Raw genomic sequence first — 72,089 nt, forward strand, 5'->3', positions numbered from 1 at the left:
TACTAGTGATGGATATTCGCTCCTCAAAGACGTCCGCAATCACCGAGTATTCTAATTGTGGTATGGTGTTACTATTCTGATGTTCTTCACTAAAAGAACATTGCTACTACTAATACTATAACTAGATGATGACTGTGTCCACCCCACTGCCAAAAGTGGTTACAACAAGGTGTTGAGGGTTATGCACCAAGCCACACACATCTTTCGTTGACGCCGATTCTGGAGGGGATAAGATGTTGGAGTAGGAGTCTATGCTAGTGGGTCAGGCCAGTCAGAGCAGCCTGGCTGTGGTGATGGCTCTCACCACTGCTGCTGGTGCTGTTGTTGCAGGCCTGACCCGCTAGCCTGATGGGTGGGAGGCCATTGCTCTTGCTGATGTCCTATCCAGGAACGCCAGAGCAGAGGTGGCCCTGGGGCTACACGAGGGCAGGCTAAGCAGCGGCCACAGCTCTGGCAGCTTCCTGCACCACGACTATACACTAAACCACACCATGATGCAGAATGCTTTGTGTGCCACTGGGGTTGACTGATCATATCTGTGAGGCTTGCGTGCTTATTAAATAAACCTGTAGCGAAACGCGCCGCTCTTCTTTGTATGTCCTCTATTTCTTATATCAGTCCTGTCTGGTGCGGATCCCAGACTAACGAGCAATACTTAAGTATTTGCCGAACGCGTGTTTTGTGAGCTACTTCCTTTGCTGACGGACTACATTTTCCGAGCATTCTTCCAATGAATGTCAGACTGGCATCTGCCTTACTCGCGATTAATCTGATGTGGTCGTTCAAATCCAACTCGCTCCATATGCATGTTCCAGGGTATTTTATGGAGGTAGCTGCTTTCATTGATTGTTCTGCAATTGTGTGATCACAAAGTGAAGGGTCTTTCTGTTTATGTATTCGCAACATGTTACATTTGATTATGCTCAGAGTCAACTGCCACCCAACTCTCCAAGCGTCAGTCCTCTGCAGAATTACTAAATTTTGTTACAATTTCCCTCTGTCGCGACTACTCTGTATACAACAGCGTCATCGGCGAAAAGCCTCATATAACTTCAGACGTTATGTACTACATCATCGATACATAGTGTGAAAAGTAAATTCCGGCCGCTGTGGCCGAGCAGTTCTAGGCGCTTCAGTCTGAAACCACTCCGCTGCTACGGTCGCAGGTTCGAATCCTGCCTTGAGCGTGGGTGTGTGTGATGTCCTTAGGTTGGTTAGGTTTAAGTAGTTCTAAGTCTAGGGGACTGATGACCTCAGATGTTAAATCCCACAGTGCTTAGTCATTTGAACCATTTTTGAAAATTAATGGTCCTATAACCCTGCCATCAGGCTAGCCCATGATTACTTTTACGTCTTCTTAAGACTTGTATTCGTTGCTTTCTGTTTGCAGTCACACAGTTGGTCTGATATTTTATTAATTAGGCGGCATTGCGGATCTGTATCGAATGCCTTTCGGCAGTGAAGAAACGAGGCATCTACCTGGACGCCTGTATCTTGCGGCTTTCTGGGTCTGTATCTACAGAGCGAGCTTCGTTTCACACGATCGTAGCTTCCGGAAGCCATGTTGATTTCTACAGAGGAGATTTTCGTCCTCCGACATTCTCATAATACGTGAGCACAAAACATGTTCCAAAATTGTACAAGTGACCGACCTCATAGATGCAGACCTATAATATTGTGCGTCTGTTCTTGAAAATAGGAATGGTCTGTGCTTTTTTACAATCACCAGAAGCACTTCGCTCTTCAAAAGATCTACGGCACGCTGCTGCTAGGAAAGGGGCAAGTTCTTTAGCGTACTCCGTTTAGAATCGTACTGATGTCTCATGAAGTCCAGAGACCTTCCCTCTGATGAGTGATTTCAGTTGCTTTTCAACCACATTGAACGCTTATTTCGATATCAGCCTCCTGTCCTTAGTGCGACGAACTACAAGAGGCGCTACAGTGCAACCTTCTTCTGCAAAACAGTTTTGGAGAAAGATGTTTAGCGCTCATAGTTCGGCCTTTTCTGTGTGGCCCTCTGTTTCACTCCTATTACGGTCAGACAGTGTCTTACCAGATAGCTTCGATCCGTTTATTAGTTTAAAATAAGACCATTATTAATTAGGGCTTTCTGTCAAGTCGGTAGACAGAATTTTACTTTCGAATTCGTTGAACCCATTACGGACTTCGCTTGACCTTTGTTTGTCTGTGAGGCTTTGACTACGTTCAAATTTGCAATGAAGTTCCCTTTGCTTTCCTAGCACTTTTCTAACATGTCTTAACAAATCTCTGTTTGCAATGCGAATTTTGTCAGACATAGGGGATATAAAAATGAAAAAGCTGGCATACTATGCTTACTTTCATTCCATAATGTCATATGGGATTATTTTTTGGGGTAATTCATCAAGCGAAGCTAAAGTTTTCCGGGCACAAAAACGTGCAGTGATAGTTATATGTGGTGTGAACTCAAGAACATCCTGCAGAAGCCTGTTTAGGGAACTAGGGATACTAACTACTGCTTCCCAATATATTTATTCCTTAATGAAATTTGTCATTAAAAATATATCACTTTTTCAAACCAACAGCTCAATTCATGGAATCAATACTAGAAATAAGAATAATCTTCACGAGGATTTAAAGTCACTTAGTCTTGTACAAAAAGGTGTGCATTATTCAGGAACACACATTTTCAATAACTTGCCAGCAGCCATAAAAAGCTTAACAACCAATGAAATTCAGTTTAAGAGAAGCCTAAAGGATTTATTGGTGGCCAACTCCTTCTACTCCATTGATGAATTTCTTAGTAAAACCAACTGATTTGTATATAAGTACAACATAACTTCTGCACAATTTCAGTGCAGTAATGTGTTCATTGAAAATTTGTGTGTGTGTGTGTGTGTGTTAGTATAATCTAACTTCTGCACCATTTCAGTGCAGTAATGTGTTCATTGTAAATAAGTATTACAGTAGTTGTATTACCTTATAAATAAATAAAACACTTTTTTATTTTAAATTCAGTGCATTAGTATATGTAAAATGACTCTTAGTGTTCATTAAAAAATGACGATCATTCCACTTGGGACCTGTGGAATGGTACATTAGCTTATTTGTTTTAGTTGTAAATATTTGTCATGTATTGTTGTTTTTCTGACATGTTCCACATCCTGGAGGACCTCCTCACTACGGATCAGTTGGAATGAAAGTAAATCTAATCCAATCTAATCTGTCAAATTATGACAGGTCTTTTCCATCGCTCATTACTTTTCTTGGCACAAACAGGGTGACAATTACTGAACTATATAAAAAAAAACGTAAATTAGTTACAAACTACGGTGTGCAGACACTTTATTAGATATGTAAAGGGCAATACAGATATACGGATTTAGTTTATGACATGTTCGATAAGCCTGCGATCATTGGCGATGATGTGGCGCAGACGAATAGCGATATTCTGCATGACACTCCGAAGTGTCGGAGCATCGAAATTGTGGACGACCCCCTGAATGGCGGTTTTCAGCCCAGCAATGGTTTTGGGGTTATTGCTGTACACCGTGTCTTCAATACGGCCGCACAAAAAGGAGTCGGATGTGTTCACCTCCGGAGAGTATGGCGGCCAATCGAGGCCCATACCAGTGGCCTCTGGGTACCCCAGAGCCAGAGTGCGGCCGCAAAGTGCTCCTCCAGGACATCAGACACTCTTTTGCTTTGATGGAGTCGAGCTCCACCTTCAATGAATCACATCTTGTCGAAATCAAGGTAACTTTGGAGAATTGAGATGAAATCATCTTCAAAAGCCTTCACGTACCATTCGGTAGTCACTGTGCTATTAAGGAATACCGCAACAATTATTCTGTGACTCGAGATTGCACACCACACAATCACCTCTTGACGGTGAACACACTTTTCGATCGCGAAATGCGGATTCTCAGAACCCGAAATCCGCCGATTTTGGATATTGACAAACGCATCCAAATGAAAGTGGGCTTCATCACTAAACCAAACCATTAAGCGCATACTAATTCCCAACACGCCCCGCGGCCAACTGCGCAGTTTGAACGTCCTAACGCAAACCATTCGGCAGTTATTATGATTTTATTTCATGTAGTTGAATAATTGTCACCCTGTACCTACCTGAAGCGTATTGTACACTGCTCTGCGGCTTTGTCCATTGGTACTCAACATTGTAAGAGCCGGAAATGAATTTAATTTTAATTACCAACAGCCTCAGTTGCAATGTTTACCTAGATTCACATAAGTTTCAGTCGGGATAAACCAACCTTCTTCAGAATAAAAGTAACTACCGTTTGTCAGCTGTAAGTTTTGTTTCGCTTTACAATTAATTTCAAGGTCAGGAGTTAGGCTCGCGTCTTGTCCCAACAAGTAACTATCACACAGTTTACGCACAGGCGCAAGGTATTGTGTCTGCCTAGGCGGGCCTCATGACGCAGTGGTCAGTTCCAGTGCAGCACTCGTGGTTGCTGCATCGCGGTCGGGAAGTGGGGCCGAGACAGTTTCAGATAAGTTTTTACAGTCTGACGATAATTTATGGATTTTTTGTTTTAACTATACGATGTCCACTATGGGCAAACGGTAGTTACTTTTATTCTGAAGAAGGTTTTGTTATCCCGGCTGAAATCTAGGTAAATCTAGGTAAACATTGAAACAGAGGCTGTTGGTTATTAAAATTAAAATTAATATTTATACATACCTTCTGGTAAACCTTCCGGGATGTAAGGTCGTGGTCCATGAAACTCTTCAGCTCCTAACGTTTCGTCCAGAGCTGCGCTGGACATCTTCAGAGGGGTGTTTCTCCTCCGGTGACTCTTGCTGACTCACCGGAGGAGAAACACCCCTCTGAAGATGTCCAGCGCAGCTCTGGACGAAACGTTAGGAGCTGAAGAGTTTCATGGACCACGACCTTACATCCCGGAAGGTTTACCAGAAGATATGTCATCCGGTCGTGAAAGCCTTCATACTATAATATTTATACAGTTGCTGGCAGGGCTGCGAAATGTTGAAAATATTAGAGATGAAATTTCGTGCTGATCACTCAGGTAATCCGAAATGTGTTTCCTGTCGCTCTTGCTGATCAGAATTGAAATCTTTCTTTGTATTCCTATTTCAGCTGCATTCAGTAATGCTGTAACCGCTTAGTGATCACTGATTCCCTGCTCTACACTAACTGAGTTGAAAATTCAGGGTCTGTTTGTCACTAGCAGGTCCAAGACATTCTCTTCAGATGTCCTTATAAGCCATCCTAATCACTCGAATCTCCCAGTCTGTTGCTGGTAAGTTAATATCTCCATCTGAAGCTGCAACAGGGTGATGCTGCATTGGTGATGGATGAGCATTCAGAGAAAGAAGGCAGTTATTGGATGTAAGAAACCCTTATTTCTGTTTATTTACATCAGTCAGTGTTCGATGCTGTCCGAATGGTGCCACAGTGTCTTCCAGTGTTGACCTCAATGCCCAGTCCAGTTGATGGTGGCACAAACCATGTGCTGCCACTGCTGCTGCTGTGTGTTACCACCACACAGCTGGGCAACCAAGCATCGAGTGCCCAAATGATCGGGTGGTGATCGAAGTTTTGAAGCTTGAAGGTGGTGGTGGCAGCTGCTTCATCGTCACCGGGTTCAATGGCACTGACTGGACGTCACTGTATAGACAAGTAGTTCAACAGTGAGGGGCTGGCCTCTGGGTGTTTGCACACCTGGCTAGTCATGCAGTCTAACACGCTGCTTCCCGAGCAGGAAGGCGTGCCGGTCCCCCGTACAAATGCGCCTATCGGATTAGTGTTGAGGTCTGGTGTGCCAGCCAACCTGTGGATGGTTTCTAAGGCGGTTTTCCATCTGCCTCAGCGACTGCAGGCTGGTTCCCCTCAATCTGACAAGAAGAAGGGCCCGGTTGGTAGGACATGTTCTGAGGCATCAAGGGATCACAAATTTAGTATTGGAGGGTAGTGTGGAGGGTAAAAATCTTAAAGGGAAACCAAGAGATGAATACACTAAGCAGATTAAGAAGGATGTAGGTTGCAGTAAGTACTGGGAGATGAAGAAGCTTGCACAGGATAGAGTAACATGGAGAGCTGCATCAAACAAGTCTGTGGAGTGAAGGCCACAACAACAACAGATAAGTCTGGGCTGGAATGTGAAACGTGCGAGTCGACATCGCCACAATCTGGTAGCTCTTCAGGACCTGGCGAGTGGCTTCGGCTGGACGTGGCCTCTCAGGAGAGACTTGTGGACTCCAACACCAGACTCAGACTACTGTCAAGGCCAGCAGATTTTACTGTACTGCGGCCTCAGCACCGACTCTCTGTCACTCCCAGATGAGAGGATCAGACAGAGAGTAAATTGCCGTTCAGCGCATCACAGGGTCAATGCGTGCCAGGGATATGTGTTATCTCCGACATCCAATCTACTTGCCTCATCAGTATTTCAAGCTACCTGCTGAGTCTCTTATTTCTATGTTTGTTATTGTTGACTAAAGCCTTAATATTCTCGTTAAGGAATGCTACCAAGAAAATTTTCGTTGAAAGCAGTGAACATGTAGATGAGGGGGCAGTGCAGGAGCTCACAACTGCGTCCTGATCAGTTTATGTAGAAAACAACAAACTCAGAATCAAATAGTAAGCACATGGGAGGAAAACAGAAACATCTGCTGAGAAGCAGATAGCACCCAAGCTGAGGACGGATTTCGATTGATGTCAGGTAAACACACCACACGAAAAGTCAGTTATGTGATCTACCCACCTAATCTTCAGCATTCTTCTGTAGCACCACATTTCGAAAGCTTCTATTATCTTCTTGTCCAAACTATTTATCATCCATGTTTCACTTCCATACATGGCTACACTCCATACAAATACTTTCAGAAAAGACTTCCTGACACTTAAATCTATACTCGATGTTAATAAACTTCTTTTCTTCAGAAACGCTTTTCTTGCCATTGCCAAGTGTTCTGAGCTCCCGCCTAACCGTCACAGTACTCGCAGTGGATCCTGATGCAGTTTGGAATTCATGTGTGACGGTCTGGATAGACGTCTACCTATTGCAGATCACGACCCTCTTCAACCGTCGGCAGTCTCTGTCAGTCAACAGACGATGTCGATCTGCGCGCTTTTGTGCTATACGTGTCCCTTCACGTTTCCACTTCACTATCACATCAGAAACAGTGGACCTAGGGGTGTTTAGGAGTGTGGAAATCTCGCTTACAGACGTATGACAAAAGTGACACCCAATCACCTGACCACATTCGAAGTGTGTGAGTTCCGTGGTGCGCCCCATTCTGCTTTTTCACGATATCTAATGACTACTGGGGTCGCTGATATGTAGTTCGTGGCAGTAGGTGGCAGCTCAATGCCCCTAATATGAAAAACGTCTGTTTTTGGGGTGTCCGGATACTTTTGATCACATACTGTAGCTCCAAAAAGGCAAAACACGTAACTTGTGAAGAAATCCATGTCCGTGGAACTGCCTATGTATATTTGTTACTGACACTGAACACTAACACCTCTCTTGATACAGTACAGAATAGCAGTCTCTTCTCTCATCGTGCTGACTGCCTTGCCACACCCAAGTTGAGTGCTGTCGGGCTTGGCTACCACCTGGAGCGGTGACCGTCTAGTCTGCCTAGCGCTGTTGGCAAGTGGGATGCACTCAGCCCTTGTGAGGCCAGTCGAGGAGCTACTTGAATGAGAAGTGGCAACGGCCAGAAGGGCGGTGTGCTGAACTCACTGTCCTCTGAATCCACATTTGATGCCACACATTTCTACATCTACATCTACATCCATACTCCGCAAGTCACCTGACGGTGTGTGGCGGAGGGTACCTTCAGTACCTCTATCGGTTCTCCCTTCTATTCCAGTCTCGTATTGTTCGTGGAAAGAAGGATTGTCGGTATGCTTCTGTATGGGCTCTAATCTCTCTGATTTTATCCTCATAGTCTCTTCGCGAGATATACGTAGGAGGGAGCAATATACTACTTGACTCTTCGGTGAAGGTATGTTCTCGAAACTTTGACAAAAGCCCGTACCGAGCTACTGAGCGTCTCTCCTGCAGAGTCTTCCACTGGAGTTTATCTATCATCTCCGTAACGCTTTCGCGATTACTAAATGATTCTGTAACGAAGCGCGCAGCTCTCCGTTGGATCTTCTCTATGACTTGTATCAACCCTATCTGGTACGGATCCCACACTGCTGAGCAGTATTTGAGCAGTGGGCGAACAAGCGCACTGTAACCTACTTCCTTTGTTTTCGGATTGCATTTCCTTAGGATTCTTCCAATGAATCTCAGTCTGACATCTGCTTTACCGACGATCAACATTATATGATCATTCCATTTTAAATCACTCCTAATGCGTACTCCCAGATAATTTATGGTATTAACTGCTTCCAGTTGCTGACCTGCTATTTTGTAGCTAAATGATAAAGGATCTATCTATCTGTGTATTCGCAGCACATTACACTTGTCTACATTGAGATTCAATTGCCATTCCCTGCACCATGCGTCAATTCGCTGCAGATCCTCCTGCATTTCAGTACAATTTTCCATTGTTACAACCTCTCGATACACCACAGCATCGTCTGCAAAAAGCCTCAGTGAACTTCCGATGTCATCCACCAGGTCATTTATGCATATTGTGAATAGCAACGGTCCTATGACACTCCCCTGCGGCACACCTGAAATCACTCTTACTTCGGAAGACTTCTCTCCATTGAGAATAACATGCTGCGTCCTGTTATCTAGGAACTCCTCAATCCAATCACACAATTGGTCTGATAGTCCATATGCTCTTACTTTGTTCATTAAACGACAGTGGGGAACTGTATCGAACGCCTTGCGGAAGTCAAGAAACACGGCATCTACCTGGGAACCCGTGTCTATGGCCCTCTGAGTCTCGTGGACGAATAGCGCGAGCTGGGTTTCACATGATCGTCTTTTTCGAAACCCATGCTGATTCCTACAGAGTAGATTTCTAGTCTCCAGAAATGTCATTATACTCGAACATAATACGTGTTCCAAAATTCTACAACTGATCGACGTTAGAGATATAGGTCTATAGTTCTGCACATCTGTTCGACGTCCCTTCTTGAAAACGGGGATGACCTGTGCCCTTTTCCAATCCTTTGGAACGTTACGCTCTTCTAGAGACCTACGGTACACTGCTGCAAGAAGGGGGCCAAGTTCCTTCGCGTACTCTGTGTAAAATTGAACCGGTATCCTATCAGGTCCAGAGGCGTTTCCTCTTTTGAGCGATTTTAATTGTTTCTCTATCCCTCTGTCGTCTATTTCGATATCTACCATTTTGTCATCTGTGCGACAATCTAGAGAAGGAACTACAATGCAGTCTTCCTCTGTGAAACAACTTTGGAAAAAGACATAGACTAAGCATGTCACGGTGCTCGTCCAGTACCATTAGGTCTTCCGAGACGTGTTCAGGTGGAGTTTAGTTTTAGTTTCGTTCTCTCAAGGTACAAATGACTATAAATTTCGCTGCATGGTTCTGTCTAATACAACTCCCATACTGCTAGCTCTGTAGCAAGATGATGATGTCGTCTATGGCTACGATTCTAGAGTAGGCTCAGCGGCACTTTGCTTACTTGTGGTTTGATAGTGAGGTACCAATTTTATCCTGCTGCCTTGTTTCTCGGATGGCAGAAATTTATCTTTAAATTATGACTACATTAGTACTTCCGGTCACTTCAGCTATTTTACAGTAAAGAAAATGGATCTTCGGCACATACTTCATTGTAGATTGCTTTAGTATCTCAATATTCTGTAGATACCTTTTCTAAATTTTGAAGAGGGCAACATTAAAATGCTGATGTTATCACAGCTTGTAAGATAAGGTTTAGTTATTACTTGTTAGTCAGCGGCAATCCCTTTTTTTCATACATGCACTATGTGATCAAAAGTATTCAGACACCCCCCCCCCCTCCCTAAACAAAAGTTTTCATTTTACGTGAATTGTGCTGCCACCTACCGCCAGGTACTCCATATCAGCGACCTCAGTAGTCATTAGACATCGTGAAAGAGCAGAATGGGGCGCTCCGCAGACCTCACGAACTTCGAACGTGGTCAGGTGATTGGGAATCACTCCTGTCATACGTCTGTACGTGAAGTTTACACACTCTCAAACATCACTAAGTCCAGTGTTTACGAGTGAAGTGGAAACGTGAAAGGACATGTACAGCACAAAAGCGAACAGGCCGACCTCGTCTGTTGACTGACAGAGACCGTTGACAGTTGAAGAGGGTCGTAATGGTTGAAATGGTTCGGAGCACTATGCGACTTAACTTCTGAGGTCATCAGTCGCCTAGAACTTAGAACTAATTAAACCTAACTAACCTAAGGACATCACACACATCCATGCCCGAGGCAGGATTCGAAACTGCGACCATAGCGGTCGCTCGGCTCCAGACTGTAGCGCCTAGAACCGCACGGCCACTCCGGCCGGCAGGGTCGTAATGTGTAGTAGGCAGAAATCTATCGAGACCATCATACAGGAATTCCAAACAGGATCCACTGCAAGTACTATGAGAGTTAGGAAGGAGGTGCAATTTCATGGTCAAGCGGCTGTCTATAAGCCACACATCACGCCAGTAGATGTGAAACGACGCCTCGCTTCGTGTGAGGACCGTAAACATTGCACGGCTGAATAGTGGAAAAACGTTGTGTGGTGTGACGAATCATGGTACACAACGTGGCGATCCGACGGCGGGGTGTGGGTATCGCGAATGCCCAGTGAACATCTGCCAGCGTGTGCAGTGCCAACAGTAAAATTCGGAGGCGGTGGTGTTATGGTATGGTCGTGTTTTTCACGGAGGGGGCTTGCACCCCTTTTTGTTTTGTGTGGCACTATCACAGCATATGCCTACATTGATGTTTTAAGCTCCTTCTTGCTTCCCACTGTTGAAGAGTAATTCGGGGATGGCGATTGCATCTTTCAACACGATCGAGTACCTGTTCATAATGCACGGCCTGTGGCGGAGTGCATATACGACAATAACATCTCTGTAATGGACTAGCATGCACACAGTCCTGACCTGAATCCTATATAACACCTTTGGGATGTTTTGGAACGCCGACTTCTTACCAGGCCTCACCGACCGACATCGTTACCTCTCGTCAGCGCAGCACTCCATGAAGAATGAGCTGCCATTTCCCAAGAAACCCTCCAGCACCTGATCAATTGAACATATGACTACGAGAGTGGAAGCTGTCATCAACGCTAAGGGTGGGCCAACACCATATTGAATTCCAGCATTACCGATGGAGGGCGCCACGAATTTGTAAGTCATTTTCAGCCAGGTGTGCGGACGCTTTTGATCACATAATGTATTTTAGCAAACTGCGAATTCCTTTCTATCTGCGTTGTAATTTGGTAAAATATTACTAACTCAATTAGTTTTTATTTCTTTGGAGCGAAGTAAGTTTCATGTCTCATGTAACATACACTCCTGGAAATTGAAATAAGAACACCGTGAATTCATTGTCCCAGGAAGGGGAAACTTTATTGACACATTCCTGGGGTCAGATACATCACATGATCACACTGACAGAACCACAGGCACATAGACACAGGCAACAGAGCATGCACAATGTCGGCACTAGTACAGTGTATATCCACCTTTCGCAGCAATGCAGGCTGCTATTCTCCCATGGAGACGATCGTAGAGATGCTGGATGTAGTCCTGTGGAACGGCTTGCCATGCCATTTCCACCTGGCGCCTCAGTTGGACCAGCGTTCGTGCTGGACGTGCAGACCGCGTGAGACGACGCTTCATCCAGTCTCAAACATGCTCAATGGGGGACAGATCCGGAGATCTTGCTGGCCAGGGTAGTTGACTTACACCTTCTAGAGCACATTGGGTGGCACGGGATACATGCGGACGTGCATTGTCCTGTTGGAACAGAAAGTTCCCTTGCCGGTCTAGGAATGGTAGAACGATGGGTTCGATGACGGTTTGGATGTACCTTGCACTATTCAGTGTCCCCTCGACGATCACCAGTGGTGTACGGCCAGTGTAGGAGATCGCTCCCCACACCATGATGCCGGGTGTTGGCCCTGTGTGCCTCGGTCGTATGCAGTCCTGATTGTGGCGCTCACCTGCACGGCGCCAAACACGCATACGACCATCATTGGCACCAAGGCAGAAGCGACTCTCATCGCTGAAGACGACACGTCTCCATTCGTCCCTCCATTCACGCCTGTCGCGACACCACTGGAGGCGGGCTGCACGATGTTGGGGCGTGAGCGGAAGACGGCCTAACGGTGTGCGGGACCGTAGCCCAGCTTCATGGAGACGGTTGCGAATGGTCCTCGCCGATACCCCAGGAGCAACAGTGTCCCTAATTTGCTGGGAAGTGGCGGTGCGGTCCCCTACGGCACTGTGTAGGATCCTACGGTCTTGGCGTGCGTCCGTGCGTCGCTGCAGTCCGGTCCCAGGTCGACGGGCACGTGCACCTTCCGCCGACCACTGGCGACATCGATGTACTGTGGAGACCTCACGCCCCACGTGTTGAGCAATTCGGCGGTACGTCCACCCGGCCTCCCGCATGCCCACTATACGCCCTCGCTCAAAGTCCGTCAACTGCACATACGGTTCACGTCCACGCTGTCGCGGCATGCTACCAGTGTTAAAGACTGCGATGGAGCTCCGTATGCCACGGCAAACTGGCTGACACTGACGGCGGCGGTGCACAAATGCTGCGCAGCTAGCGCCATTCGACGGCCAACACCGCGGTTTCTGGTGTGTCCGCTGTGCCGTGCGTGTGATCATTGCTTGTAGAGCCCTCTCGCAGTGTCCGGAGCAAGTATGGTGGGTCTGACACACCGGTGTCAATGTGTTCTTTTTTCCATTTCCAGGAGTGTATGAAGTATTACGAGTTCTGTGTTTCATATGTGTGCATATATTGAACAACAGTATCAAGTATTTCTTATTTATTGAATAATAATATATTGAACAACACTACTTTTCAGTTATTGAAGTGAAGTGAAATCCATACAAGGAGGATTTTGTTGATTATGATAAGAGCTGGTGTTCTAAGAGTCCGCCGCCTGTAGCCACAATTGAAATGTAAGTGAAGTCCGATAGCCAAAGGACACAAATAAGCATGGAACATTTTTAATAACACAATCGTATTATATGTCCTACAAAAATGTGTCTTCATATGAATATACAATAATATTAAAAAACTTCCTGGCAGATTAAAACTGTGTGCCGGACCGAGACTCGAACTCGGGACCTTTGCCTTATCTGTATACAACACCTTTGTGCTAGGACTTCAGAGCACCGGTTGTGAGTGGAGTCTGTTAATTATTCTTATATTAAGAAATTTATATGACATTGTTATTGGTCATAAAAACTAATTGTCTGAATTTTTTGTTTGCATGAATGGCGATGGGGAGCAAGTACTGCAAAAGGTAAAAACTGAGGAGAAATTTTGGAAAGGAATAAGGACTGGACGCAGGTTACGTAAAATTTTTCAAAATAAGCTGTTTTGTTCGGCGCAGCAAATGTAGGACGATTACGCAAGTTGCTTGTATGGCTACGTTTCGTAGGACCTCTTTTGATGTAGATAGAGACATTTTCCTCGTTATTTTCTTCCTTGAATTTCATTTGCGTGAAATTTACAGGAATATTTCAGTGTAATACATATTGTCAGAAAAACATAAAGGATTGCAGTACAGTAGTTTGCACATTGTAACTGACGAATAACAAATAAACTAGATTTATCAAGTGTAATAATGAGGGTATGGAATTTGACCATTTTCATGAAAATTTTATTTTTTGGATATTCATGCAACATGGCCGAACAATATATGCCCATTGTTGATAGCATTAGCGAAAACGCAGTCATCCAAGATGGCGTAGAATTGCAAAAAGTAAACATACCCACAACACCAATACCTGAACAATCACCAGCCAGAATTACCAGTAACTACAATAACAACATAAATACGATCGAAAATGCCACGAGCCTATCATCTAGTTTTGCAGACGAAGGTTTTCTGAGACACCGAAAATATCCTACATTTACTACCGAAGGTAAAAGAATGAATCCCATAGTATTTATTAGTGCTTTTCGTCATGTATTTCCACGCAACTGGACGGAAGCACAGAAAATCAGATTTGGTTCAAATGGCTGTGAGCACTATGGGACTTAACATCTGAGGTAATCTGTCCTTTTGAACTTAGAACTACTTAAACCTAACTAACCTATCACACACACCCATGCCCGAGGCAGGATTCGAACCTGCGACCGTAGCAGTCGCGCGGTTCAGGACTGAAGCGCCTAGAATCGCTCTTCCACCGCGGCCGGCAAAATCAGATTTGTCGTGGGATATACGCAAGACGATGTGCTCTTATGGGCAACTGAAGTGGCCGAACGTTGCAGCACTTTATACCCAATTTGAACGACTTTTCCTCGACAAATACTGGCCTCAGGCAGTGCAAGAATACTCAGATGCGAGGTTTTCAATCCTGCACCATTCAATTGCAAAAACGGTAGTCTAGGTGTATACTTTGAAAAATACCTGAACAAGACACGCTACTGGACGAACCCAATATCACAGGTAGACGTGTCAAAATTTTTGAAAAGTCGGTTACCATCGCACATTACAGAAAAATTAATCACAACACCAGAGCACCACACTGAATATTTTTTTGTCAGTGCTCGACTCTATCGACTTAATCTATGAGGAAAGACCTGTACCCCATAGAGCAACAGAAAAGCAGGCACAACGACAACGTAGTTAAGTAAATCAGTCTGTAAACACACAGCAAGGATGGTACACTCAACAGCAAAATGACGTGTACACGATTGGCCGAGCAACAGTTGAGCAGCTCGAGCAGTGAGGGCATTGTCGGCAGTGGTGCCTGTCTTGACAGAGATGCTGCATGGTGAGCTGGACGGCGGTCCCTGCAGGCGCTGCGGTGCCAATACACTGAGGGAAATGCGCTAAAGATCGTGGGAAATGTGCAAAGTGGGAAAATTTGCTGTTGCGCTCTGTAATTTGAGAGTGAAGGTGCATGCTCATGGCAGATGTGGTCATGGCAGCATTACAGCCACATGCGAGTGGAATTATTTGAGGTGATTCTTCAATTCTCTTTTATTAAATGTGAACTGATAATATAATTCCAGATGAGAGGTCCATATGGTGTGAATGTTGCTACCAATTGCACCATATGTACCACAATCGCAAAAGTAAATTCAGTCCAAGATCGGACAGTAGTCTGGGTACAGTGCAATTTACAGTAGTTTAACATGGCACCTTACATGTATGTACCAACTAGCTTTCAGTAAAAACATAATGTACACGACTGGCCTGAACAGCTTACGAAGATGCAGCCTATGGCATTATTTACAACCAGTGACATTTTGCCAATTATGTCTTGAAAATGATTGGTTGTTCACCTGCCCGAATATCGAAGGTTTCTGGGGACATCACCTGGCTGCATTCCTGTGGGTTGTTTGAATATTTTATACACTGGCCGGCCGGAGTGGCCGAGCGGTTCTAGGCGCTACAGTCTGGAACCGCGCGCCCGCTATGTTCGCGGGTTCGAATCTTGCCTCGGGCATGGATGTGTGTGATGTCCTTAGGTTAGTTAGGTTTAAGTAGTTCTAAGTTCTAGGGGACTGATGAACTCAGCTGTTAAGTCCCATAGTGCACAGAGCCATTTGAACCATTTTTTTTATACACTGGGAGAAACTGAAGTCTGCGACGGAGAACTGATGTTAATGAAGGGAGCGTTCTTCATTTGTTCATGAGCTTTGTAAAGATTGTTTGAGAATTATTCTCAGACTGTATTCCCAGAAAGGAAAGCCATTTACATTTGTTTACTGATATCTTCCACTATCACTCTTGATGTGGTGCTACTGGAGAACCTCAGTGAACTACACAATGATCGGTACAAACAACGACTGCAGAATTACTTTTTGGTGTTCTTTATTTTAAAAACAATTACTTTACTCCACATTTGGAGGACTGCTACCTTGGTGACAGCATCTGCATCACCTCCTCCCGATTCCGTTTCACAGCGATGTCCATCGGCGTATTGCCACTGGCATCTCTAGCCTCCCTCTCAGCACCTGCCACCAGAAGTGCAAACGCCGCCTCTGCCCGGCCCCACGACGCCGCACAGTGCAGCGGTGTCTGGGAGTAGATATCTGCGGCGTTAGGATCGACGGAGTACATCGTGGAGTCCGTAAACAGCTGCACCACAGCTGCGTGGCCACTGCATGCAGCCAGGTGGAGAACAGTGCTCTCCTGCCTGGTCCTCGCTCCCACCTCGGCCCCAGCCTCCAACAGCACCCTCGCCGCCTCCACATGCCCCCTGTCAGCTGTCCAGTGCAGGGCAGTCCAGCACTCCCAGGCCTCATCCCTCGCTCCAATGTCGGCTCCCTCTGCCAGCAGGGCCCTCAGGTCCGCCGTTGACCCCACCATAGCTGCCTTTATCAGCAGCCTGTTCTTGTCTTGCTTAGAAAAGTTCCTGCACAAAACATCCAGACACATACACTGTAACATTTCGTCAGAATTTCTAAAATCGTTGAGGGAAGTGGCAACAAAACGACTATTCACGTTGGTGTGTAGAATGTATTATGAGTCTGGCGACATACAATCTGACTTTCGGAAAACATCATCCACAGTATTCCGAAGACGGCAAGAGCTGAGAAGTGCGAAAATTGTCGCACAATCAGCTTAACAGCTCATGCATCCAAGTTGGTGACAAGAATAATATACAGAAGAATGGAAAAGAAAACTGAGATTGCGATGGATGACTATCAGTTTGGCTTTAGGAAAGGTAAAGGCACGAGAGAGGCAATTGTGACGTTGCGATTAGTAATGGAAGCAAGACTAAAGAAAAATCAAGATACGTTTGTAGGATTTGTGGACCTGGAAAAACTGTTCGACAACGTAAAATGGTGCAAGATGTTCGAAATTCTGAGAAAAATAGGGGTAAGCTGTAGGGAGAGAAGGGTCATGTACAGTATGTACAATAGCCAAGAGGTAATAATAAGAGTGTATGACCAAGAAAGATGTGCTCGAATTAAAAAGTGTGTAAGACAAGGATGTAGACTTTCGCCCCTACTGTTCAATCAGTACACCGAGAAAGCAATGATCTAAATAAAAGAAAGGTTCAGGATTTGAATTAAAATTCAAGGTGAAATGATATCAATGATACGATTCGCTAATGACATGGCTATCCTGAGTGAAAGTGAAGAAGAATTGTATGATCTGATGAATGGAATAATCAGTCGAATGAGTACAGAGTATGGGTTGAGAGTAAATCGATGAAAGACGAAGATAATGAGAAGTAGTAGAAACAAGAACAGCGAGAAACTTAATATTAGGGTCGATGGTCACGAAGTAGGTGTTAAGGAATTCTGCTACCTAGGCAGTAAAATAATGAGTGACAGACAGAGCAAGGAGGACATCAAAAACAGACTATCAGTGGCAAAAAGGGCATTCCTGGCCAAGAGAAGTCTACTAATATCAAATATCGGCCTTAATTTGAGGAAGAAATTTCTGAGAAGGTACGTCTGGAGTACAGCATTGTATGGTAGTGAAACATGGAGTGTGGGAAAGCTGGAACGGAAGAGAATAGAAGCATTTGAGATGTGGTGCTACAGACAAATGTCGAAAATTAGGTGGACTGATAAGGTAAGGAATGAGGAGGTTCTGTGCAGAATCAGAGAGGAAAGAAATATGTGGAAAACACTGATAAGGAAAAAGAGACATGTGTTAGTAGTGGGGCTACAGGGGTATGAAGCCATTTTGTGGGTTGCCTACATCAGGAGTAGGTGTGCACTCTGTGGCAAACCTATTGTTCTCCTTTGATTGACATGTACTTAACCTATTGTTCTGTTAAGTGGTTTTCCATATCACCACACTTAACCTATTGTTCCCCTACCCCTCCCCCTCTCTGCTACAGGTACACTTTCAGGTGTGAGTTATTGGAATAGGCTTCCCCTCTCACTACTATCAGTTTGATTGACTACTTAATTAAACTGATCAAATAGTTAACGTCTCTGGTGGGACAGTGCCACGCCCCCCTGCCATGCCCCCTGGTGGGAAGTTCAAATTCCATCAGGACAATGCAACTTCTACTAACCTAAGAAAATGGCGGGAAAAATGGCACCTCCACTAACCTAAGTCATTCGACCGCCACCTCTTCCTAGGAATTGGCGGGAAAAAGACTCAGCTGATCGATCATTTGGAGGGTATTCGATTGTAGTGTATGGGATATTGTTTAAACAATTTAGACACTGTGTGGAATATTGTTTATTTAAACAATTTAGGGGATTCAAGGCATTGTATGCAATATATGGAAATTGGTGGAGAGGAAGGATCTCATAACAGGAAAATCAAGGGTATATTGTTTATTTATAAAAAGAAATCAGTTTGTGGGGGTTGGAATTCTCTTGCTCATCATTTTCTGCTGTCTGGAAACAGGTAGGTCTTGTAAGAAGTAATGACATGGAGCTAACATGATGCATAACCTTGTGTATGGCACTGTACTCTGCGTGTCTTAACCTAATGTTTGGGTCTTTGTCAGAACTTAATCTATTGTTCTGTTAAGTGGTTTTCCATGTCACCCCCATTTCCTTGAAATATTCTACGGCCATTGACACCAAATTAAGTAATTAGTCATGTCCTCCCACCATTTTCTGGTACACTTTTCGAATTTCACATGCTTTTGAATGCCACTTCTGCCGCATTCTTCTTTACCACACACCACCTTAAACTTTTGTACTGTATTTTACATAAAAATTATGCAAACTAACCTAGTGTTATGCACTTAACTTGCTGTTCCACTCCATGTCACCCACCCATGCACTCCCTCCCATTAACTACTGTACCACTAACACCACATTGATATAGAAAATTTATGCAAATTAATTAAATCGGTATTCTTCACATGTATGGGCTAGATTTTTTTAAAATTCGCAGCATCCTATTTGTTGGTGAAATCGATGGAAAATAGATTAAATAAAAGGTTGCTAATAAGGAACACATCCCAGCACTCGATGCCCGACGTCGCCGCCGCCCCCACCACAGCCTCCGCCACCGCTGCAAGCCAACACTGGACGCAAGCCAGCACGAGCCAACGCTCCCACACCATTGCAGGTGAAAGTTGAGTCTATTTTCGTGCACACAGTTAGAATTCTTCGAGTGTTATACTGACGTCACAGAGCTCCAAGGCGTGCTCACCCAAGTCCCATATGCGATGACGCATCGCTGTGGTACGGTTCAGCACCGAGAGAGATGCTCCAATGCTTCCCAGAATAACACAGGATGCTTTGTCCCTCGCGATCCTAACAGAAACTGCGAGCTGTGTGTAGTGTGCACTAATACCCAGTGCGACTAATGCTCCTCGGAGAAATGTTTCTGCTGCTGTCAATATACATCTCAGAAACGTTGAATGTTCACACCGCTAAAAGGTCTGTGCAATCATGTGAAAACACCATTAATCATAAGTGCATTCTTTCTGTTTGGAAAGAAGTCACTGTCTAAGCACACACGGGGGAATTCAGAACAATTACGCAAACAGAATTCGAAGCACTGTCATACAAAAGAGAAAAATGTACCAAATTTTCTGTATCCTACAGCTACAGGTCTGGAGGTGTCGTAATGGCACAGTGGCGTATGAGTGGCGGCATCCTCGCCAGAGATGGATGGTCTGCTTCAACTTGTCTTTAACACTTGCTTTCTCAGAACTTTCCGTACATACCTTACCTCCATTATTGTTCGACTCAGGTTGTAGACACTGCTATGTCCTGGCACAAAGCATGTCTTGTAAATTAATAGAGCATTATGATTGTGTTTCGTACAGATCACCATATTGCACCGACAATTAAGCCCGGCCAAGTGCCCCTACATATCGTCAAGTACGGAAAGACTTTTACTCAATTACACTGCTCTCATACTGAGGACAGAAGCTTGAATATTAGAGCATGAAACCTATCTCTAACCATGTCGATGTAATACACATACAAAATCGCCCCTTTTACATCGTTCGCACATATACCGCGAAGACGGACAGTACCGTATATACTCCTCACAGCGCTAGATATTTTTCCCCAGCCGACGATCACAAGCCATCCACCCCTGGCACACGACCAGTGCACACTGAGCGAATTGAAGTCGCTCTCAGAACTGTTCTACAAGTTCGGACTCGTTTTCCCTCAGCACAAACACACCACTGTTTTTGGTCCGAACCTATTTCCTTGCTTGCACGCTTTTCTACACCCATCTCCAGACTCGGGGTTTACAAGAACACATGTATTTTAGCATCGTTTGCCATAATATTGTATCATTTTCATGGTACTTGTCGATATCAAGCACTTGACAGCTTCATACCGATCGCTAGCGCAACGTAATTTCCAAGATATAGACTGGAAATGGTTTCTCTACAAACCCGAAACTTTAGCTAGGTGGTGAGTGCTGTAAACCAGTGACTATCTAGAAACTTGTCACATATGCGAAGATGTTTACTCGGCAACTCGGAAAAAAATAGACAAAACTGATATTTCCACTCTTGAATACCAATGTCAGTGATGTAGATTCCAAATCATCCCTTTACTTTACAAGGTCAACCAAAGTGTTTCTGATGTCTAGGGAACCAGCAAACATGTCTTCCACATGATAGATGCACACACCACAATCGATTGCACCTTAACTAAAAATATATTGACTCTTCTCAAATTTTCACATGTTTACGAAAGCTATCCAACACATACTAAGTGTTAGTTCACTATTCGGCCGTCTAAAGGACAACAGTTAACTCTACTATATTCCTACAATCCTACAGGCCTTTGCATTCAGATAGCTCCTACAGTTAATGGAAACGTGAATCCTTCCTGCCAGAAGTCACCGGCGCTGCACGCCAAGCAAGCATAGACAGAATGATCCTACAAAATCGTTCACATTTACGTTTCATCGCTATACTTACAATTATATGTTACCATTGCCGTTTCAATTGAATGACATTTGACAATGAGCGAAGTATCAGAAATACACCCTGCTGACAGCTGCGACTCTGGAAATAAAAATATCGGTACCCATTCTTATAACTTGGTATACTCTTCCCTTTGCTATCACAGTACTCCACATCAAATCCACACCTTCCTTATGACTGGACATAGTCCTTTCCTTTGGACATGTCGGAACACAAACACATACTTTATAAGCCTGATGCTCAAGATGAACCTATCACGCATCACCTACTATTACTAACAAGGGAACCTCCCCATCGCACCCCCCTCAGATTTAGTTATAAGTTGGCACAGTGGATAGGCCTTGAAAAACTGAACACAGATCAATCAAAAAAACAGGAAGTAGTTGTGTGGAACTATGAAAAAAATAAGAAAAATATACAAACTGAGTAGTCTATGTGCAAGATAGGCAACATCAAGGACAGTGTGAGATCAGGAGCGCCGTGGTCCCGTGGTTAGCGTGAGCAGCAGTGGAACGAGAGATCCTTGGTTCAAGTCCTCCCTCGAGTGAAAAATTTAATTTATTTATTTTCGCAGTTATGATCTGTCCGTTCGTTCATTGACGTCTTTGTTCACTGTAATAAGTTTAGTGTCTGTGTGTTGCGACCGCATTGCAAAACCGTGCGATTAGTAGACGAAAGGACGTGCCTCTCCAATGGGAACCGAAAACATTTGATTGCAAGGTCATAGGTCAACCGATTCCTCCACAGGAAAACACGTCTGATATATTCTATACGACACTGGTGACGGCATGTGCGTCACATGACAGGAATATGTTGTCGACCCACCTAGCTTGTACACTTGGCGAATGGGTAAAAAGATTCTTCTACCTTGCCCGATTTAGGTTTTCTTGTGGATGTGATAATCACTCCCAAAAAACTGATGAAAACATAAGAGTTTGTCACATAAACTGCAACAAATGACTGCAACAGTCGCACAGTTTTCCCTGTGCTCTGTCAAAAGATATGTTTTTAACGTTTTCAAATTTTTCCGTGTGTAGACCGTCAAATCCTGCATATGTCCAAGCAAATCTGAACATGTCCTGGAATTTTGGAGAGCGAAGTTGATTGTGTGTTTGTGCCTGAACTTTGATATTTGTCTGAAAATAAAAAAATAAAATTTTCACTCGGGGGAAGATTCGAACCAACGACCTCTTGTTCCACAGCTGCTCACGCTAACCACAGGACCACGGCGCTACTGAGGTAGTACTATCCTTAATGTTATATATGTTAGCATGGACTACTCAGTTTGTATATTTTGCTTATTTTTTTCATAGTTCCACACAACTTCTTCCTGTTTTCTCGATTGATCTGTGTTCAGTTTTTCAAGGCCTATCCACTGTGCCAACTTATAACTAAATCTGACTGGGGTGCGATGGGGAGGTTCCCTTGTAAGTATAATACTTCGTCAATAACTGATTGCCTCCGATACGAAATAATACTGACAGAAAATCAACCATGGATGGACATGTCCCCAAGTTTTTCTTGTGAGTGATACAACTGTGTCTTAGAAAGATAGGTGTTATCGCCTTACAAACCGACAGATGTTAAGAAACATACTACTGTATATTACTGTCACAAGCAGTCTTGGTGCTACAGGTGCACACAAGTATCCATGTTAAAAGCTATACTTGCTTTACAAATTGAGGTACGACATTACCAATGAACCATATGGTTTTTCCAGACAAATATCAAGACGGTGATCATAGGAGTGTATATTATCAGACCGGCAGTCCGGTTACACGTAAGCCACGATGCAACCTCGTCATAAAATCGCTCAATTCTGAAAGTGATTCGGCTAAGAAACGTGGTATGAAACTGGTATTTGCGAATCCCTCATGCATTCTGTCTCGATCCCGTGTCAGAGGTTCGGTGATGTATCCACTGGGCTATAGGTGATGAGTGATTGAGAAGGATCACAAACAGTAGAAGATGGTGTGCTGATTGAGGTCGTAAGAAAATGTAAACTTTCAGATCTCTAATGCTACGCTATCCGCTAGAAATGCTTTCTGGGATTTGGAATCAAGTCTCTCCATTCAACCACATACCCGCATTCGATCATATGGAGAAGTCATTTAATGATTACAACCACTACTCAGTCATATTTTTGGCACTCCTGTCTCTCGAAACGAGTCACCTTTCTCGAACCTGTCTGCTACCGTAAAATTACAACCTGGTTTTAGTCAGTCTCTGCACATCTTGCAACTGCTCCCATTTCTACAGCTTCGCGCATATGATCATCCCAGTTTAAGTAAGAACTGAGCAGAAGTCGGAGAAAGCCATATCCACCACCTTCTGCAACCCATGTAGAGGCAGAGCGATCTTAGTTAGTGCAACAGGACCGTGTTTTGACCATTCAGTGGAAATGCGTGCATTGTGGTACATCTCCAAACGAGATACAGATACTGCACTATGAAGCAGAACTCCGTGTTTGACAGTGTGCAATGAATGGTGTCCTCCAAAACACTTACGCATCCACCAGCGCTGCGCTCTTTTGGCGCAGATGCCAGCAACACCATCTGTCCCATTTTACAGAGCCAGCAGTTCATGTTCTGTGAACTGTGGTGGGCGTTTCAGCCTTTAGTACACAGTGATAGTTTCACTGTCCTTCTGCATCTTTCCATTATGCTCATGACAGTAGCGCATGAGCATTCGACGAGCTTCTCCATTTTTGGGATACTCGTTCACAGGCTCTGCATAATAACAATATGCCCTTTGTCAAAGTCGTTGATCTCAGTGGATTTCCCCATTTGTAGCCTGTATCTTTGCTAGGATGACCCTCTGTCCTTGTCTGCTCCACTCGCATACTTTTGTTACCACTTCACATGCCAACAACGCCACCATGTGGAATCCAACGTCGCGGTGGGCAGTTGTCACGATGTTTTGGCATATCAGTGTATTATCACCATGTCTACATACTCTTTCTCAACATAAATTCTGCTCTCTAAGCTGATTTTCTTACTACTTTTACTAACAAACCTTTGTTTCAATTCATTTTCCTAATTCATTTTATTTTCTGCTATGACTCATTTCCTCATCCTCCTCCTCTGACTGTTTCTTTATGGTGTTTTTCGGCTTTAGATAACCCTGTTGTGGTTTTCAGTCATCACTGCTTATGTATGTGTGCAATAAACTCTTTTAATCACACACTCGAAACAAGCCATATCCTCACATATGTGCTGAATATTCACTTCCTTTACATATGACTTCGATTTCTGCATACTCTTCCTTCACTATTTCTTTCTGGGAACCATGATGCACCTACACCCACAACTTTTCATTCACATAACGTCTAAGGCCCGCTGAATGGAAGTGAACAAGACTCTTCTTCCTCACCCATTTCCTTCAGGTTCTGAACTGCAAATTGATCTCACTAAGAATCCAGAGAAAGATGCTGCATCTGTCTTATGGACAGAATCTCAAACTTCAACTATCATGCCATCATAACTCAAAAACGATTTTTCTCACAGTTGTAACCTCTGCTTTACCCAAAATTTCAAAAACAGGAAAACACCTTTATCTTTTCTTCGACACATGGTTGTCACCTCAGTAAGTGGTACTATGAGTGTGGAAAACGTGCACATGTGTGACACAACTCACCGCATGTGAGAGATGGTGGCATCGTCAGGTGGAGGAGTGTGGTGGTTAGCCGTAGGCAGTGCAGCCACATAAGGAGTCCGGCCACGGTCACTGTGGGGCTGAGAGCCAGTGGTGTGTCTGCCCCCTGGAGTGGCTGCCGTGCTGCACAGAGAGAGACACTGTGTGGGCGAGTGTACTCACATGGGAGCCCAGGGTCTCGTAGTATAGGCAGTGCTGGTGAGGGATTGTCCATGACGACAATAGAACACACCTTATTGCTAAGATCTGTTAGTTATTTTACATATTGCTTCTTCTGAGTTCCGCATAGCAGCCGCTTATCATATCACAAAATACACTGTTCCACATTAAACACAAATTATAGGTATATATAAATAATAGTGGCCCAGAGAACAAAGTTACCGGGTGCAGAGAAACACAGCAGAGGAAAGGAAATACAGTACTAACCTGACTATAGCAGATGTTGGAAGTGACCACCATTAATCTCTTGGTACTTTTGGGCCCTGGTCAGCAAATTGCTGAAGGCGGATAGAAGATGGACTGCTGGAATTGCTGCAGTCTCATCAAAAATATTCTGCTGCAGTTCTTGAAGACTATGGCAGTGGTTTTGATACACCTTAGACTTGAGGGCTCCCCTCACAAAGTAAACGCACACTGACAAATCAGTCGACCAAGTAGGCCAGTTAGGGACATAAGCAGCCTGACCTTCGCTAACAACTCTGTCAGGTGTGAAGATTGTGTAAATGTACTCCAGCGTTTGGCCAGCTGTATTGGCAGTTGTTTCCGTTGGAAGTAACTGTAGATCTTTTCCTCTTCTGTTAATGCTGTCTCAAATGGTTTCAAAATGTTGGCAATGTAACAAGTGGAAATCAGTGTCTGATGAAAGAAGATGGGATCAGTAATGCAGTGTGCAAACACTACTGCCCAGAACTTGTGCTTCTCTCAGTTGTGATAACCACTCAGGTGAAAAAAATGCTTCATCAGAAATAAAGAACTGATACACGACCAAGCCATTTACTGTTATATCAGCGAACACCCATTCACCAAACTGGAGGCGTTGAGGTGCATCTCCTGCTTTTAATGCATGAACAACAGACACTCAGTAGGGACATATCTGCAGATCCTGTATGATGCCATTTTCGGACTATGCGTGGCATGGCACTCTTGGCTGGCAGTCTGACACGGTTCAACTTCTCAGCAAGCAACTGACCACGTAGTATCCATTACCCTGTTGTCATGTAGTATGTTCTATCGTGTCCACTCATCTGGGCCACTTTTATTTGATCCATCCTGTGCAATCGTCAGTAATTATGCTGGAGTGACATAAGTAGTACCGGAGAGGACTGTTTCAATGCATGACATCAAAAATCACATAAATTAGAATGGCAATATCCTTTTAATGTATTTAATGTGGTACTATCATTATGACTCAGTACTTAAAGTATCTGTAGCTCGTATGTTAGGGACAGGGCTGTAGAAGGTATAGACAGTAAGCATAGACAGTAGGCACGTGGACAACAGCTTTCCAACTGAGCAGGAGAAGAAATTCAGACAAAAATGCGGCTCAGAAAGTTGAGTTCGATTTTGTGACATATTACAACTTCCAGAAGATGGGCAGCAGCCTTTTCAGTAGTTGCAGGGGCAACAGTCTGGATGACTGACTAATCTGGCCTTGTAACATTAACCAAAATGGCCTTGCTGTGCTGGTACTGCGAACGGCTGAAAGCAAGGGGAAACTACAGCCGTAATTTTTCCCGAGGGCATGCAGCTTTACTGTACGGTTAAATGATGATGCCGTCCTCTTGGGTAAAATATTCCAAAGGTAAAATAGTCCCCCATTCGGAACTTCAGAAGCGGTCATTATCAGATGAAAGAAAACTGGCATTCTATGGATCCGAGTGTGGAATGTCAGATTCCTTAATCGGGTAGGTAGGTTAGAAAATTAAAAATGGGAAATGGATACGTTAAAGTCAGATATAGTGGGAATTAGTGAAGTTTGGTGGCAGGAGAAACAAGACCTTTTGTCAGGTGAATACAAGGTTATAAATACAAAATCAAATACAGGTAATGCAGGAGTAAGCTTAATAATGAATAAAAAAGAAGGAATGTGGGTAATGTACTATGAACATCATAGTGAATGCATTTTGTAGCCAAGATAGACATGAAGCCTACACCTACCACAGTAGTAAAAATTTATATGCCAACTAGCTCCGCAGATAATGAAGAGATTGAAGAAATACATGATGAGATAAAAAAATTATACCGAAAGTGAAGTAAGACGAAAATTTAATAGTCATGGGTGACTGGAATTCGATAGTAGGAAAAGGAAGAGAAGGAAAAGTAGTAGGTGAATATGGAATGAGGGCAAGCAATGAAAGAGGAAGCTGCCTGGTAGAATTTTGCACAGAGCATAACTTTCTCATAGCTGACACTTGGTTTAAGAAATATGAAAGGAAGTAGTATGCGTGGAAGAGGCCTGGACACACTGGAAGGTTTCAGATGATTATATAATGGTAAGACAGAGATTCAGGAACATGGTTTTAAATTGTAAGACATTTCAAGGGGCAGCAACCTATAGTTTATGAACTGTCGATTAAAACTAAAGAAACTGCAGAAAGGTGGGAATTTAAGAAGATGGGACCTGGATAAACTGAAAGAACCAGAGGCTGTAGAGAGTTTCAGAGAGAGCATTAGGGAACGATTGACAAGAATGGGGGAGGGAAATACAGTAGAAGAAAAATGGGTAGCTTTGAGAGATGAAATAGTGAAAGCAGCCGAGGATAAAGTAGGTAAAAAGACGTGGGGTAGAAATCCTTGGGTAACAGAAGAGATATTGAATTTAATTTATGAAACGAGAAAATATAAAAATGCAGTAAATGAAGGAGGCAAGAAGGAATATAAACGTCTCAAAAATTTGAGGCAAATGATCATCTTAATATTGATCTAAAAATAGATAATGTGGATATTTATTTAAAAAATGTATCTGATAGTAGCTGGCCACTGTGGCCAAGCGGTTCTAGGCACTTCAGTCTGGGACCGCACAGCTGCTATGGTCGCAGGTTCGAATCCTGCCTCCGGCATGGATGTGTGTGATGTCGTTAGGTTAGTTAGATTTAAGTAGTTCTAAGTCTAGGGGACTGATGACCTCAGATGTTAAGTCCCATAGTGGTTAGAGCCATTTGAACCATTTTTTTAACTGATAGTAGGCTCTCAGTTATTACGAACAGTGTCTTGATATACATAGTCTGGAACATTAGCAAAGATACCTGTCTTCATGACGTTGAGAGAGTAAACAAGTAAAATATATAACCATCAATGGCATCGTCATAAATGCTAAACAGTCATGACCCATAATGTCAGGTTATCGCTGGCATTCTGTTCTTGATCCGGTAATTGAATACACAAATATTTGTGATCAGAGACCGCTGTGGTATATACAAAATTTAATAACATTTGATCGGTATTACCTACATGGTAACTATGTCACGCCTAGTCGGCCTATGTCCTAAGTTTTCCAGACGAAATCTTTTGGCGACCTGACCTCATCGCCATTTTCAATGCCCTTGAGTTTTCAATTTTTTCTAGGGGAGAGGCACTGTGCAATACAAAGGGCAAGTATAGATATACAGGGTGATTCAAAAAGAATACCACAACTTTAGGCATTTAAAACTCTGCAACGACAAAAGGCAGAGCTAAGCACTATCTGTCGGCGAATTAAGGGAGCTATAAAGTTTCATTTAGTTGTACATTTGTTCGCTTGAGGCGCTGTTGACTAGGCGTCAGCGTCACTTGATGCTAAGATGGCGACCGCTCAACAGAAAGCTTTTTGTGTTATTGAGTACGGCAGAAGTGAATCGACGACAGTTGTTGAGCGTGCATTTCGAACGAAGTATGGTGTTAAACCTCCTGATAGGTGGTGTATTAAACGTTGGTATAAACAGTTTACAGAGAATGGGTGTTTGTGCAAAGGGAAAAGTTCTGGACGGCCGAGAACGAGTGATGAAAATGTAGCACGCATCCAGCAAGCATTTGTTCGCAGCCCAGGAAAATCGACTCGCAGAGCTAGCAGAGAGCTGCAAATTCCACAATCAACTGTATGGAGAGTCATACGAAAAAGGTTAGTTATGAAACCTTATCGTCTGTCCGTAACTACCTGAACGTCAACTACCCGAGGCGATGGATCGGCCGCCAGGCAGCCCGTGACAGAGCACTTCATCACTGGCCTCCAAGAAGCCCTGATCTTACCCCCTGCGATTTTTTCTTATGGGGGTATGTTAAGGATATGGTGTTTCGGCCACCTCTCCCAGCTACCATTGATGATTTGAAACGAGAAATAACAGCAGCTATCCAAACTGTTACGCCTGATATGCTACAGAGAGTGTGGAACGAGTTGGAGTATCGGGTTGATATTGCTCGAGTGTCTGTAGGGGGCCATATTGAACATCTCTGAACTTGTTTTTGAGTGAAAAAAAACCTTTTTAAATACTCTTTGTAATGATGTATAACAGAAGGTTATATTATGTTTCTTTCATTAAATACACATTTTTAAATTTGTGGTATTCTTTTTGAATCACCCTGTAAATTCTGAGAGATATCTGGCATGGCTTTTGTAGCTGCCCATCAACATGCATTTCACGGGACAGACACCACTAAGGAAACTAAGTGGCTGGGGGATACTGACGTGCTGGAGGTTGTAAACTCGTAGGCTCATACACAGACAGACCTGGGAGAGTAGTTGAATATCTAGTGCATGCATACCTGGTTTCTGCGGGTGGCTCTGCAAGCAGGCGAGTCAGTTCTACAACAGAGTGCGGGTGGCTGACCGTAGCATCTGCCCAGCCCTGCGTCATCACCACCTGGTGGGTGTGGGCCTTGATGAACGCGACGGCGGCCTGCTTCAGGCTGGAGCAAGAGTGCCTCAGCGCGTGCACAGCTGCTGCCGCAGCGTTCTCCACCGACAGCTGTCCGACCACCTGCTGCTCACAGACATCCTTCAGGTCTGACGAGCTGTGCTCTGCGGCCACTGGCATCTGGGGTGTGACGCTGGGCTGCTGGTGGGCTACGTCTCGTTCTGTTGTAGGCAGCTCTGAAACAAGGCGTCAGTGAAGGATTACCTACCCTTCCCCAGCCTCAGGTACACCTTTATTGAACAACAGTCGGTAAATGTTGTCGATCATGAGATCCTTAGCACACCAGAAGATGCCAAAGGTGGCCAGCTGCAAATCTTTAACAGTACCGTTGATATACTTTCCGGGATGTGAGGTCGTGGTCCAAGTACTTTTCTGCTCCTTACGTTTCGTCCAGAACTGCGCTGGACTTCCTCAGAGGCGCTGCTCCGCTGAGTCTTGCCGACTGACTGGTCGGGTATCTGAGAGCGACTTATATATTGTGAGAAAGGGAGGCGTGGTTCAGGTGACACGTGATGAGCAGTGATAATCCATAGCAAAGATAAGGTTGACTATCGATTACCACCTTGTCAAAGATAAAAATTGTTAGCAATTTTGTAGAGCCACTGATAATCCATACCAAAGATAAGGTTGACTATCGATTACCACCTTGTCCAAGATAAAAATTGTTAGCAATTTTGTAGAGCCACTGATAATCCATAGCAAAGATAAGGTTGACTATCGATTACCACCTTGTCAAAGATAAAAATTGTTAGCAATTTTGTAGAGCCACTGATAATCCATAGCAAAGATAAGGTTGACTATCGATTACCACCTTGTCCAAGATAAAAATTGTTAGCAATTTTGTAGAGCCACTGTCCATATATCGCTAAGTTTCCTCTTTCCTATTGAAATTATCGTGATGTTTATAAATTTCGATAGCTTCTCTATATAGCCGTGGATAGTAATTTAACGTTGTAGATAAAACTTCGGAATCCGAAAACTTCACTTGGTGGTTGCCTGGTTGAAGAGCATGTTCCGCTACAGCTGACTTTTCTATTTTTCCAAGTCGACAAGGACTTTTATGCTCTTTCAGTCGCGTGTTTACGCTTCTTTTGGTAGTACCAATGTAAACTTTACCACAGGTACATGGAATTTTATACACACCACACGTCGACAGGGGAGGGTGTTTATCCTTCACAGATCGTAGTACTTGACTTATTTTCTTTGTTGGTTTAAAGATCGGTTTTATGTCATGTTTTCGTAAAATCTTACCGATCCGATCGGTTACTTTTTTAATAAAAGGGAGAACTACTGTATTTTTCTGTCGTTGTGGTTCATTCTTATCCTTTGGGTTTCTGTTCCTTGGACGCAAAATTCTATTTATCTCTATCCTTGAGTAGCCCTTTTCTTTCAAAAGCCTGCTTCAGATGTTTCACTTCAGCATCCAAATGTTCAGGTGTACATATCCGTTCCGCTCGATCGACAAGACTCTTTATGACACCTCTTTTTTGTTGAGGATGATGATTAGAATTTTTATGTAAATATCTGTCCGTATGTGTTGCCTTCCGAAAAACTTTATATTCCAAGCTTCTATCGGACCGTCTCATAACTAAGACATCCAAGAAAGATATTCTGTTATCCTTTTCTATTTCCATGGTAAACTATATTTTTGGGTGAATTTTATTTAGATAATCAAAGAAGTCGTCCAAGGCCTTTCTGCCATGGGACCAAACCACAAATGTGTCATCTACGTATAACAGTACCGTTTATAAGACGCAGCATTTGTTTCAGCACATTCCGTTTGCACAACTAGTTCCAGAATTGATGCAGACTTCAATTTCTTCGTTTTTTCTACTGTTACCTGCCCAGGAAGTCGTTCTAAATAGAGATCAAGCACAATATTAACAACTACAGTAAGACACGGAGATGATAAAAGTCGTGGGTTAGCGATGTTCATACACTTTGTGTATACCTGGCTGAAAATAACTTACAAGTTGGTGGCGCCCTCCATCGGTAATACTGGAATTCAGTATGGTGTTGGCCCCCCTTTAGCCTTGATAACAGCTTCCACTCTCACAGGCATACGTCCAATCAGGTACTGGAAGGTTCCTTGGGGAATGACAGCCCATTCTTCATCGAGAGCTGCAGTGAGGAAAAGCATCCATGTCGGTCGGTGAGGCCTGGCACGAAGTCGGCGTTCCAAAACATCCCAAAGGTGTTCTGTAGGATTCAGGTCAGGACTCTGTGCATGCCAGTCCATTACAGCGATGTTATTGTCGTGTAACCATTCCGCCACAGGCCGCGCATTATGAATAGTTGCTCGATCATGTTCGCCATCTGCCATCTGCAAATTGCTCTTCAACAGTGGGAACCAAGAAGGTGCTTAAAACATCAATGTAGGCCTGTGCAGTGATAGTGCCACACAAAATAACAACGGGTGCACGCCTCCTTCATGAAAAACACGACCACACCATAACATCACCACCTCTGAATTTTACTGTTGGCACTGCACACGCTGGCAGATGACGTTCACCGGGCATTCGCCACACCCACACCCTGCCATCGGATCGTCACATTGTGTACCGTTATTCTTCACTCGCACTGTTCAGTCGTTTAATGTTTACGCTTCTTACACCAAGCGAAGTGTCGTGTGGCATTTCCTGGCGTGATGTGTGGCTTACGAGCAGCCGCTCGACCATGAAATCCAAGTTAACTCACCTCCCTCCTAACTGTCATAGTACTTGCAGTGGATCCTGATGCAGTTTGGAATTCCTGTGTGACGGCCTGGATAGATGTCTGCCTATTGCACATTCCGACCCTTTTCAACTGTCGGCAGTCTCTGTTAGTTAACAGACCAGGTATCAGACGACCGACGCTTGTGTCTTTACTGACCACGCGAAATCGTCTACAGCGCCTCTCCAGGGGTCGTGACCATTTCGGTTAGACCCTATGTGATTGGAAAACCGTGGTCTGGTCAGATGAGTCCCGATTTCGGTCGATAAGAGCCGATGGTTGCGATCGAGTTTGGCGCAGACCCCGTGAAGCCATGGATCCACATTGTCAACAAGGCACTGTGCGAACTGATGGTGGCCCTTTGGTGGTCTGGGTTGTGTTTACCCAGAATGGATTAGTTCCCCTGGATGTTCAGCTACTTGCAGGCTATTTGCAGCCATTCGTGCAGTTCATGTTCCAAAACAACGACCGACTTTTTATGGATGACAATGCGCCATGTGACTGGGACACAAACGTTCGCTACCTCCTCCCACCAGCATGAGGTGTCCTTGGGTGGTTGGTTGGTTGTTTCGGGGAAGGAGACCAGACAGCGAGGTCATCGGTCTCATCGGATTAGGGAAGGAAGTCGGCCGTGCCCTTTGAAAGGAACCATCCCGGCATTTGCCTGGAGGATTTAGGGAAATTATGGAAAACCTAAATCAGGATGGCCGGACGCGGGATTGAACCGTCGTCCTCCCGAATGCGAGTCCAGTGTCTAACCACTGCGCCACCTCGCTCGGTGGCGTCCTCTAAGACTGTTTATGCCTCTGAGAGACGACAGGACATAGGCACCCCGCGGTGTCTGTGTGCAGTGTGTCTGGCCTATCATCCTGTTTTCTGCACCTCGTGAAAGGCAGTAGGCCGAGCGTAACTGAAGTTCCTGATTCACTTCCAAAATATCACTCTCGGCTTAGAGACACTCATTCTTATGCTTCTCTACTTGTATATCACTGTCTTCGTGAAATCTCATCGTCCCAGTACCAGAGAATACGAAAGGACTCCTAGCGACACTGGGAAACGTCAGCGAACATTTTGTCTCTGAAGAAAGAAATTTCCCCCAGGCTTTAATCTATCGCCTGTAGTCGCTTGTTGCAAATGCCTCGGAATATATTGTGTGTGTTCTACTGTAATGCTGAGAGATATTTCAAACGTGTGTATGCCAGCACTGAGTTCATAAATTTAGCTGTTGTCTGTTCATATATATACTCCACAAATAAATCTTTGAGAAAATGGCAGTGATACATTCTACAGTCAGGCTACGATTAACACTGTAATGATGTGTGGAACAGGTAAGCAAATGTCACTCTAAGTAATATAGGGTACAGAACCAAAAGCAATGATGTTACGGATTCAGTGGCGGATACATATGTGGGGCGCGCCCCTCCCCCCTTCCCCCCCTCCCCCCCCCACCCTTGTGGGGCAAGTTAGCCCACAAACAATTCGTTCGTTTCTTCCCTTAGTCGACTCAACTGAATCGAGTAGTTGTACTTTCCTGTGTAGCACTCGCGTCCGCATCATCGTATTTTATACGTTTCTGTCTGTCACATAGATAGCTAACATATACCTACGAGAAAAGTCGCGGCCATTCTAGTGATCTCGATACATTATTCTATCTGGCATTTGTTGGGGGCCGGCCGGGGTGGCCGAGCGGTTCTAGGCGCAACAGTCTGGAACCGCGCGATCGCTACGGTCGCAGGTTCGAATCCTGCCTCGGGCATGGATGTGGGTGATGTCCTTAGGTTAGTTAGGTTTAACTAGTCCTAAGTTCTAGGGGACTGATGACCTCAGAAGTTAAGTCCCATAGTGCTCAGAGCCATTTGTTGGGGAAAAATCGTAAACATTCTAATGTGTTCTTGTACAGAGAACTTTCAATGCGTAGCGTTGTAGACACGGACTATTCGCCGAGTAGGAAGCTAGTTTACATTCAGAAGCAGAAGTATTAAGACTGAAGAATGAGCAAGTAAAAAGTCCTGATTGTAGCAAGTGTGAAGAGTAGTCAAGAGTAAGAGTCCTCAGTTGATTGTGAAGTATTAATAACAGTAATTCACAGCAGTTTCTCAGTAAAAGTATTGCTACGAGACTGGTATCAATATGTTTACTAATAAATAAGTAAAGGTAGCTCAAGACATCTTTAGCGCCCCCTGCTTGAGGTTTTTCTGTATCCGCCACCGTACAGATTTCGTTCATGATAGTGCCATGACTGTCACTCAAAACAGTTATTAAATCACGAAATAAATCTACCACAATATGATTAGTTACCACCAAATGCATTACATGAAACAAGAAATGTGTTTGGAAATTACGCGAAAAAATACATACCTGTACTACTGGTTCTTAAATGATTGACTGTGACTTCCGAATCAAATCCTGAAAAAGAAATTCATATAAATTTCGCTGTATAAATTTGGCACGTATTTCAGTACTTATTATAAATTTACTATTCACTATCATACCCAAAATTATAACAGGCAGCTGAAATAAGAAAAATCTTTACCTGTAATGACATCTGCATCATTGTAGTCAGAAGCTATGACCGCTGCCACAAAAATGCACGTGAACCAGCAAATGCTTCTGTAGAACATAATGCAAGGTCAAATGTGTTGGGCCAGGTAAAGAACTTTTGCTTCAAAATATCTTCAGAAAAGTTGCACGCTGATCAACAACCTGTAATTTTATCAATAAATGTAGTTACAAATCTCATTTTCTTTCACCAAGGTCTGCAGGAGATCAATTAGTGTAAATCTGTGCTTCAGTCTAATTTCGACTACATAATTCGCAAGAATGGGATTTTCACTCTGCAGCGGAGTGTGCGCTGATATGAAACTTCCTGGCAGAATAAAACTGTGTGCCAGACCGAGACTCGAACTCGGGACCTTTGCCTTTCTCGGGCAAGTGCTCTACCAACTGAGCTACCCAAGCACGACTCAGGACCGGTCCTCACAGCTTCAGTTCTGCCAGTACCTCGTCTCCTACTTTCCAAACTTCCCAGAAGCTCTTCTCCCGAGTTCTAGTCTCGGTCCGGCACACAGTTTTAATCTTTCAGGAAGTTTCGCGTAATTTACAAGTTCAAATGGTTCAAATGGCTCTGAGCACTATGCGACTTAACTTCTGAGGTCATCAGTCGCCTAGAACTTAGAACTAATTAAACCTAACTAACCTAAGGACATCAGACACATCCATGTCCGAGGCAGGATTCGAACCTACGACCGTAGCGGTCGCCCGGTTCCAGACTGTAGCGCCTAGAACCGCTCGGCCACCCCGGCCGGCAATTTACAAGTCTGAGATCACTTCATTTAACGCAATATCTATACTGGCTGACTTCCAAAATCGTTTCATAAATTTTTAATTCCGTTTACATCGTATTAATTGTGAGAAAGTGCTTTCCAAACTGTGTATGGTGTTTTGTCGCACCCAAATCATTTGTATTGATATCGGTATCAAGTTCGCTTTTTCGAATAGAACTGTATTATATAACATTAGGAGCGCATGAAATGGAAATTTGTGGTAAGTTCTATGGGACCAAACTGCGGAGGTCATCGGTCCCTAAGCTTACACACTACTTAATCTAACTTAAACTAACTTGCGCTAAGGACAACACACACACCCAAGGGAGGAGTCGAACCTCCGACGGGGGAAGCCGCTCGAACCGTGGCAAGACGCCCTGGACCGCACGGCAAACCTCCCGCGGCAGGAGATGATGTTTCACGAAAAGTGAGACAGGGGTGAGTGTGTGTCTCGGCCATAGCAGCAGCATTAGCCAGCTAAACGAGCCTCAGGCATATAAGGGCAGGCTTGTAGGCACTTCCCAGATTGGCGGTGTGGGAAGCTATGACCTTAGCGGTATAAGGCGGCTACTTACGTCTGAGTCCAATGGTTCAAATGGCTCTGAGCACTATGGGACTTAACATCTGCGGTCATCAGTCCCCTATAACTTAGAACTACTTAAACCTAGCTAACCTAAGGACATCACACACATCCATGTCCGAGGCAGGACTCGAACCTGCGACCGTAGCGGTCGCGCGGTTCCAAACTGAAGCGCCTGGAAACGCTCGGTCACACCGGCCGGCTCCGGTGAGTCAAATACAGCTGTTGCTGTTTCGTAAAAAGATACAGTGAGAGCAAAGATACTACACAAATTGTGGCGATGAGTGGAGCTAATAGCTAAATAGTCCGTAATTTTATAATAATTTTGCAACTGTTACAAATGTTTGTAATTGTGAATACTGTGAGAGGCAATTGAAAATTAATGAATGACAAACATATGAGGTATAAAATGCGAGTCAGATATGTCAACAAACGCGGCAGAAGTTGCATATCATTTATTTTTGATGTTCTAAAATTTGCAGCCAATCTTATAACATTATTTATTACTCTCATTTTGCCACAGGCACACGTAATACGAAGATAGCATTAGTTACCCACGTCCACCCCTAATTATTCCACGTCATCAAGTGATAATTATAATTATTAGTTTACTGGTTATGTAAATGACCAATTGTAAAAATGCAAAATAAAAAATTAATGGGGTACATACGCAAAATATAGACGCACAAATAAACAGAGGGGGGACTGATACTCTTCTATCCTGGCCACATATACTTGTAAAAGTATGCATAGCATACTTTTGAGTGTGCATCAAAGTTACTGTGAGCATGATTTACATTTTTTTTTATATCTTGTGTAATAATCTGTCGTTTGTAACTTGGGAGACCACACAATGACAATAATGAATATAGGGTGTTCGGAAACTCCCGTTCCAATGTTCTACAACTTGTAGAGGGGAGTGAGTAACATGTAGAGAAGGAACTCAGGTCCAGAAACGCACCGTTACTGTGCCACAAAACATGTTTCGTAGGTAGGTGTGCGACAGGGCAGCCATGTGCAAAGTGGCTGATGTCATTTGACGTATGTCCTATCTCTCTGACCTAGTTCGAGCCACATTCACGAGTCTGAGAGTATTACAGCAATATGGTTGAGTGACGTTTGCATAATATACCAGTGTGATCCTCCTGGATGGCGAAGCTCACGGTAACGGAGGAGATAATCGTCGCCTTTGTCAAGATCGTTTTCCAGAACGTCCGGACCCATCGCATACCCTTTTCGCCACAGTGACGCAACGGCTTTGAGAAGGAGTACCTCAACCGTCAGCAAGCGTGACTGTTGTGCTCGAAGGAGGCACTGCACGCACTAACTGGAAGAGGCGGTACTGCATCACCTCGAGGCGAACGCAAGTACACGAGCGACGTCTTTGGCTGTTGATGAGTAGAATTGTAAAACAAAGGGTCTCACCTAATCAATCACTTGTAAAAGTGGTCGTGTTACTAACATGTTTTCAAATGCTTGTAGAGGGAGAGCATTTCACCCGACAATCTTTAGAGCTTTGTAACGGGAATTTCCGAGCACTTTGTGTAAGATTGTTATAATGTAATGTGTACTTCTGACAAGGGAACCTCCCCATCACACCCCCCTCAGATTTAGTTATATGTTGGCACAGTGGATAGGCCTTGAAAAACTGAACACAGATCAACCGAAAAAACAAGAAGAAGTTGTGTGGAACTATGAAAAAAATAAGCAAAATATACAAACTGAGTAGTCCACGTGCGGCATAAGCAACACAAGGGATGTCTGAGATCGAGAACGTCGTGGTCTTGCGGTTAGCGTGGGCACCTGCGGAACCAGAGGTCCTTGGTTCAAGACTACCCTTGAGCGAATATTTTAATTATTTATTTTCAGACAATTATCAAAGATCAGGCACTCACACATAATCAACTTCGCTCTCCAAAATTCCAGTACATGTTCAGATTTGCTTTGACATATGCAGGATTTGACGGTCTACGCACGGAAAAATTTGAAAACGTTAAAAACGTATGTTTTGACAGAGCACAGGGAAAAGTGTGGGACTGTGAAACGGTTGCATTCATTTGTTGCAGTTTATGTGACAAATTCTTGTGTTTTCATCAGTTTTTCGGGAGTGATTATCACATCCACAAGAAAACCTAAATCGGGCAAGGTAGAAGAATCTTTTTACCCATTCGCCAAGTGTACAAGTTCGGTGGGTCGACAACATATTCCGGTCATGCCGTCACCAGTGTCGTATAGAATATATCAGACGTGTTTTCCTGTGGAGGAATCGGTTGACCTATGACCCTGCGATCAAATGTTTTCGGTTCCCATTGGAGAGGCACGTCCTTTCGTCTACTAATCGCACGGTTTTGCGGTGCGGTCGCTAAACACAGACACTAAACTTATTACAGTGAACAAAGACGTCAATGAACGAACGGACAGATCATAACTTTGCAAAAATAAAGAAAGAAAAATTTTTCATACAAGGAAAGACTTGAACCAAGGACCTCTCGTTCCACAGCTGGTCACGCTAACCACGGCACCACGGCGCGCCCGAGCTTAGACTCTCCTTGATGTTGCATATCTTGCGCATGGACTACTCAGTTTGTATATTTTGCCTATTTTTTCACAGTTCCACACAACTTCTTCCTGTTTTCTCAATTGATCTGTGTTCAGTTTTTCAAGGCCTATCCACTGTGCCAACTTGTAACTAAATCTGAGGGGGGTGCGATGGGGAGGTTCCCTTGTGAGGGGTGCGCCTCCATAGCTGAGAGTCGACATAGCGGTATTCCATGCGGATGACGTGTGTCCGATTGCCGGTAGTGCCAGGATTTTTTCTCGGTAAGGGAACCGGTACATGGTGGACTGAACCTCGTGAGGCCAATGATGAGCTACTTGACTGAGAGGAGGAGAAATTTTGTAGAGGTAATAAAACGTCAGGGAGAAGAAATGAAAACTCTGAGGTTTGCCGATGACATTGTAATTATGTCAGAGACAACAAAAGACTTGGGTGACCAGTTGAACTGGATGAAAATAGATTGTAAGATGAACTACACCAAAATTAGAACAATGCTATTGGAATGCAGTCGAATTAAACCGACCTGTTCCTAGAGAATGAGATTAGGAAATAAAACACTAAAATTTTATTGTTTGGACAGCAAAATTACTGTTTACTGCGTAGGTAGAAACATATAAAAGGCAGGTTCGGCATAGCAAGAAATGGATTTCTGAAAAAAAAAAATTATTAACATCGAAAATGAATTTAAGTGTTATGAATTTTTTTTCAAGGTATATTGAGAGTATCATTACACAAAAGTGAAACGTGGGCGACAAGCAGTTCAGATAAGAAGATAATAAAACCTCTGGATACGTGGTGTTGCACAAGAACGTTGAAGATTAGGCAGACAGGTTGTGATAACTAATGAGGAGGTACTCAGTCTAATTGGAGAAAGTAGAAATTTATGGCAGGTCTTGGACTAAATCAAGAGGACGGTTCAGAGGGCATATCCTGAGACATCGAGCAGTCGTCAGTTTGGTAATGCAGGGAAATGTCGCGTGTAAAATTTGTAGATGCAGATGAACACTTGAATACTGTGAGCAGGATCAGATAGACGTAGGTGGCAGTCGGCATAGAGAGATGATGAGAGGTGCGTAGGACAGACCACCATGGAGAGCTGTATCACACCAATATTTGGACCAAAGGCAACAACAACAACAACAACAACAACAACGACAACAAGGAAAAACACGCTGCTGGTGCAGGACGCGTCAATACTTGCACAACACAGTATGGTTACATGTTCTGGCCTTAGAGTTAAATATCAGTACTGACTTGTTACCTCGGTCCGTTCTTCACTGTACATTCCCTGACAGACTTTATTCTTACCTGCCTGAGTGTTTCGACACCGAATATTTTACTTGATTTTCAATTTATTGACTTCCTATGCATCTAAATAATGGACAGATTTATTTTTACCTTCCTCTGTCTGTAAATAGCGTATGCTTACGAACAACGATATGTAAAGGAAGAGATAAGCAATGTACATTCAATACCACCTGTTTCGTCCCGCCCCCGGTAGCTGAGTGGATGCCGGCACGGTAGCTCGGCGTGTTCGGTCAGAGAGCCGGTTGGCCTCTGTAATAAAACACTGAATCGAAGGATCAAACGCCGAACTTGAACAGGATGTCTTGCGACGTCCGCAACGACCAAACACAACGATCAATAACAAAACAAAAGAATAACAAAAAATGGTCAGCGCAACAGAATGTCAGTCCTAAGGGCCCGGGTTCGATTCCCGGGTGGGTCGGAGATTTTTCTCAGCCCAGGGACTGGGTGTTGTGTTGCCCTAATCATCATCATCTCATCTCCATCGACGCACAAGTCGCCGAAGTGGCGTCAAATCGAAAAACTTGCACATGGCAAACGGTCTACCCAACGGGAGGCCCTATCACACGACCACCAATTTCGCTGCTTGCTGTGTTTTGAAAAGTCTATGATATAGTGTTTGTAACAGGACACTACCTCATTTAGCAGAGCAAAACCTGTTAATTGCCTCAAGTTTGATTTTCCTAAAGACTTTCTCTCAGAGAACGCAATACAAGACCGCACAAATTACGTTTCGTGGAGCTACGAAACATAAATTTGTCATTATACAGGGTGATTCAAAAAGAATACCACAACTTTAAAAATGTGTATTTAATGAAAGAAACATAACATAACCTTCTGTTATACATCATTACAAAGAGTATTTAAAAAGGTTTTTTTTCACTCAAATACAAGTTCAGAGATGTTCAATATGGCCCCCTCCAGACACTCGAGCAATATCAACCCGATACTCCAACTCGTTCCACACTCTCTGTAGCATATCAGGCGTAACAGTTTGGATAGCTGCTGTTATTTCTCGTTTCAAATCATCAATGGTGGCTGGGAGAGGTGGCCGAAACACCATATCCTTAACTTACCCCCATAAGAAAAAATCGCAGGGGGTAAGATCAGGGCTTCTTGGAGGCCAGTGATGAAGTGCTCTGTCACGGGCTGCCTGGCGGCCGATCCATCGCCTCGGGTAGTTGACGTTCAGGTAGTTACGGACAGATAAGTGCCAATGTGGTGGCGCTCCATCCTGCTGAAATATGAATTGTTGTGCTTCTTGTTTGAGCTGAGGGAACAGCCAATTCTCTAACATCTCCAGATACTGTAGTCCAGTTAGAGTAGCACCTTCGAAGAAAAAGGGACCAAAAACTTTATTGTCTGAAATGGCACAGAAAACGTTCACCTTAGGCGAGTCACGTTCATACTGAGTTGTTTCCCGCGGATTCTCAGTGCCCCATATACAGACATTGTGACGGTTGACTTTCCCGTTAGTGTGGAAAGTTGCTTCATCACTAAACACAATCTTTGAAACGAAAGATTCATCTGTTTCCATTTGAGCAAGGATAAAATCACCGAAATCGATTCTTTTAATCTTATCAGCTGCAGACAGTGCTTGAACCAATTTCAGACGATAAGGTTTCATAACTAACCTTTTTCGTATGACTCTCCATACAGTTGATTGTGGAATTTGCAGCTCTCTGCTAGCTCTGCGAGTCGATTTTCCTGGGCTGCGAACAAATGCTTGCTGGATGCGTGCTACATTTTCATCACTCGTTCTCGGCCGTCCAGAACTCTTCCCTTTGTACAAACACCCATTCTCTGTAAACTGTTTATACCAACGTTTAATACACCACCTATCAGGAGGTTTAACACCATACTTCGTTCGAAATGCACGCTCAACAACTGTCGTCGATTCACTTCTGCCGTACTCAATAACACAAAAAGCTTTCTGTTGAGCGGTCGCCATCTTAGCATCAAGTGACGCTGACGCCTAGTCAACAGCGCCTCAAGCGAACAAATGTACAACTAAATGAAACTTTATAGCTCCCTTAATTCGCTGACAGATAGTGCTTAGCTCTGCCTTTTGTCGTTGCAGAGTTTTAAATTCCTAAAGTTGTGCTATTCTTTTTGAATCACCCTGTATTTTGTGACCTTTTTACTTTGCGGACGACAAAATTCCACTTGGTACATAATGACTTGTAGCGTTAATGGCACCCTTCTCCCATAGATGGAGTCCTACTTTCAGAACGGAACTCATGGTGTGTCACGGGCAAGGAGCATACCTCACAGTGTGTGGAACACGACATGCGAGGTCCCACACAGAGATCAGTACTGGCAGAACTGTTGCTGGTAACTTACATAAATCCTGACATCGGAAAGCTCTCGGTGCCTCGGCATTACGTCCAACACCGTAACTGCAATTCCATACCTGTATCTCAGCTCCTTCCCCACAACTTTTTGAATCTGCCTGTGTAACGTAATAAATTCAACGTCCGATTTTGCTCCTTATCTAACTTGCTTTTAACACTTACAGCACGGTGCCCGTACGCCATACGGGCGCGCCCTGTCGTACGGGCGAGCCTCTATTTGGCTCCGTAAGCGCGTTTAGCGCGTCTCCGAAGCAGTTTCGTCAACTAATGTGGAGGTATTTCATTCTTATTCCGCAAGAGGCAAGCACTTGTCGGCTATCTCATCCTGGGAGCGGCTGTGAGCACTGCAAAGACGAAGTTACCTGCAGTTCATGCACAGGTGTTTACGATCGTGAAAATATCGCGCAGCGAGTTGACCGAGGCAGAGATCTTAGATATTCTTTATGGAGATGCAGGATCTGAAATTGACCATTCTGACAGAGAGGATTCGTACTCTCCAGACGAAAGTACAACTGCTGATTCACGTATGTACGAGGTGCGGCTAGAAAAAAACCGGACTGATGCTGGAAAAAAAACATTTATTTACAATTATTTACAATTTCATGTTATCTCCTTGAATGTACTCTCCTCCTCGGTCTCTACACCGCTCCATACGAATTTTCCACTGTTCATAGCAATGCTGCAGATCATTTTCGGTAAGTCCATACATTACTTCCGTCGCTTTTTCTTTTACTGCTTCAATAGTCTCAAATCTAGTTCCTTTCAAAGCTGACTTGACTTTAGGGAAAAGAAAAAAGTCACAGGGGGCCAAATCAGGTGAGTAGGGTGGATGATCTAAGATGGGAATGTTGTGTTTTGCCAAAAACGTCTTCACTGACAACGCACTGTGAGCTGGGGCATTGTCTTGGTGAAGGATCCGTGACTTTTTTCTCCACAAATCGTTCCGTTTTCTCCGTACTCGCTCACGTAGGGTAGCCAGGACGCTAATGTAGTAATGCTGATTCACTGTTTGTCCCTCTGGTACCCAATCAATGTGCACAATCCCTTTGATGTCAAAAAAAACAATCATCATTGCCTCGAATTTCGATTTTGACATTCGTGCTTTTTTTTGTCGTGGAGAACCAGGAGTTTTCCAATGCATCGATTGGCGTTTAGTTTCGGGATCGTAAGTAAAAACCACGATTCATCGGAAGTAATAACATTTTGTAAGAAGGTGGGATCACTTTCAATGTTTTCCAGGATGTCAGAACAAATCATTCTTCGGCGTTCCTTCTGTTCAATTGTGAGACACTTTGGAACCATTTTTGAACACACTTTGTTCATGTTGAAACTTTCATGAAGAATCTGCCTAACACTTTCCTTGTCAACTCCTGTTAACTCAGACACTGCTCCGATTGTTAAACGGCGATCTTGTCGAACAAGTTTACCGCTTTTTTCAATGTTTGCATCAGTTTTTGCTGACAATGGTCTGCCAGTGCGAGTGTCATCACTGGTGTCTTCGCGGCCATCTTTAAATCGTTTAAACCACTCAAACACTTGTGTTCGCGATAAACAATCATCGCCGTACACTTGTTGTAACATTACAAACGTTTCACTTGCAGATTTTCCTAGTTTGAAACAAAATTTGATGTTAACACGCTGTTCTTTCTGTACACTCAACATTTTCCGACGCACAGACAAAACGTCAACTATTTAAAACAGACGCCACGGGCAGACTGAGTGCAGGAGGCAGATGAAACTCGAGCAGTAGGCGGAGCGAGAGTCACGTGACAGGCCACGCGACTTTCGGCCTTATTGCATTCGTTTTATTGTTTCACCAGTACTAGTCCGGTTTTTTTCTAGCCACACCTCGTATATGTCTCAATTGTTCATAAAGTGAAGAGTTCATTACCGCATTTTGTATTGTGAGTAATGTTCATTACCTCACTTGCATTTAGTACCTTTTAGTACCAACCTTAGCATTGTATTTTTTCTGTGCAGACAGTGGTACAGACCATCAGCCACCATCTGCGGTAGCTGGTCGTGTGTGGCTCACTGGGCACAAAGAGCAAGATTGGCCGGAACCAGACGATCAGCCAGCACTGCCGGATTTCCAGGATGTAGTCGGCGTAGCATCGCATTTTTCAGATGCCACCGAGGAGCTTCGGTATTTTAGTTATTTCTTTGATGACAACCTTATTCCGCTCATCAAAAGTGAAACGAATCTATACGCTGGTAACGTTATTACGACAGTGAAACGCAAAGGTAGCCTGAAAATAAACTCTGTTTGGAATAAGTGGTCTGCAGTGAAATTGCAAGAGATTTACTGGTCTCTCAGTATTATTTTGCATATGTGCGTCGTAAAATTGCCGAAAATCAGTGATTATTGGTCAACAGACCTGTTTCCGCAGGCAGGATTTGCGAGTAAATTGTTGAGTCGCGATCGATTTTGCGCTACATTGTCGATGTTACACTTGAATGACAATGCTACGTTCATTAGCAGAGGCGAAGAAAAGCACGACCCACTTCACAAAGTGAGACCTTTGTCTGATTTCTTTGTGAATAAAAGCAAAATTAGTTTTTGTCCAGGCATGAATCTGACAATAGATAAGGCAATGTGTCCCTTTCGTGTTAGAACAAGCTTCAGAGTTTACATGAAAAACAAACCCACTAAATATGGAATAAAATTGTGTGCTTTCTGCGATTCATCAACTGGTTATATGCTAAACTGCGATGTATAAACAAGTTCTGCAGGCAGTGTTGACAATAGTATCCAGGGCCTTGTAAAAAGGTTGTGTTCACAGTACTTTGGCACAGCATTTATATGGATAGGTACTACACCAGTCCATCTTCTTTGGACATGTTGTGGGAAAATAAAGCTCTTGGTGTGGGAACTGTAATGAAAAACAGGAAAGGTTTGCGACGAATATTCAGAACACTAAAAAAAAATATAGTTTTTCAAAGGAAACACCATCTCTTGGAAGTGAAGTGGAAGTCAAAACGCGATGTTTTTTTTTCTTTCCACACAGCATAAGTCTACCAGCAGTAGTATTCAAGTGAGGGCCAAAGGTGGAATAACAGAAATTGTAAAGCCAGACGTAATTATTGATTACAATAAGAATAAAGCTGGGGTTGACAGTGCAGATCAGTTCTCCAGCTGTTATCCGTTTGCCCGAAAAACTGTTTTTCCACTTGTTTATCGTGTCAACTGTCAACAGTTTTATTTTATATAAGGGGAACACTAGGAAGAATGTATCCCTAGTAGGCTTTAATCACAGAGTGGGGAAGAAATTGGCTGGGAATGGCGGAAATATTTTTCAGCAACAAGCTGCTTCATCCTCACAAATTGAGAGGACATTTGCAAGGCACTTCCCAGAGAAGGTCCCACCCACTGCAAACAAGGTGAATACTACTAGGTACTGCAAAGTATGTTCACACAGGGGGAAGAAAGAGACGGGTAAGCGCATCAGGAAGGAAAGTAGATGGTGGTATAAGGACTGTGGCGTTGGCCTTTGCGTCCCACAGTGTTTCCAGGATTTTCACACAAAGGCTAACTACATCTGTACTATTAAAATACTCTAGTTTACAGGTACCCGCAGCTAGACACTCAAGTGATATTTTGTTTTAAATTTAGATACAGTAATAATGGCACTACTCAAGAGAGAGATCATGTAAAAAGTTTTTTATCCACGATATTTTTGTGTCTTCTCTTTTTAATTATAACACGCCTTCTTATTTTATATTGTAATATAAACTCACATTCATGTAAAGCTCTTACTTTTTCGTTTTAAATGATGCAAGAACCATATTCCTATCATTTTTCTGTTCTTTGCAGTCTAATTTCAAACATCCATTAAATGTGGCAGTTCACAGCCAAGTGCCGGGTGTAAAGAGGGCAGTGTTGAAAGTGTTAGTAAAACACTGATAAAACGAGAGAACTTGAAGTTCTGTTAAATAGGGAATGCGACTTACGTGTTTCGCTACTTTAAGGAAGGCTTCCAGCGTGCCTCTAAAGTTTATATGGTTGTTCGCATCCAACAAGCTTACGTCAAACGTGACATTCGTTTAGACTCCGTGTCAAAAACAACCTGTAACAATAATAAATATTGCTATAGTTCAATTCTTTTATCTTGGCGGCTCGCGCATGCCCGCCTAGATGCGGGAGATTGCTGCGTTGCCAGTTGCACACGACGCACGCGCCAAGAGAAGCAGCGCCATAGTATAGCATAGTTCGCAAGCTTACGTTTAGGGGGGAGCGCGCAGTTCATGAAGTAAAGCCACCACGGCCACATTAACCCTTTCGCTGCTACAAAGACGTGCTCCCTGCATTCCGCGCTGTGGGCGATTTTGTCACTGCACTGCTCGCCTGTGCAGACACATTGTGTTCCGACTGCTTTGACACACTTATCATTCGATTCCACAAAAACTATTTGGCTCAAAAATCAGATTTTTACCTATCTTCTTGAATGATACCTTCCCCCCATAAATGACTTAATTTTGTTTCGATGTTCAACGCAGTTATTATGCAGCATTAAATATATTAAACCATTGCACGAAATTTTGAAGAGTTTGCAGAGGTAAAGTCCATAGAGTATACTTTCCGGATGGTCGATTTTAGTTGCCACAATGTTGAGAATGAAATGTGGACAAGATACCTATATATGTCATTTAATTTAAGTACCACATAAGTGTCGTATGTAATATTCAGAAATATTCCACCTTTCGCGACTGTAACAAAAGTTTTACTTACACTGGGCACGTTTGGCTTTATTTTAAAGCACTTCAATCAATCAAAAGGAAGTAGACAAAATACATTAAACAAAACTGTGGACTTACAAAAACATTAGGACTTGAATATACCGTCTGTCAGTGAAGTGCTCAGAGCTATGTCAAATATAATTTTGTGTGTGGCACACACAAACAGCATTTATTTGCTAAAACACTGATGAACCAACACAAACGTTGAATATTGTGCTACCACAGCACAAAACTACGAAGGGTGACTTGGCAATGGAGGACACAAAATACAGTCCTCTTATGATGCTTCAAAAGAGAGAAACGCATCCGGTCTAAATAAGTCGCTTATTACAGTTGCAGAAAAGGGATATATTTCAATACCATTGGTAAAACTGCGACTGTGGAACAAAAACAAGAAATAGAACATGAATACCATTGTGTATGTGCCATACCTTTTCACCTTTCACTCTAAAATAAAGCCAAACGCGCCCTGTGTAAATAAAACTTTTATTACAGTCGCGAAAGACGGAATATTTTTCAATATTACATACGACACCTATGTGGTACTTAAATTAAATGAGATAGTGTTATACAGTAAATATTATATGAAATTTAGGTATCTTGTCCACATTTCATTCTCAACATTGTGGCAACTAAAATCGACCATACGGAAAGTATACGCAATGGACTTTTACCTCTGCAAACTCTTCAAAATTTCGTGCAATGGTTTACTACATTTAATGCTACACATCAAAACAAAATTAAGTCATTTATGGGGGGAAGGTATCAGTCAAGAAGACGTGTAAAAATCAAATTTTTTGGCCAAATAGTTTTTGCGAAATCGAATGATAAGTGTGTCAAAGCAGTGGGAACACCATGTGTCTGCACAGGCGAGAAGTGCAGTGATGACAAAATCGCGCACAGCGCGGAATGCGGGGAGCACGTGTCTGCAGCAGCGAAAAAGTTAATGAAGAGGCAAAGCACTAGAAATTTCATTCAAACGAATAAAAATCGTGAAGTAAGGCGCTCCAATATTGTTTTTAAATAAAGAAAATATTAAGCACCACACAAGGTTTGAACACGTAACCTTTCACTAGGCAGCCCAACACCTTAACCGTCCCGCTACATCGGCTCATCGAACAGTGTAACTCCATAAGGATTCTAACACCTCACGCAACTACTTATAAACGCTGTTGGTATGACTATGAATTACTCACGCTTCGTCGAAGTACAATAGGAAATAAACAATTACCGCTGTTCTTTATTGCGAAAAAGCAGTTCGTGAGATTCAAACAAACCCCTTTCCTTGCTATCGCCTGAATTAGGAGTCTTATTGTTTGTTTGGTTTAATTAATTAATAGAATATGAAGCAATTGGTATAAAGAATGCTTTTTCCAAACTTTCTATAAAAGAAAATCTGCTATCAAGACATTGCTTTTGTTCTATTACAGTATTTATGACTGAACGTTTCTAAAACTGAAGAGACTCGTCCGTGCTCTGCACTGCAGTCGAGATCTGGCAATGTCGTTCTCTGTTCATTGGCTGACTGTGTCTTCTGACGTCAGATGCGCAGAACGAACCTAAACTCGGCCGCCAAGATATATGACGCGCACTTTAGTAGACTCAAGTCACAATTTAGGACTCACGAAGTGTAGGAAGAATCAGTGCGCAAAGAAGTGCGATATGGAAGTAGAAAGCCATGAAGAGGCAAACTTCAATTTCTCTGAGACTATACGTATTGCGATAACGAATAGCCCAGTAGGCAGTTCAGTTGAAGAGGAATGGACATTTATAAAAAAAGGGTAATCACAGAAACTGGATAGAACACGGTAGATAGAAGCCAACTGCGAAGAAACCGTGGGTAACAAAAGAAAGAGTTTAGTTGATCGATGAAAGAAGGAAATACAAAAACGTTCAGGGAAATTCAGGAATACGTAAATACAAGTCATTTAGGAATGAAATAACCAGAAAGTGCAGGAAGGTAAGGCGAAACGGCTTCATGAAAAATGTGAAGATATCGGAAGAAAAGGATTGTCGGAAGGACTAGCTCAGAACATCATATAGTCAAAACAAACTTCGGTGAAATTAATATCAACGATGGTAACATTAACAGAGTAATTGAAATTCCACTGTTAATTGCAGACGAGAGAGCGTTTAGCCGGAAAGGTTATGTTGAACGCCTCTATGAGGCCGAAGGCTTGTCTGATAACGTGACAGAAGAAGAAACAAGAATAGACATAGAAGGGATAGCGCACCCAGTATCAGAATGAGAATTCAAAAGAAATTTGGAAGACTTAAGATCGAATAAGCGAGAAGCGATACATACCACTCCATCAGGATTTCAAAAGACACTGGGGAAAGTGGCAACAAAACTACTATTCACGTCGGTGTTTATAATATCTGAATCTGGCGGTATACTATCTGACTTCCGGAAAAAACATCTCCCACACAGCCGGCCGGGGTGGCCGAGCGGTTCTAGGCGCTACAGTCTGGAACCGCGCGACCGCTACGGTCGCAGGTTCGAATCCTGCCTCGGGCACGGATGTGTGTGATGTTCTTAGGTTAGTTAGGTTTAAGTAGTTCTACGTTCTAGGGGACTGATGACCTCAGAAGTTAAGTCCCATAGTGCTCAGAGCCATTTGAACCATTTTCTCCCACACGCTTCCGACAAGTGCGAGAATTAACAGGTCATGCATCAAAGTTGCTGACAAGAACAATGTACAGGAGGTTGGAAAAAATGATTGAGGATGTGTTAGGCGAAAATTAGTTAGGCTTTAGGAAAAGTAAAGCACCAGAGAGGCAGTTCTGACTTTGCAAAAAAATGGCTCTGAGCACTGTGGGACTTAACATCTTAGGTCATCAGTCCCCTAGAACTTAGAACTACTTAAACCTAAGGACATCACACACATCCATGCCCGAGGCAGGACTCGAACCTGCGACTGTAGTAGTCTCGCGGTTCCGGACTGAAGCGCCTAGAACCGCACGGCCACCGCGGCCGGCTCTGACGTTGCAGTTGATAACGCAAGGAGGACTAAAGAAAAACCAAGACACGTTCATAGGGTCTGTGGACATGGAGAAAGTGTTCAACAGTGTCAAATGGTGCAAGATGTTCGAAATTCTGGGGAAGATAGGGGTAAGGTATAGGGAGAGACGGGTAATATACAATATGTAGATGAGCCAAGAGGGAACAATAAGAGTGAAAGACCAAGCACGCAGTGCTCGGACTAAAAACGGTATGAGACAGGGATTTGGCCTTTCGCCCCTAATGTTCAATGTATGCATCGAAGAAGGAGCGACCGAGGGAATGAAAATTCAGTGTGAACGGATATCAATAACAAGAATCTCAAAAATGGTTCAAATGGCTCTGAGCACTATGGGACTTAACTGCTACGGTCATCAGTGCCATAGAACTTAGAACTACTTAAACCTAAGTAACCTAAGGACAGCACACAACACCCAGCCATCACGAGGCAGAGAAAATCCCTGACCCCGCCGGGAATCTAACCCGGGAACCCGGGCGTGGGAAGCGAGAACGCTACCGCACGACCACGAGATGCGGGCTAACAAGAATTTCTGATGACGTTGCTGTCCTCAGTGAAAGAGAATTGAAGGATGCGCTGAACGGAATGAACGATGTCATGAGTACTGAATAAGGAGTCAGAGTAAGCCGAGTAGCCGGCCGGAGTGACCGAGTGGTTCTAGGCGCTGCAGTCTGGAACCGCGCGACCGCTACGGTCGCAGGTTTGAATCCTGCCTCTGGCATGGATGTGTGTGATGTCCTTAGGTTGGTTAGGTTTAGGTAGTTCTAAGTTCTAGGCGACTGACGACCTCAGAAGTTAAGTCCCATAGTGCTCAGAGCCATTTGAACCATTTTTTAAGCCGAGTAAACACAAAAAAATGTTCAAATGTGTGTGAATTGCGAAGGGACAAAAAAAAAAAAAAATGGTTCAAATGGCTCTGAGCACTATGGGACTCAACATCTTAGGTCATAAGTCCCCTAGAACTTAGAACTACTTAAACCTAACTAACCTAAGGACATCACACACACCCATGCCCGAGGCAGGATTCGAACCTGCGACCGTAGCAGTCCCGCGGTTCCGGACTGCAGCGCCAGAACCGCTAGACCACCGCGGCCGGCGAAGGGACAAAACTGCTAAGGTCGTCGGTCCCTAGTCTTACACACTACTTAAACCAGCTCAGACTGACTTACGCTAAGGACAACACACACACCCATGCCCGAGGCAGGACTCGAACCTCAGACGGAAGCAACCGCACGAACTGTGGCAAGACTCCCATTCAGCGCGCGGCAGAGTAAACACTAAGGTAATGAAATGTAGCAGAAATGAGAACAATGAGAAACTTAACAATAACCCATGACAGACTGAGCAAGGAGGACATAAGAAGAAGATTAGCACTGGTAACAAGAGCACTCCTGACCAAGAGAAGTGTACTAGCATCAAACATGGGCGTTAATCTGCGAAGAAACTTCTGAGAATATACGTTTGGAGCACAGTACTGTATGGTAGTGAAACATGGACTGTGGGAGAAAACTGGGAAAGAAGAGAATCTAAGCATTTGAGACATATGGATATTTGGGATATGTGGAAAACACCGGCCAGCCGGAGTGGCCGAGCGGTTCTAGGCGCTACAGTCTGGAACCGAGCAACCGCTATGGTCGCAGGTTCGAATCCTGCCTCGGGCATGGATGTGTGTGACGTCTTTAGGTTAGTTAGGTTTAAGTAGTTCTAAGTCTAGAGGACTGATGACCTCCGAAGTTAAGTCCCATAGTGCTCAGAGTCATTTGAACCATTTTGCGAAACACCGAGAAGAAGAAGGTGCAGGACGGTTGGACATTTGTTAAGACATCACGGAGTAACCTCAATGACGGAAATTGGAAAACATTTAGCAAATAATTGAGGATGTAGGTTACAAGTGCTACTCTGAGATGAAGAGTTTTGCTCAAGAGAGGAACTCATGGCGTGTTGTGGACTGGCAAGACAGCCAATCCACAATGACGGGTAGCCGAAAGGCACGCTTTTAAGCTCACGCAGGATGGAACAGGTCAGGGATATGAGACTAGCAAAAATAGCACGTATCTGTTGGAATACTTAACTTTAATCCGTAATTGGTGAACATCGGTCTGACGGTACATGCATCACAAGATAAATAGCAAATGATAATGGCGCATTGCTAGGTCGTAGCAAATGACGTAGCTGAAGGCTATGCTAACTATCGTCTCGGCAATTGAGAGCGTAATTTGTCAGTGAGCCATCGCTAGCAAAGTCGGCTGTACAACTGGGGCGAGTGCTAGGAAATCTCTCTAGACCTGCCGTGTGGCGGCGCTCGGTCTGCAATCACTGATAGTGGCGACACGCGGGTCCGACATATACTAGCGGACCGCGGCCGATTTAAAGGCTATCACCTAGCAAGTGTGGTGTCTGGCGGTGACACCACATGGCGCATCGTGGCAAACCAGTCAGAAGACTAAGGGAAAAAAGAAACGGCGCTATTATTTGACTTATGATGTAAGAAAAAGTGATCTTGTTCAAATGGCTATAAGCACTATGGGACTTGACATCTGAGGTCATCAGTCCCATAGACTTAGAGCTACTTGAACCTAACTGACCTAAGGACATCACACACATCCATGCCCGAGGCAGGATTCGAACCTGCGACCATAGCAGCAGCGCGGTTCCGGACTGAAGTGCCTAGAGCCGCTCGGCCACAGCGGCCGGCAACAGTCATCTGCTAAGTGCAGAGCTCACGTGAAGTGGTACAGGAATGCATCGGAAAAACTGTTGCGCTACAGGTCCTGGAAAGAGGTTGAGAAAAAGTGGCGGTTCGTACTTTAGTTTCCCCGAGTTTCTACATCTACATCTACATCTACATTTATACTCCACAAGCCACCCAACGGTGTGTGGCGGAGGGCACTTTACGTGCCACTGTCATTACCTCCCTTTCCTGTTCCAGTCGCGTATGGTTCGCGGGAAGAACGACTGTCTGAAAGCCTCCGTGCGCGCTCTAATCTCTCTAATTTTACATTCGTGATCTCCTCGGGAGGTATAAGTAGGGGGAAGCAATATATTCGATACCTCATCCAGAAACGCACCCTCTCGAAACATGGCGAGCAAGCTACACCGCGATGCAGAGCGCCTCTCTTGCAGAGTCTGCCACTCGAGTTTATTAAACATCTCCGTAACGCTATCACGGTTACCAAGTAACCCTGTGACGAAACGCGCCGCTCTTCTTTGGATCTTCTCTATCTCCTCCGTCAACCCGATCTGGTACGGATCCCACACTGATGAGCAATACTCAAGTATAGGTCGAACGAGTGTTTTGTAAGCCAACTCCTTTGTTGATGGACTACATTTTCTAACGACTCTCCCAATGAATCTCAACCTGGTACCCGCCTTACCAACAATTAATTTTATATGATCATTCCATTCCAAATCGTTCCGCACGCATACTCCCAGATATTTTACAGAAGTAACTGCTACCAGTGTTTGTTCCGCTATCATATAATCATACAATAAAGGATCCTTCTTTCTATGTATTCGCAATACATTACATTTGTCTATGTTAAGGGACAGTTGCCACTCCCTGCACCAAGTGCCTATCCGCTGCAGATCTTCCTGCATTTCGCTACAATTTTCTAATGCTGCAGCTTCTCTGTATACTACAGCATCATCCTCGAAAAGCCGCACGGAACTTCCGACAGTATCTACTAGGTCATTTATATATGTTGTGAAAAGCAATGGTCCCGTAACACTCCCCTGTGGCACGCCAGGGGTTACTTTAACGTCTGTAGACGTCTCTCCATTGATAACAACATGCTGTGTTCTGTTTGCTAAAAACTCTTCAATCCAGCCACACAGCTGGTCTGATATTCCGTAGGCTCTTACTTTGTTTATCAGGCGACAGTGCGGAACTGTATCGAACGCCTTCCGGAAGTCAAGAAAAATAGCATCTACCTGGGAGCCTGTATCTAATATTTTCTGGGTCTCGTGAACAAATAAAGCTAGTTGGGTCTCACACGATCGCTGTTTACGGAATCCATGTTGATTCCTACATAGTAGATTCTGGGTTTCCAAAAACGACATGATACTCGAGCAAAAAACATGTTCTAAAATTCTACAACAGATCGACGTCAGAGATATAGGTCTACAGTTTTGCGCATCTGCTCGACGACCCTTCTTGAAGACTGGGACTACCTGTGCTCTTTTCCAATCATTTGGAAGCCTCCGTTCCTCTAGAGACTTGCGGTACACGGCTGTTAGAAGGGGGGCAAGTTCTTTCGCGTACTCTGTGTAGAGTCGAATTAGTATCCCGTCAGGTCCAGTGGACTTTCCTCTGTTGAGTGATTCCAGTTGCTTTTCTATTCCTTGGACACTTATTTCGATGTCAGCCATTTTTTCGTGTGTTTCACGGGCAACGCTTTTATGAGTCAGTAACTGTGTAAACAACCGACTGTCAAGTTGAGGCAAGCGATTTGCCTGCAACACCGCACGCTGACGAAAGAAATTCCGCACGCAGAGACTTACCAAAGACGTCGCGCTCCGGTGCACACCGTACCAGCCTGTGCTGCGGCGGGTCGCGAATTCTGCCATTTATATCCATTTATCCTTATCGTGGCCGCAGCTGGCTGTTACCTCCCACTCAGTCTCCCCTCCACCTCGGGTCTCCCATCCCCTCTCTCCCCCACCACAGTGCTTGCACACGTATGACGTCCTACGTATTTCTGCCTAACATCTCACACAGCGGATGCCAAGGCCGGCGTGTGTGTGTGGGGCAGTGCCGCTCGACACTGAGGTTATCGGCAATCCACGCGCACGCGATAGCCACGGCGTTCAGGGTGACCCGCAAGGTAAAATTTTGCCAAGTAATCCGACCGAAAGGCAAAAATCTGTTGGCGAGTCGGATAGCCTATACTGTCACTCACTGGCATTCAAACGGAAAATGACAGAGAGAAGGCCGAAATACTGAATTCGGCATTCGAAACCTGTTTCACGGCGGGAGATCGTAATACGGTACCTCCTTTCAACCATCGCACGAACGCCGAAGTGTCAGACGGCGATAGCGTAACAGAATAGCTACTACCATCGCCTAGTAGTAGAATCTTCAGCTTTTCTAGTGCTGTCTTCCTCAGTTGCGTGTAATATTACGGTATACTGATAATTTTTACTTATGGACCGTCTGACAGCAACTGAATAAAACACAATTTTAGTGCCATGCGCGTTTCGCCTTTATTTTCTGCGAGGCATCATCAGTGGCCTGGAATATGTATATATGTTAGATATTTTATTTACATTTTTGTCACTGTGCCTATAGGTTATAAGCAGTTCTGGTGGTTGGTATTTCCTATTAAGTAGTAATGTTTTGAACTGTACTTACAGGTTGCGTAGACAGTTTCTTACACATTACGCTCCTGTTGCATTTTGGGTGTGCTTCTTCTTCCTATGAGCGCCAATTTGCTGTTTTTTTCCACATTCCACAGCACTATGCACTGAACGCTTGTTTTAATGCAATGTTTTGGTTTCTGTTGCCGACTGTCAAATGTTTTTGCCAAAGATCGAATATTACTGCCAAACTTATGAGTGTAACTATTGAAGTATCTGTGGTCTGTTCGTGTATGCATTTGTGTGTGCGTTTGTGTATGTGTGTGTGTGTGTGTGCGTGTGTGAGTATGAGTGTTTTTTGGTGTGGTATTAATCTTAGAGGTATAAATAAAAATAAAATTAAATTAAATTAATACCACACCCAAAAACACTCATACTCACACACGCACACACACGCACACACACACACAAACGCACACACAAATGCATACACGAACAGACCACAGATACTTCAATAGTTACACTCATAAGTTTGGCAGTAATATTCGATCTTTGGCAAAAACATTTGACAGTCGGCAACAGAAACCAAAACATTGCATTAAAACAAGCGTTCAGTGCATAGTGCTGTGGAATGTGGAAAAAACAGCAAATTGGCGCTCATAGGAAGAAGAACCACACCCAAAATGCAACAGGAGCGTAATATGTAGGAAATTGTCTACGCAACCTGTAAGTACAGTTCAAAACATTACTACTTAATAGGAAATACCAACCACCAGAAGTGTTTATAACCTATAGGCACAGTGACAAAAATGTAAATAAAATATCTAACATATATACATATTCCAGGCCACTGATGATGCCTTGCAGAAAATAAAGGCGAAACGCGTATGGCACTAAAATTGTGTTTTATTCAGTTGCTGTCAGACGGTCCATAAGTAAAAATTATCAATATACCGTAATAGTAGTAGAATGTCGACTGAGCCCGATGAGATACCTGTAAGATTCTACACAGGTTGAGTGAGGCAGACATTCCCGTCTTCAAGGAGGTTCCTAAGATTGATGGACAAAATTACGGACCTAAATCGTTGACGTCAGACTGTTGTAAAATCCTGCAGCATGTTTCGTGCTCAGGTATTATGACGTTTTTAGAGAACGGAAAAATTTACTCTCTATGTAGCTCAACATGGATTCCTGCAACAGAGATACTGCGAAACTCGGCTCCTTCTGTTCCCCGATGAATGCACAATGTCTTAGACATCGGCGCTCAGGAGGATTCCGTGGTCACTGGCTTTAGGAAAGCACTTGACGTTATCATGCACTGCCATCTAGTGGAAAGAAATACGAGCTTACCGGGTACTGGACCATATTTCAGACCGGATTTAACAGTTCCTTGCAGACAGATCTCAACACATCGTTCTTAAGGTCTATTATCACTGTAACGTCCTGAAAAAAGCGTTTTCACGGAAGGAAAGGCGATGGAGAAATAATGTTCGGGATTATTATTGAGCCTAAAGTACATTACAAAAAATTGTATGGGGAATATTACAAAATGGCGACACCGCAGCAATTCTCCCCAGATATATTGAATTTGAGGCGACCTGCGGCACGCCTTGTAACTCCTGTCAGTCTAATAAAAAAAAAAAAAAATAAAAAAAAAACGGGAGAAGCCTATTTAATCTACGCGAGTGTAGCTAGTGAACCACGAAAGGATTTTGTGAGGAGTCAGCAAGTTTGTCTGCTATCATCCAGGGCTGAAGTATTGTCGTCTGCAGCAGTTCTAAACAACGTGTCGCTCTTGTGGTGTCACCGCCAGACACCACACTTGCTAGGTGGTAGCCTTTAAATCGGCCGCGGTCCGTTAGTATACGTCGGACCCGCGTGTCGCCACTATCAGTGATTGCAGACCGAGCGCCGCCACACGGCAGGTCTAGAGAGACTTCCTAGCACTCGCCCCAGTTGTACAGCCGACTTTGCTAGCGATGGTTCACTGACAAAATACGCTCTCTTTTGCCGAGACGATAGTTAGCATAGCCTTCAGCTACGTCATTTGCTACGACCTAGCAAGGCGCCATTACCAGTTACCCCACAGCTACGTCCTTTTTTTGCTAGTCTCATTTCCTTGACCTGTTCCACATCTCACGCCAGCCTGCGTGAGCTAAAACGCGTGCCTTTCGGCTTCCTCTCATAGTGGGTTGGCTCTCTTGCCAATCCACAACAGCTCTTATCCCCGCGATAGACGTTCTATTGTAGCAGGCCGTGATACGTGACAGCCCCTTTGCCGATCTGCCCCAAAAAAGAAATGAGGGAAGTGATTCGCCTTTTGTTTGCGGAAGGTGTTAAAACAACACACAATCTCAGTTGGTCCATTATGACCAGGGGACATCGGCTGGTATGTCATTTTCCATGTCAATTAACGTTACCAGCAGCCGCACACTTTAAGACATTTTACTTTATTCTGAAAACAACCGGTTTAGGCAGTTGATTTTGACATCTTCAGGCCCCGTACGCTTTTTTGAAATCAACAAACTTATCGTACAGCGCCACAGAACTGGTTATCGTGAATTCCAATCGTTGTGCAGGTGCTTTATACGAAATCACACAGTGTCGGAATATACCTTGAAAACCCAACGGCTCCGACCGGCCGCCGTGTCGTCCATAGCACTTTCGTGTCACTCGATGCGGATACGGAAGAGCATGTCGCCAGCACACCGCTCTCGCGGCCGTTGTCAGTGTATGTGAGTGGTGCCGCTACTTCTCACTCAAGTAGCTCCTCAATTGGCATCTGAAGGGTTGAGTGCACCCCGCCTGCCAACAGAGCCCGGCAGACCAGGACGGTCACCTATCCAAGTGCTAGCCAAGCCCGACAGCGCTTAACTTCGGTGATCTGACGGCAAGCGGTGTTAGCACTGCGGCAAAGCCGTTGGCGCGGAAGGCGTTAAACCCTTCGGAAATTATTTGTCGAATGCAAATCATGGAGAAGAAGTAAAAACTTTGAGGTTCGCCGATGACATTGTAATTCTGTCAGAGACAGCAAAGGACTTGGAAGAGCAGTTGAACGGAATGGACAGTGTCTTGAAAGGAGGATATAAGATGAACATCAACAAAAGCAAAACGAGGATAATGGAATGTAGTCAAATTAAATCGGGTGATGCTGAGGGGATTACATTAGGAAATGAGACACTTAAAGTAGTAAAGGAGTTTTGCTATTTAGGGAGTAAAATAACTGATGATGGTCGAAGTAGAGAGGATATAAAATGTAGACTGGCAATGGCAAGGAAATCGTTTCTGAAGAAGAGAAATTTTTTAACATCGAGTATAGATTTAAGTGTCAGGAAGTCGTTTCTGAAAGTATTTGTATGGAGTGTAGCCATGTATGGAAGTGAAACATGGACGATAACCAGTTTGGACAAGAAGAGAATAGAAGCTTTCGAAATGTGGTGCTACAGAAGAATGCTGAAGATAAGGTGGGTAGATCACGTAACCAATGAGAAGGTATTGAATAGGATTGGGGAGAAGAGAAGTTTGTGGCACAACTTGACTAGAAGAAGGGATCGGTTGGTAGGGCATGTTTTGAGGCATCTAGTGATCACAAATTTAGCATTGGAGGGCAGCGTGGAGGGTAAAAATCGTAGAGGGAGACCAAGAGATGAATACACTAAGCAGATTCAGAAGGATGTAGGTTGCAGTAGGTACTGGGAGATGAAGAAGCTTGCACAGGATAGAGTAGCATGGAGAGCTGCATCAAACCAGTCTCAGGACTGAAGACCACAACAACAACAACAACAAGTGCGGAATGGCGACAGCTGTTTACTGCAAATGGACAGAGCGCTTGAAACAGGAAAGAACTTCTCTATGTGACGAGGAATGATGGGGCAAGCCACCGAAGCCAACAACTGAGTACAATTTGGAAGTCGTTGAGGGTATGACGGCGGAAAACAGGCCAATCAGAGTGGGCGAAATCGCGAGTACATGTCAGTCGTGGTTCGGCGTATTCCGTCTTACACGACAGGATAAATTTTCGGAAAGTGTGTGCAAGGTGGGTACCGACAGAGTTGTCAGCGCACCATAAGGTGCGAGGGATGAAAAATCTCTTGTAAACATTTGGCCCCTTATCGCCGCCAGGGAGATGGATTTTTACAGCAAATCATTACTGTAGAAGAAACGTGGCTGCATCATCGCGAACCGAAAAGTGAGGCTGCGAGCATGGTCTGGAAACACCCATCATCACCATGAGTTAAGCAATTTAAAAGTCATCCACCAGCTGGTAAGGTTATGCTAACGCCATTGTGCGTTGGAAGGTCTCTTAAGGCCTGGCCAGACAGAATCCGGCCTGTCGCTGCGACGGACGGCGCAGCGGTGGGCCGGACCCGTCAGCGGCCAGGGACGCCACACAGGCAACGGCCGGCCGCAGCGACCCTTGATGCGTCAGCTGTTACACTGTGGAAGGGGCCGAACCCCATTATTAAGCTTGCATGCGTGGCGTGATTGTCTTGGCCTTAGACGATTTGGAATTCTCACGCGGGACGCGTTATCTTTGTGCGAGTTTATTTATTTATTTATTTATTTTTTTAATTGCAGAAATGAGTAGCTCGCACTAGCGATACGAAATGGCACCAAGAAGAGGAGATGTTGGGTGCACGACATTAATAGCAAGAGAGAAAGCTTACGAGAATACCATCGTCTGTGTATTGATCTAAGAGTCTGACGATGATAGGTTCTTCAAATATTTTCGTATGTCACGAGAATGTTTCGAGGAAATGCATCGCCTGATAAAAAGGTAGCACCAAGAAGTGCACAACGAACTGGAGAAAGCCAATTGATAGAAGGCACAGACTAGCCATTTGTTTGAGGTACGTTTTACCGTTTGTAGCCTCTTTGTGCTTCAAACAGAAGTCATATAAATTATTCCATTTCAGTTTTGCTGTATCATATGAAAGGTTCGGCGGAAGAAAGTTCTATCTCACAACGTAGTTACGAGTGGAGTGATAAATTTATCTGCAGTGTTTACGAATACAGTAAACGATAGTAACATCTAGTTCCATATGTCCCACTAGAGAGAACTTTCTACTTAATAGATTGTTTTGCTTCATTGTACTCATAACACTGTCATTGAATTTAAACAAACATATCTTTGGTCTTTAACTTATCTATTTGTTCTATCGGCATAATTGATTTTACTCTTTTCCAGATACTTGACTACAGGCGACAGTCACCAGACCATAGCCTTTTCTTTTCGGTTAGGACGTTCAACAGTCTCAGATATTGTTAAACAAGTGTGCCAGGCAATATGGACTGTTCTACAACCCAAGTATTTACCTACTCCTACAACAGAGATGTGGAAGAAATCTGAAGAAGGGTTTATAGAACTGGGGGTTTCCGAACTGCCTTGGAAGCATAGACGGAAAGGCTATCAGGTTAAAATGTGCGAAGGATAATGGATCCCAGTTCTTCTGTTACAAACCGTTCTTTTCGCTAGTTCTCCCGACGATCGTTGATCCAGTTGACCGAGGTTAAAGTAGTTGATATTGGAAGTTATGGACGTCACAGTGACAACACTATTCAGTTTTCTATCAAGAGTATATCGAGGACAAAAGTATTCTACCTCCAAATCAGAATCGCGTGTATCATACAAAAAGTTGTATTGTCTCACCTCCTCTACAAGTCTTTCTGTGTGCATGCACTACGAGCTGCAAGACAAAAACTGCCTCACGCCGCTGCTCCTAGTGTGACAGCAGAGCAGTTGAGTGCGCCAACAGAGGCAGGCAGCCGCTCCGGCTTGCGGCGAATCTGTAGTCTGCGACAACGCGGCGGCGGCCGGTGCGGCAGGCCGCGTGCCGGTGCGTCAGAGCCGCACTCTCAGTGTGACCGCTGCCATACAGTGACGAGCGATTCAACAGTGCGGCCTGCCGGCTGCGGTTCAAGGCCACAGGCCGGACGGCCAGGCCGCGTTCTGTCTGGCCAGGCCTTTAGCCATTCATTTCACCCCAAGTGACAAAACTGTGAGCAGTGACAACTACTGTGATGTGTTGCGAACTAAACTGAAACCTGCTATCAGATCGAAACGTCGCAGAAAACTGCGAAAAGATGTCACCCTGCAGCAAGATACTGTAACAGACGGCCGAAACAATAGATGAGTTGGGATTCGAACTGCTGGAACACCCACCCGCCACACGGTCCAGACATGGCTCCAGGCGAGTTCCATACATTTGCACCACTGAAGGAGGCGCTCGGGGGGAGAGCAGAAGTCATTGGGGTGCTAAATTGGCTACAGGTGCAACCAAAAAACTTTTTTCCCTACGGAATCAAAAAATTCTGGACAAATTGCATCGTAGTGGAGGGAGTTTATAAAGAAAAATAATGTACGTTTCGGTTCCCCATCAACAGAATAAATATTTCTTTTCCGAAATGTCCCTTTACTTTTTCACTTCCCCTCGTAAAAATATTGATTTTTGTGCAATTGGAGAGTGTTTGAATCAAGTCGCTCAGTTTTCACCAACAAAAGGAGAGTCATTTGTAATAAGCGCTGTTTAAATTAACTACACGAAAATCCTCTACGTGGTTCATTTCGGAATGCTATTTCATAGTTGTCGTTAAGTTTTCAAATGAGAAGATTGAAAATTGTCGCAGTCATGCTGCGTGCCGTTTTGAAAAATCATATTCCGAGAAAAACGCCCCTGAAGTTTTGAAATGTGTTATATACACGAAGAAGTGAAAAAATTCTACTTTTGGAAAATTCTTACCATTAATCCGCTATCCCAGGATTGCCCTGTCGTACCGTTGCCGTTGCGATCGAAATCATCTCACTAGTTTATCGTAAAACATCTGAAATATCGGTCGTGGCACTTCCATGAACGCAAAAAACTTTTCAATTCCGTTTAGTCCTACTGCAAAGTAGGTACATTGCTAGGACGATTCGGCGGTTGATTTCATACGCGTTCCGCGTAAACTAACTACTTGGTATAACAACTTCTTGTCAGTTTGAACAAGCAATAATTATTGTGGAGCGACAACCTCGAAGACTTCGTCACTGTAATGTGATGTGTTTTACATTTCACGTGTTGAGAAATAACAGAGGAATAGGCAAGAAAATTTATAATCGTGTAGCTCAATCCGTTAATTCACATCAAAATCCTCGTCACTGTCTTTCAATTTTCCTAGCAGAACCGCTCATTCCTTCCGAACTGCTCTCATAGCGTCATGTCTGCTCTTTGAAGGCTTTGATGCCGTTCTGCTTCGAGGCCGCATTCGATACGATCTCTTCGTACCTTATCTGCTGGAGTACACTTTCTTGCACTCGTTCTTACTTGAAATACAGAACTGTATAATATAGGATCACAAATAAACAAGCAAAAGACAATACTGCACACAGGAACCAAGATTCGAAGCGAAAGAATTATCTTTTTCCTACACGTACCGACGCCTGCTGACGCAAAGCTAACGTATTATGGCTGTGGAGTGCTTCCAGCCATACCCAGACACCACGGGGGGTATCGAGTTGGTGCAGGCGCGCAGTTTCGGGTCATCCGAGGCGCTAGAGGAGCAGCTCAAGAGTTCCACAGAACAATGCTTTTTCAGGAATTAGACTTTTTCCTCGTGTTTTAGAACGTTCAGAGCAACTTTTAAGCCAAACGAAAAATGATTTTTTTGAAAATTCTACAGTGGTGTTACCCACTGACAGAAATAAATCGACAAACGTAATGGTAATTTCATAAGTACTCCAAGAAAGTGTGATAGGATCGCTACTGTTTACAATGCACACTGAAGAGCCTAAGAAAGCGACACACCTGCCTAATAACGTGTAGCGACCACGCAGAAGTGCCGCAACAGGACGTGGCATGGACTCGACTGATGTCTGAAGTAGTGCTGGAGGGAATTGACACCATGAATTCCACACGGCTGTCCATAAGTACTTAAAGAGTACGAGAACGTGCAGATCTCTTCTGAATAGCACATTGCAAGGCATCCCAAATATGCTCAATCATCCAGAATGAGATTTTCACTCTGCAGCGGAGTGTGCGCTGATATGAAACTTCCTGACAGATTAAAACTGTGTGCCCGACCGAGACTCCAACTCGGGACCTTTGCCTTTCGCGGGCAAGTGCTCTACCAACTGAGCTACTGAAGCACGACTCACGCCCGGTACTCACAGGTACCACAGGAGACGAGGTACTGGCAGAAGTAAAGCTGTGAGTACCGGGCGTGAGTCGTGCTTCGGTAGCTCAGTTGGTAGAACACTTGCCCGCGAAAGGCAAAGGTCCCGAGTTCGAGTCTCGGTCGGGCACACAGTTTTAATCTGCCAGGAAGTTTCATGCTCAATCATGTTCATGTCTGAGGAGTTTGGTGAGCATCGGAGTTGTTTAAACCCAGAAGAGTCTTTCTGGAGCCATTCTCTAACGATTCGGGACGTGTGGGGTGTCACAGTGTCCTGCTGGAACTTCTCAAGTCCGTCAGAATGAACAATGGATGGATGCGGGTGACCAGACAGGATGCTTACGTACGTGTCAACTGTCAGAGTCGTATCTAGACGTATCAGGGGTCCATGTCATTCCAACTGCACAAGACCCACACCATTACAGAGACTGCAGCAGCTTGAACAGCCCCCTGCTGACAAGATGGGTCCATGGATTCATACCCGTACTCGTTCATGTGCTCGATACAATTTAAAACGAGACTCGTCCCACCAGGTAATATGTTTGCAGTCACCAACAGTCCAGTGTCGTTGTTGACAGGCTCTGTGTCGTGCAGTCATCAAGGATCCGCGAGTGGGCCTTCGGCTCCGAAAGCCCATATCGATGATGTCTCGCTGAATGGTTCGCACGCTGACTCTTGTTGATGCCCCAGCACTGAAATCTACAGCAATTTGCGGCGGATGAGACGCACTTCTGCCACGTTGGTTCCGTTCTTGCAGGATCTTTTTCCGCGCGCAGCGATGTCTGAAATTTGATATTTTTACCGGGTTCCTGATATTTATGGTACACTCGTGAAATGGTAGTACGGGAAAATCCCCGCTCCATCGCTACCTCGGAGATGCCGTATCCCATCGACTATAACACCAAGTTCGGACTCACTTAAATCTTAGTAACCCGCCATTGCAGCAGCAGTAAACGATCTAACAACTCCGCCAGACACTTGTTGCCTTATATGGGCGCTGTCGACCCGCAGCGCCGTATTCTGCCTGTTTACATACAGGGTGTTTCAAAAATGACCGGTATATTTGAAACGGCAATAAAAACTAAACGAGCAGCGATAGAAATACACCGTTTGTTGCAATATGCTTGGGACAACAGTACATTTTCAGGCGACAAACTTTCGAAATTACAGTAGTTACAATTTTCAACGACAGATGGCGCTGCAAGTGATGTGAAAGATATAGAAGACAACGCAGTCTGTGGGTGCGCCATTCTGTACGTCGTCTTTCTGCTATAAGCGTGTGCTGTTCACAACGTGCAAGTGTGCTGTAGACAACATGGTTTATTCCTTAGAACAGAGGGTTTTTCTGGTGTTGGAATTCCACCGCCTAGAACACAGTGTTGTTGCAACAAGACGAAGTTTTCAACGGAGGTTGAATGTAACCAAAGGACCGAAAAGCGATACAATAAAGGATCTGTTTGAAAAATTTCAACGGACTGGGAACGTGACGGATGAACGTGTCGGAAAGGTAGGGCGACCGCGTACGGCAACCACAGAGGGCAACGCGCAGCTAGTGCAGCAGGTGATCTGACAGCGGCCTCGGGTTTCCGTTCGCCGTGTTGCAGCTGCGGTCCAAATGACGCCAACGTCCACGTATCGTCTCGTGCGCCAGAGTTTACACCTCTATCCATACAAAATTCAAACGCGGCAACCGCTCAGCGCCGCTACCATTGCTGCACGAGAGACATTCGCTAACGATATAGTGCACAGGACTGATGACGGCGATATGCATGTGGGCAGCATTTGGTTTACTGACGCTTATTTTTACATGGACGGCTTCGTCAATAAACAGAACTGGCGCATATGGGGAACCGAAAAGCCCCATGTTGCAGTCCCATCGTCCCCGCATCCTCAAAAAGTACTGGTCTGGGCCGCCATGTCTTCCAAAGGAATCATTGGTCCATTTTTCAGATCCGAAACGATTACTGCATCACGCTATCTGGACATTCTTCGTGAATTTGTGGCGGTACAAACTGCGAACACCTCGTGGTTTATGCAAGATGGTGCCTGGCCACATCGCACGGCCGACGTCTTTAATTTCCTGAATGAATATTTCGATGATCGTGTGATTGCTTTGGGCTATCCGAAACATACAGGAGGCGGCGTGGATTGGCCTCCCTATTCGCCAGACATGAACCCCTGTGACTTCTTTCTGTGGGGACACTTGAAAGACCAGGTGTACCGCCAGAATCGAGAAACAATTGAACAGCTGAAGCAGTACATCTCATCTGCATGTGAAGCCATTCCGCCAGACACGTTGTCATAGGTTTCGGGTAATTTCATTCAGAGACTACGCCATATTATTGCTACGCATGGTGGATATGTGGAAAATATCGTACTATAGAGTTTCTCAGACCGCAGCGCCATCTGTTGTTGAAAATTGTAACTACTGTAATTTCGAAAGTTTGTCTGCCTGAAAATGTACTGTTGTCCCAAGCATATTGCAACAAACGGTGTATTTCTATCGCTGCTCGTTTAGTTTTTATTGCCGTTTCAAATATACCGGTCATTTTTGAAACACCCTGTAAATGACCTAGTAGTTAACGTCGGAAGCTTTATAGGACTGTTCACAGATGATGCGGTTGTCTACAAGAAGGCAGCAACGTCAGAAAAAGTTGCGACTTGCAGAAAGACCTACAGAGAACTGACGCATGATGCAAGCTCTGAAAATTGACCCTGGAGGTACTTAAATGTAACATACTGCGTGTATGTAGAAGAAGAAACCCACGACTGTAGAATCGCATTGTAGGTGAAGAATTGCTGGAAACAGTAGCTACCACATCTAGAAGTAAGTATCTGCCGCAATCTTAACTGGAATAATCACGTGCAGTAAATACTAGGAAAAGCAGATGACGGTCTGAAATTCATAGGAAGAATCGTAAGGAAATGTACAGTAATTCATCCATGAAAGACACTGCTGTCGAAACATTTGTCTGACCAGTTCTTGAGTATTGCTCGTCACTGTGGGACACTTACCAGGTAAGATCAATAGAAGCGATGGACGCGAGAGCCCTACAGGGTTTCTCGACAGATTTCAGTGGCAGACGCTACAAGAGAGACGTAGCTAGTGAAATTCCGAGAGAGTGAGTTCCACATACGTCTCGCGAAATAACCACAACAAGAAACTCCGAACTTATGCGAATGTCTACCGACAATCGATCTTGCTTTGCGCCATTCGTGAATGGTACAGGGAAGGGGGGGATAAGAAAGTGCCGCCAAGAGTACCCTCCGCCACACACCACCAGGAGGTAGATGTCAATGTTAACACAGACGACTACACCGAATAGTTAGGAGGAAATGATGGTAATACGGTTTCACTGCGTGAATCATTTACCAATCTAGAGCGGGTCAGTTTTCGTTCGAGACACAAGAGCTGACCCTGAGCTTATCTGGGAATGTTAACCCCGAGATAACCTCTTTGCTCGGAATATGTTTTCCTCGACGCGATTCTGTCTCCTACTGGCTGCACATTTGCTTCCTGCTGTGCACCTTTCACTGCTGTTTTCCTAATGTAATTTACAGGATAGGGCAAATAAAAGTGGCCCGGAGAACAGGACTCCAAGGTACAAAGAAACGCAGTAAAGGAAAGAAAATGCAGCACTAAACTGACTACAGCAGACGTTGAAAGGAACCACCATTCATCTCTTGGCACTTTCGAGCCTTGGTCAGCAAGTTGCTGAAAGGCGGATCGAAGCTGGACTGTTGGAACTGTATGCAATCTCATCCGAAATATTTTGCAAGAGTTGTTGAAGACCGTGGGGATTGTTGCGATACACCTTAGACTAGAGGCTCCGTACACAAAATAATCGCACACTGAGAGATCAGGTGAGCTGGGTGACCAGCTGGAGCCGAGCCCAGACTGACCTCTGCTGACAACTCCGTCAGACGTCACGATTGTGTAAATGTGCACCAAGGTTCGGTCGACTAGTTTGGCAGTTGCTCCATCCTGTTGGAAGTAACTGTAGGTTTTCCTCCTCCTTTAACGCTGCCACAAATGGCTTCGAAATGTTGGCTGTGTAGCATCCGATGAAAGAAGGTGGGACCAATAATGCGGCATGCAGACACTGGACACCGAACCCCAACCTTCTGATCACGCAGCTGTGTTTTGTGGAAGGTTTTCGGAGTCTCTGCTGCCCAGAACCTGTGATTCTGTGAGCTGATGCCACCACTCAGATGAAATCAGGCTCCATTAGACAAAGAACAGATCCATGTCGAAGCAGTTCATTGTTATCTCAGCGAACAGCCATTAACAAAGCTGGAGGCGATGAGGAGCATCTGTTGGTTTTAATGCACGAACAACAGGCACTCGCTAAGGATGCACGTGCAGGTCCAGGTGGAGTATTCGTCTGCACCATCGACGTGAAATGCCGGTCTCTTGCAGCAGGTGTCGGGTCGATTTGGTAGGACCCTGAAGCATTTTCCGCTGAACTGCAGCCACATTTTCTGGCGTGCGGACGCGTTTGGGAGTGTTTTTTTTTTTTGACTTGCTCAAAACAGATCCTGTCTGACGTCATTTTCAGACTAATCGTTGCATGGCACCCTTTGCTGGCACTTTGACACCATTAAACTTCTTACCACGCCGTTTGCCCGACTTTGTTGTCGCGTAACTTTCCGCTACGAACACCTGCTGCTCCACTGTGTTTAGAACCGTCGTCGCCTTTGCACTGCTCCACTCACGCTGACACAGCCCGCACTGCCCTCTGAACCTGTGTGGATCACGTGGCGGGAGCACACGTAGTGTTCACGCCATGGTGTGTTGTTAGATGCATACATCCATGTCCAATCGGATCCACTCGTGCGTGCCACTTTCATTTGCCCCCCCCCCTCCCCCTGCTACTTGTGGTTCTCAGTCTAGCGCCAATCCTTTGAACACGTAACGTCCATCAACAACACTGGTAAATGCAAGTTTTTTGTAGCACGTCACCAGCTATTTACAGGGTGTTTCAAAAATGACCGGTATATTTGAAACGGCAATAAAAACTAAACGAGCAGCGATAGAAATACACCGTTTGTTGCAATATGCTTGGGACGACAGTACGTTTTCAGGCGGACAAACTTTCGAAATTACAGTAGTTACAATTTTCAACAACAGATGGCGCTGCAAGTGATGTGAAAGATATAGAAGACAACGCAGTCTGTGGGTGCGCCATTCTGTACGTCGTCTTTCTGCTGTAAGCGTGTGCTGTTCACAACGTGCAAGTGTGCTGTGGACAACATGGTTTATTCCTTAGAACAGAGGATTTTTCTGGTGTTGGAATTCCATCGCCTAGAACACAGTGTTTTTGCAACAAGACGAAGTTTTCAACGGAGGTTGAATGTAACCAAAGGACCGAAAAGCGATACAATAAAGGATCTGTTTGAAAAATTTCAACTGACTGGGAACGTGACGGATGAACGTGCTGGAAAGGTAGGGCGACCGCGTACGGCAACCACAGAGGGCAACACGCAGCTAGTGCAGCAGGTGATCCGACAGCGGCCTCGGGTTTCCATTCACCGTGTTGCAGCTGCGGTCCAAATGACGCCAACGTCCACGTATCGTCTCGTGCGCCAGAGTTTACACCTCTATCCGTACAAAATTCAAACGTGGCAACCGCTCAGCGTCGCTACCATTGCTGCACGAGAGACATTCGCTAACGATATAGTGCACAGGATTGATGACGGCGATATGCATGTGGGCAGCATTTGGTTTACTGACGAAGCTTATTTTTACCTGGACGGCTTCGTCAATAAACAGAACTGGCGCATATGGGGAACCGAAAAGCCCCATGTTGCAGTCCCATCGTCCCTGCATCCTCAAAAAGTACTGGTCTGGGCCGCCATGTCTTCCAAAGGAATCATTGGCCCATTTTTCAGATCCGAAACGATTACTGCATCTCGCTATCTGGACATTCTTCGTGAATTTGTGGCGGTACAAACTGCCTTAGATGACACTGCGAACACCTCGTGGTTTATGCAAGATGGTGCCCGGCCACATCGCACGGCCGACGTCTTTAATTTCCTGAATGAATATTTCGATGATCGTGTGATTGCTTTGGGCTATCCGAAACATACAGGAGGCGGCGTGGATTGGCCTCCCTATTCGCCAGACATGAACACCTGTGACTTCTTTCTGTGGGGACACTTGAAAGACCAGGTGTACCGCCAGAATCCAGAAACAATTGAACAGCTGAAGCAGTACATCTCATCTGCATGTGAAGCCATTCCGCCAGACACGTTGTCAAAGGTTTCGGGTAATTTTATTCAGAGACTACGCCATATTATTGCTACGCATGGTGGATATGTGGAAAACATCGTACTATAAAGTTTCCCAGACCGCAGCGCCATCTGTTGTTGACAATTATAACTACTGTAATTTCGAAAGTTTGTCTGCCTGAAAATGTACTGTTGTCCCAAGCATATTGCAACAAACGGTGTATTTCTATCGCTGCTCGTTTAGTTTGTATTGCCGTTTCAAATATACTGGTCATTTTTGAAACACCCTGTATGACAACTATCTTTTGGAACAAAACGAAGGAAAGTCAATAGCATAATAGCTCCAATTTCATTTTGTAACGTAATTTTTTCCTCCAATAGACGTGTAAAAGATGTCTCCTACCTCTCCTATTCAGAAAACACTATAAAAGATGAAGTTGAACCGCCACTGAGAAAGGAAACTTATGATCAAACATTTCTGGGAGAAACAGTAACATAGGAACACTGAAGGCTGCCGTAAAGGTATTTCTTCTGAGACATCTAGTTCGGCCAAGCGACCATCTCCTAAATTTTGAAAGAAAGTGCTTTGTAGGATAACGGAAAATGTAACGATGAGATGTCAGAGACTTTAAGGGGGGTAGGCCGTCAAACGGGACGACTTGGAACAGGAGAGTCACCACAGGACATTTTAATTTCCACTGTCTATACTTTTACAAACAAATTCATAGAACTTTTCAGCATGAAAAGGAAGGATTCAGAATTCACACTCATCGCAGTGGAATTTCAAAAACATAACAAAATAATTTTTTTACATGTGAAACTTCATCATTTTTTTACTTACTATTGGCTGCATTTGTTGCTATAGGTACACTTCATAAGTAAGAGAGATTCTTCGATGAATTTTGGACAGCACACAAATCATACTTACAGGTGTATGAAACTCTAGAATTTATTTAATTTATGAAAAAAAGAATGAGCTGCTACATTTTAAACTTCATGTTTAGAAAAAATTCAAATTTTATAGTCAATTATCTCAATTTTTACCACACTTTTTAACACATTACGAAAATTCTAGAGTTTCATACACCTGTAAGTATGGTTTGTATGAAGTTCAAAATTCATGGAAGAATCTCTCTTATTTATCAAGAAAAGTGATAGCCACAAATGCAGCCAATAGTAAGTGAAAAAATGATCAAATTTCACTTGTAAAAAAAATTATTTTGTTACGTTTTTGAACTTCCACTGCTATGAGTGTGAATCCTGAATATTTTCTGGTCACGTTAACAAAGTTTTATGAATTTATTTGTCGAAGTATAGACAGTGCAAATTAAAACGTCCTCTGGTGCCTCTCCTGCTCCGAGTTTGACGACCTGCCCGCCAAGACAACTTAGTCAGTTCCAGAGAACGTTTCAATGACATAGACGAGGGCCAAGGGGGAAAAACCAGTGAGAATGGAAGAGGGAACGGTCGGCTCTGGTGGTAAAGTGCGTGCCTCCTGTGAATGGGAACCAAGAGATCGCAGGATCGAATCCACTGAAGACTTTATCCTGCCTCCGAGCTAGCCGCCGTTACTCAGTGACACTAAGTTTCACCAGAAACGACCCATGGTTCGGATTTCTGGTATGATTTTTTTTTTAGTAATTTAATTGAAAGCTTTGTTGCTTTGGTAAAAATAAAATTGGTTCTTTTTGTCGTGACAGAATAAATTACTATTAATCACACCAGATTTGTCGGAGAACAGCAGCAACATGTGTAATTGATCCAGCTTTAAGAAATTCTATTACCTTTTAGCGGAAAATTCGTGCGGTACTCTCCGACGTTAGAAAAGTGGTGGTGTTCCGTTCGGAGCAGGAGGCGGCTGTCTTTTCTCATTCGCGATATCGAAAATTACTAAAAAATGAACAGAATTTTTTTTTTCGGAGGAAGATCGCGCGGAGAAAACAGACAGAAGTTACATGAAAGAAACCTAAGGGACCAACTAATTGGATTTGTACGAACATATAAACGGAACTGAAAGAACTTGGAATAAACACTATAACGATGTCGTCACGACAGCCTCCTGTTCCGACAGAACACACGCTGGATCATAAGCTGCATAAATCTTTTAAACAGAAAAGATTATCACAAGTATAATTAATGAAAATAAGGTTGAGAGATTTTCTTTGAAATTAAATAAACTTCAAGGCTTCAAGTATTATATTATGAAATGGAAACTTACATTAACATGGCCACCCATTGTGGCGGTGGAGCGAATTTTCATGATACACATTCTCGCTTGTTTGTGGCTAAATATATTTTTTAATCACTTAAACTCTTAAATTTACAATAAAA

General features: G+C 44.1%; 1 protein-coding gene across 2 annotated transcripts; it reads right to left on the reverse strand.

The window, feature by feature from the left end:
* Positions 1–15,916: 15,916 nt before the first annotated feature.
* LOC126232189 (serine/threonine-protein phosphatase 6 regulatory ankyrin repeat subunit C-like) lies at positions 15,917–54,651 on the reverse strand. 2 transcript variants are annotated; one of them, XM_049942486.1, is made up of 7 exons: positions 54,582–54,623; positions 46,276–46,391; positions 34,736–34,905; positions 34,561–34,608; positions 29,339–29,666; positions 24,584–24,724; positions 15,917–16,477 (listed from the first exon to the last, which is right to left on the reverse strand). In XM_049942486.1, the coding sequence occupies exons 3-7, from the start codon at positions 34,821–34,823 to the stop codon at positions 15,976–15,978; spliced, it is 1,107 nt and encodes a 368-aa protein (XP_049798443.1). In that variant the 5' UTR covers positions 34,824–34,905; positions 46,276–46,391; positions 54,582–54,623; the 3' UTR covers positions 15,917–15,975. The 2 variants fall into 2 exon arrangements, with proteins under 2 accessions (XP_049798443.1, XP_049798444.1); XM_049942487.1 differs by lacking the exon at positions 46,276–46,391 and having other exon boundaries at positions 54,582–54,651.
* Positions 54,652–72,089: the final 17,438 nt, after the last annotated feature.

Source organism: Schistocerca nitens, unplaced genomic scaffold (assembly GCF_023898315.1).
Source record: "Schistocerca nitens isolate TAMUIC-IGC-003100 unplaced genomic scaffold, iqSchNite1.1 HiC_scaffold_466, whole genome shotgun sequence".
In the NCBI taxonomy this organism is placed as follows: domain Eukaryota; kingdom Metazoa; phylum Arthropoda; class Insecta; order Orthoptera; family Acrididae; genus Schistocerca; species Schistocerca nitens.

Bases quoted from the DNA above. Each gene is read 5' to 3' on its own strand.
- LOC126232189 (XM_049942487.1), bottom strand. From the start codon at position 34,823: ATGTTCTACAGAAGCATTTGCTGGTTCACGTGCATTTTTGTGGCAGCG. The intron at 29,667-34,560 runs GTATGTATTTTT...GCCTTGTTTCAG, and splicing joins TTTAAGAACCAGTAGTACAG to AGCTGCCTACAACAGAACGA. The intron at 24,725-29,338 runs GTATGCATGCAC...CTCTCTGTGCAG, and splicing joins GAGCCACCCGCAGAAACCAG to CACGGCAGCCACTCCAGGGG.